The 72089-nt window shown below is 38.4% G+C and overlaps 2 protein-coding genes across 3 annotated transcripts; both read left to right on the top strand.

Moving 5' to 3' along the window:
- Window positions 1-15075: 15075 nt before the first annotated feature.
- rapgef5a (Rap guanine nucleotide exchange factor (GEF) 5a) lies at window positions 15076-67096 on the top strand. Of its 2 annotated transcripts, XM_042011920.1 has the most exons (26): window positions 15076-15622; window positions 24045-24095; window positions 26790-26896; window positions 27430-27551; window positions 30039-30216; window positions 41954-42035; window positions 42189-42237; window positions 42380-42453; window positions 46520-46702; window positions 52047-52192; window positions 53044-53144; window positions 56917-56995; window positions 57088-57232; window positions 59031-59122; window positions 59224-59254; window positions 59371-59449; window positions 59715-59864; window positions 60039-60136; window positions 60833-60955; window positions 61854-62032; window positions 62132-62222; window positions 62305-62355; window positions 62501-62588; window positions 62684-62748; window positions 62930-62984; window positions 63865-67096. In XM_042011920.1, exons 1-26 carry the CDS (start codon window positions 15479-15481, stop codon window positions 63981-63983), a joined length of 2682 nt encoding a protein of 893 aa, XP_041867854.1. In that variant the 5' UTR covers window positions 15076-15478; the 3' UTR covers window positions 63984-67096. The 2 variants fall into 2 exon arrangements, with proteins under 2 accessions (XP_041867854.1, XP_041867855.1); XM_042011921.1 differs by lacking the exons at window positions 15076-15622; window positions 24045-24095; window positions 26790-26896; ... (3 more) ...; window positions 42189-42237; window positions 42380-42453 and adding an exon at window positions 45824-45882.
- Window positions 67097-70830: 3734 nt separating this feature from the next.
- On the top strand, window positions 70831-71492 carry LOC121628344 (lactose-binding lectin l-2-like). Its single transcript, XM_041967370.1, has one exon. It carries the CDS (start codon window positions 70910-70912, stop codon window positions 71393-71395), a length of 486 nt encoding a protein of 161 aa, XP_041823304.1. The 5' UTR covers window positions 70831-70909; the 3' UTR covers window positions 71396-71492.
- Window positions 71493-72089: the final 597 nt, after the last annotated feature.

Raw genomic sequence — 72089 nt, 5'->3', positions numbered from 1 at the left:
TCTTTACTCAACGTCTGTTGTTGCAGAGTCTGCTCTTGGGTCCTTTTGTCAGTCGGCTAGGCACTAGCCATAACAACCTACTCTTCAGTCCATTTTGTATTATGGCTGCTCAGGAACTTTGATGTTTTTTAACCTCACATTTACGAACCTAATGTCAGAAGTTGGGATTTTGTGTAAAATGTAAATAAAAATATAGTGATATGCTTTCAAAATATCAAACTTTGTGAAATATTGAAAATGAGGTCATATTGAAACCAGTGGCAGCAAAACAATACAAAGTTGGTGTAAGGGAATAAAACGGCTGGGAAAGTAAGTAGTATGGAAGAAACAGATAAAGGAACATATGGGTTGACTAGCCACAAGTCAGTAACATGATTAGATGTAAAAAGAGCACTATGTAGAGGCAGACTTTCATAGGCAAGAGATGATGAGCCATCTGTAAAGAAGAAAAAAAGTAAATTATGAAGGGATTTTCTGGATAATGTTCCTCAGTAAACAATTGTGAGGGCTTTAAATATTTTATCATACAGTACATAAAATGATCAAAATCAGCAACCAAAAATAAATATTGGATGTCCACAGTCAGACAATACTCCAAAACAAGCATAATTCTGTCATGGAAATCACTTCATGGACTCAGGAACACTTTCAAAAACCTCTGAACAGAGTTTTTTTTTTGTACAATCTACAAATGCAGGTTACAGCTCCATCACACAGAGAATCCATATGTAAACATGAGGTGAAGCTTGTATAAAATGTACTGAGGCAATGAAGGAAAATATTCGGTTTGACTCAGCAAAATTTGAAATTCTTTGTTAGAAATCCTAAATACTACATCCCAACAACTTCTCAACTGAGGGCCATCCAGCATCCTGCTTCTCTGATGGTGTGGGCTTCTGTTAATGCCCATAGGGCTGGTAATTAGTACATATAGAAGGTCATCATCAATGCAGAAAGATATACAGGTTAGCGCAACACATTCTCCGATCCAGATCACATCTGTTTTTCACAAAAGACCTTGCATGTTTTAGCACGACAATGTTAAATCACATATTTCATCTACAGATGAAAAATAACTGAATGTATATGTCATGTCATGAAAGAGAATAAGAAAAAGAAACTGGACTGTTGAGCAACTGGAATCCTGTATAAGGCATAAATGGGAAAATGCTCATGTTAAAAGCACACAATACATTAAGATGTCTCATATTTGTTTTACCTGTGTTAATAAAGTTTTTTTTTTCAGATTTTGTGATCTACCATAAGACCAAACTTTTATGTTTCACATGAAAAGGGGGAATTGCTTTTTAAGAAGTGTTTAAATAAGAGAGTCCTTAGGTCCAACATGGATAGCAGCTTCTTTAACAGGTCTGAGAAATTTGGGGGAAAACAAAATATTTTTCTGCACTTAAAAATCCTGTAAAATTTTGAGAGAAACCCTTCAGGCCACTCACAGGAACTTCCCAAATCTGTATGGTTTGTTTTGGCATCTGGGCAAACATATTGTAATATTTGTACTTTTGTAGCCCCAAGTTTGATAGATTTTAAGTATTTGTTCTGATTTGTTATTTAAAAGTTGATCTTATAATCAAAAAGAAGACAAAATAATGTTAAGGACACAACTTAAAAGAAAATTAGATTAATGATCAACAAAGAGATGCAAAATGTCGGTGAAGTAAACAGTGAAGACACAAAATAAAGACATAGAACAGTCAGACAAAGCCAAGTAAGAGAAGACACAATGAAAAATATCCACAAAACAATTCCAACAAGTTGTAAACTGGCAGCTAAAGGGTAAAAGGCCTGTGACAAATGGACACAAGGAAACAGAAAGACATAAAAAAAGGACAAAACTGACTGAAAGGAATTGCACAGTCAGCATAATAAAGCTGCCAACAAATACATACAAAACAGCCTTAAATAAACAGAACCATGCCATGCAGGAGGGACTATAAGTACATGAAAAGATGCAAAAAGGACTAGCAAGAGTTAGATGTCTACATTATGACATTTAGTTTTGTATAATTTGAGATCCTGTTCATTTGGCCACAAATGCTTATGAGTACGGAAGGAATAGTGGAGGGCAATACGTAGGGAACTTCCATGCAAGATACCACAAGTGCATCACTCTTCCAGCATGTTTTTACAGACCTTTCACTTTTTTTACTTCCCTCATACTTGCAAATTTTTGGGGTTAGGGCTTAAAAATGCTTGTTTAACATAAGAAAAATCTACATACACCCCAATTCATGGGTTGGGATTCCCATCATGCCATATATGTGCTGCATTACACATTTTAGAAGCGTAATCCCATGTTGCTCTTATTGCAACAGTGACGTGTACAGCTATTACACATAATATGTGCACACAAAAATCTTGTTTTGTTTTTTCTAAGTGGATGTCTTCCCCACCTCCTGACCACTGTAAATTACACAAAGTGCATTGGACAAACCAGTGAGGCTGGATTGAATTTGTGATCTCTGTCAAGGCAAGGCCATTTTATTTGTACAGCACAATTCTTCAACTACATGGTGGCAAAGTGCTCAAGCTAGTTGTGTCTTCCATTTGAACTTGGATATTTGAGTTACCAGAAGCAACTTAAACTGGAATATCCCCCCAAATTATTTTCATTATGTAAAATAAACAATTATACCAACAACAACCTTAAAATCCATGCTGTGGTCTATAAAACAATGTGATAGTTCAAGTGTTAAAAGCATTTCCAACTGCTTGTGTCTTCTTGAATCAGTCTCTCACTTTTTCCCCTCTATCAGTGCAGCTGTTGTCACAGTGTTTGTATACAAAAATATTGCATATTGTATTGTTATTTACTGGTATCACTAATAATAGCTGGCCTGGTCAGAGGACACAACGAGACTAGCTAGATTTTCTGCCTTTTCCCTTTTATAAAGGTTTATCGTGATTCTCTTTTTATTTTAATGATATTATGACTATAGATGATGAAATCCCCAAATTCTTTGCAAATTCATGCTCGCAAACATGATTTTTTTACTGGCTGAACTTTTTGTCCATGCAAGTCTCTCCTACCTCTGAAGGACACGCTTGAAACTATTTTTACATCTAATCACATGATTGACCTGCTGTCGTTTAATCTTATTAGTTAAGAGATTTTCCACCAGGTGTGCCTTTTCCTGGAATTGCACAACTTTTCTGGGATGATTCAAGAGGACAGGAGAAAGGTACCATTAATTCTGCATAGGTCAGCAGTTAATATAATCATATATTTAACTGTGCATATCAAATTAAATATTAACCTCAAATGATCTAAGTCATCTTGTTTTTATTATACTCACTGGCCATGTACACTGGCCAGAATAAAAAGACGCCACCAAAGAAAAGGTCACACACTCTAATATTTAGTTGGACCGCCTTTAGCTTTGATTACGGCAGCATTCGCAGTGGCGTTGTGTCAGTAAGTTTCTGCAATGTCACAAGATTTATTTCTATCCACTAAATTTTCACCAATGTTTTGTATTGATGATGGGAAGTCCAACCACTCCCCAAAGCCTTCTCCAGCACATCCAAAGATCTTGATGGGGTTCAGGTCTGGATTTTGTGGTGGGCAAACCATGTGTGAAAATGATGTCTCATGTTCCCTGAACCACTCTTTCACAATTTGAGCCCGATGGATTGTCATGTTGGAATATGCCCGTGCCATCAGGGAAGAAAAAAATCCATTGATGGATGGTCATTCAGTATATTCAGGTATCAGCTGACCTTATTCTTTGGATACATAATATTACTAAACATAGACCTGACTGCAGCAACCCCAGATCATAGACTGCCCCCACAGGCTTGTACAGGAGGCTATAGGCATCACTTCATCTGCCTCTCTTCTTACCCTGATGAGCTCATCACTCTGGAACAGGGTAAATCTGGACTTATCAGACCATATGACCTTCTTCCATTGCTCCAGAATCCAACCTTTATGCTCGCTAGCAAATTGACCCTTTTTCTCCAATTAGCCTCACTATTGAGTGGTTTTCTGTTTTCTTCTGGCTACACAGCTGTTCAGTCCCAATCCCTTGAGTTCCCTTCACATTGTGCATGTGGAAATGCTCTTACTTTTACTATAAACACTATTAAATTAAATTAAAAGCTACTCAATAAATCAGTTGGGGATAAATAACTTGTTGCCAGCAGAAAGATAATCACCCAATGCAGTAATTATGCAATACAAAGCTCGTACCTATTTGCTTAGTTAAATCCAGATCCAACTTTTTTTGACCAGGAAGTGTACTTAGGTACCCCTGTACAATCGCTTGTTAACACAAATGACTAATCAACCAGTAACATGGTGGCAGCTCAGAGAATTTAGACATATAGACAAGACAACTTGCTAAAGTTCAAACTGAGCATCAGAATGGCAAAGAAAATTGATTTGAGCAACTTTGAACGTGGCATCGTTGTTGGTGTCTGAGGGGCTGGTTAGCAGGCTGGCAGGCTGGCAGCAACTGCTGATCTACTTGGATCTCTAGGTTTACAGAAAAAGGTCTGAAAAAGAGAAAATATCCAGTGAGTGACAGTCATCTGGAACAAAATGCTTTCTGATGTCAAAGATCACAGAATAATTGGCAAACTGGTTGGAAAGAAAGCCAAAAGAAACTCAAATAACCACTCATTATAACCAAGGCAAACAGAATACCATGTCTGAATGCACAACATGTAAAACCTTGAAGCAGATGGGTTACAGCATACAGCAGCAGAAGTCCACACCTATCAGTTTAGACCAGAAAACTGGGGCTACAATTAACACAGGCTCGGATTTGGACAATAAAAGATTGGAAAAACATTGCTTGGTCTGATGAGTTTTGATTTCAGCTGCAACATTCAGATGGTAGAATCAGAGTTTGGTATAAAAAAAGGTAAATGGTCTGTATTTATATGGCGCTTTACTGTATCTGGAATGATACCCAAAGCACCTTACATTATACATCACATTCACACACTGATGGATGGCGTAAGCTGCCATGCAAGGTGCTCAACCAGGACCCATAAGAAGCAGTTTGAGGTTTGATGTCTTGCTCAGGGACACCTCGACATGAGCTTGACAGGCTGAGGATCGAGCTGGTAACCCTCAGGCTACAAGACGACCACTCTACCCACTGAGCTATGTCGCCCCGTTTTTTTCATTTAAAAAAAACATGAAAGCATGAATCTATCCTGCCTTGTATGAATGGTTTTGGCTGCTGTTGGTGGTGTAATAGTGTGGGAGATATTTTCTTGTCAAACTAAATACCCTAAATACCAACAGAGCATTGTTTAAAGACCACAACTTAAGTATGTGCTGACCATATCCAACAATTTATGACCACAGAGTACCCATCTGGTTACATGTGGCTACTTCCAAGAAAGATAATGCACCATGTCACAAAACTCAAATCATATTTAATTGTTTTGTTGAGCACAAGAATGAGTTCACTGTACTCCAATAGCCTCTACAATTACCCAGTCTCCATCCAAGAGAACTCCTTTGGGATGTGGAATGGGTCATTTCATGGACGTGTGATGCTAACATGTCAGCATAGACCAAAATTAGAAACTAGAAAAGTCTGTAAATCCAGACTTGTCTGCACTGAACTGCTGCAATACTATTTCAGCTGGACACCCATGTAATTCCCTAAACATCTTTCAATTACTCTGAAACACTGCTGCCAAAGGTACAGCCAAAAGAGAAATTGCATCTCTCCTGTTTTGGCCTCTCTACACTGGCTCCCTGAAGAGTTTAGAATACGATTTACAATATTCTAATGACATACAAAAAGCCCTTAATGATCACCTTTCAGCTGTTGTTAAAGATCTTATTGTTCCCTATCGTTACACCAGAACACTTCACTCTCAGCGTGCAGGTCTGCTTGTTTTTTGAATTTTCGGAACTAAGGTGGAAGTTTTTTAGGCTCCTCACTTACAGATTACAGTATATTTGATTTATTGACCTGCCTGGGAGATACTTGTTTTATTAAACACTTTATGTTGGACTTTTTTTCAGACAAGCCATGACAAGTTGTAATTATAACCCTGGAAAACCAAAGCTAGATTCTAAATTAGTAAATTCCTCTTTTTTTTTGTCTTTGTTTTACAAGTGAAACTCAGGGAAATTTGGTTTCCTATTGCATTAGTTCATGCATGAAGAGGGTGAGAAAGTCTTATTTACATGCCCCTCTAAGCAGAAGGAAACGTCTGCTTTTAACTAATGTAATTACCCCGACCAAATCTGAATCGATGTTGACGTACTTGTACTGTGCTGTAGCAAAAATCCCGAAACACCAAAAATAACCTCAAAGCTGTTGTACTCATTTCAGTCTACTCGGAATATTGCTGCATTGTCTAAACCTGTACAAAATAAACGGTTTAAAATAATAAAAAACTAAACAATAGATATTTTTTGTAAAGCCTACTCTATAGTGACCACCTCCTGCTTTAATGTCAATGACCGTGGCCACTTCAAGACACGTTAATTTGAACATAGAGGCCTGTAAACCTGATCAACTATAGAGTTGTATGGTAGAGCTGGATTAAGCTATTGGGATTCCTGTGGCAGGACTGTGCTGTGTGGTCCTATGTTTTTGACCCCACACCGCTGTATAAACCTGATACCTTCTATTCCTGTGATACTATGCTTAAACCTATTTTCTATGAATGTGTAAATCAAATTAGACCTACAGTCACACTCTCAAAACTACAGTAGATTTGGCCACAGTCTCCAAGGACAAAAGCTATTTATACTTGAGGTCTGGAGTATTAATGTGGAGCAGAAAACATATGTAGCATGGTGAATGTTCAGTGGCTAATAAATGACAAAATAATGACATTTTGAACAACATGTTGGTCTTTTCATTCATTAAAATTTCACTTTTATTATTCATTTTAGAACATTTTGAAATTCTCCTTTGCTTTCTTACTGATAACACATTAATATGATTAGCTGCTTTTTTTTTTTTTAAAAAAAAAAAACTTTTTCTTTTACTAGAGGCAGCCTGGTCATTAAGAAACAAACTAGGGTTGAACCACTTTATTTATTAAAGACCGTTGAAGATTTTTCTCATTCAGATTGTCCTTGATAGACACCTTTTAGATAAAAGAATCTGACTGCATTTCTGTTTCCACCTGCCCCAGGTGTTCTTTTGAGCATCACAGTGTCTGACTATAATGGTCCTCACTTGTTTGGTGCATGTGTGCCTTTAGTTGCAGGCCTTTTAGATCATTTTAGTATCCAAGGATGGTACAAAACAATATAATTGTGAAGAAAATGCCTCTGACACTGAGAAGTCCTCAGTCTGCAGTTCCGTGGAGCTGCTGCTAGATGGCAACCCTGCTGTTGTACTGATCTCAGTCCTCTCTGAGAGGGTCACATGTTTGAGGGAAAGTATTGGTCGAGGTGTCTAAGTTTCATTATGCAACACACGCAAACTGCAGGACTAGATGGCTTTCACAAGAAAAACTTGAGGGACTTAGTGGGAACAGAAGTATTTGTTTGAATGTAAATTTGATTTATTTTGTTCTCATAAATGATTCATATTAGTTTGTTCACAGCTAATAACATAAGGCATATAAAGTATCGCTGACAGCTTTTTTGCTAAAAATACCCACTTAATCTTTTATTTATTGAAAGGTTCTAAAACATGCCTACACCATTTTTGATTTCATACAGTCATGTTACTGTTTTGAAAGCAAAAGCTAAGTGTTGGGTGAACAGGGAGCCACAATCAGCAAGTATCAAACTGTATAGACTCAGATAATGTATCATTTTCTTGTAACATCTAAACCTAACAATGTACATGATCTCTAACCTTAAACATGTGCTTATAACAACTAATATAACCATCAGTGGGTGGGAGTGAAGTAATTACAGAAGTACACTGGATGTTGGAAAACCAGCTATCTGTGAGGGCGAGGAATTTAATGCCACCCACCAAACCCTTCTTCCCCCTCACAACAAATGTCTACGCAAGTAAAGAGTAGCAGCTTCAGACTTTATGTTGGCAGTATCAACACTGTCACTTTGAAACAAGAATGGAAATGTCATAAATTATGAGGCAGGTGCTTTATATCAGTAGGTAACTGAGAAATAAAAATGTAGATTATATATATTTTTTAATTCTTTCTTGTGAAACTGCTATGTTTTTAATTTGGACCAATATGATCTGCCACGAGATTGTGTGACTTAAGTGCATGTCTTTAGTCTTTTCAAGTCTGAGACAAATTGCAGTGTTGGCCTGAATGTGATGCAAAATAACATTTGCACCAAGTTCCAGTGATATCTGTCCAGCCTAACCTGACCACAGATGTCTGCTTGCTTCTAAAACACAAGCCAGAGTCTGAAGTTTAATCTGTGTGGGACTGGAAACTATGTGAGCAAACTTTTATGGTAAGGATTGTTGAGAAGGATTGAGTTTGGACAAAGTCATGGACAGAAGAGTTGGATAACATGGTTAAAAATATTCTGGTCATGCAGGAAAGCTTTACATTTATCCTGGACAACCAAACAGACCAGTATCACCTGTTTCATGATCACGTATTTGACATTCAGTGTGATATTTTGCTCAGATTTAGTCTCCACATGGCAGTCAATGCTTTACTTTTCCTTCTCCCTGATCCTGCTTCATCTCCTTGTCTACTCTCTTCTTCCCTATTGCCTATTTATTATTGCTCTGTTAGTTCTTTTCTCGTTTTCCATCCCACATCTCATTTTTCACTCTATCCAGTCGTCTCCATCCTCCTCTGCTGACGGCACTGTTTTCTCAGGTCACTGTGTTATCCCACCCTGCCTTCTTCTTCCCTGGACGAAAAGCTCTTTTAAGTGACGGGAGGAACCATATCTCTACTCAGTCCGCCACGGGCTGTCTTCAATATTTAATCAAGAGTGCATTTGTTTGAAGAGAGCTCTGAATATGTGTGTGACTGAGAGATAAGGAGAAGTATCTGACCATTGTGTGTGTGAATTTGTGGTTCCTGTATTTGTATGCAGTGAACGTACCAAATAGATAGTAGAGTGTATATTTGTGTGCGGTGACAGCTGATGAAAGACTGTCCCAGTATGGTAATTGGCTTACTATCTCTCCTGTTTTATTTTCCAACCCCCTCTTTTACTCTACTCCCCCACCCCTATATGTAATCTATTCTTCTCCCTCTGCTTCATCATGTTATCATCATGCACCATATAGGAGTGTATATACAGGACTATGTGGGCTTTTCAGAAGCTCTGCTTCTGCCTGAATTATTTGCTTTTGCTGTGTGTGCATATGTGACTATGTGTTCATGTATCATAGGCCAGCCTTAGTGTGGTCCCCAAGGACAACAGAGCAGCATATTTTAACATCCTCCAGACTCGGCACAAGAACCCAAAGTCCCCTTCTCTTTCTTTTGCTTTTTCAGCAATTTGCCGTGTTAGACACTGGTTTCCTTATTGCTCCTTTTTCACTTTCAGGTGGATGCTGGTCTTTTGAGCTGAAATTTACAACTCTCTTCAGATTTAATGAAGAGCTGTTGAAGTTATGTGCTCGACATACAGCCCTCAAAGTCCTTTGAAAAGTAGCTTCTGTACTTCCAGAAAGCAAGCTGGTTAGCATACCTTTCCTTAATGCTGTGCCGTGGTGGCCTTTTGCACGAGGACACATGCTAACATCACAACTTCAAATTACTCACTTCCACTCCTTATTTATGTGCAAGTACTTTTAAAAATTAAATCGTTTTTCCAGAAGCAGTTGTATTAGTAGCTAAATGCAGTGCAGTAAAAAGTACAACATTCCCTCTAAAAGATAATACAATCCAAACAGTAGTGTGTCATTTTGCAGGAAAATAGTGTTGAACAGCCTGTGTCGTGATTATTCACTCATTAAATTATTTTGGGTGGTGAACTAGATGAGGTTTATGCTTTACTGGATAAAAAAAAAAAGTTTGCTTTTTATTTTAACCTTTATGTTCCTCTGTTTTATGTCCTGTCTCTTTAAGGCTCTCTACATAAAAAGTCCCCATCTGCTGATTGATCAGCTAATGATGTGTGAGGCAACTTCTCGTTTGTTGGTTCTATTCCAATTCTGTCTTTCTCAGATGGAAACACGAACTTCTAATCATCACTTAAGAGCAGTAATTCAAAACACTGTTAAGAATGTGTTAAAAGTGTGTTGTGTTTTAAACACAGACAAAGCCAAGCCATTATAATAGTTTTCTTTCATTGATTGTGGGCATTAATTTTGAGTTAGAAGGCGTAATGGCAAAATTATCCCCATATTCCACTTGGAAAGGATCCAAATATAGCAAGATTTGCAATATCTGCATCAGCAACACTAATCAATAATCACTGATAGCATTATCATGACTATCATCACTATTAAAAACTCATGAGACTTCTGACAAGAAATACTACATAACAATTGTGTTATAATATTAAAAAAGCATAAATATTTTCTTTTTTTAATAAATACTTTTATGTGCTCCTAGCTGATTTGAAAAGTCACACAATTTGGCAGCAATGCTTTGGAAGAAAGTGAGATGTCGGCTGCAGGTGAATATTAAGATCCTGCTGAGCTAGCCACTAGACAGGTTTTAAACAAATGTGTAACACATAAATGTAGAAAAGTAAAGAAATAAAAAACTGGGCTCCAAAGAATTTCCTTTTGTCATAAACTTGAATTAGTTTAATCACTGGCTATCTTAAAGAAGCTGCAAACCACCCGCCCCCACCCAAACCACAGGATTTCTTTAAAAAGTTTTTTCAATAGTCATATCTTCATCTCACCGTATTTCAAAACATCTGCTTCAGTATTGTCCACTAAATCTGAGAGCAGCTACTGTATGAGCCATGATTTACAGTAAGTCTGCACATGTGCGGATTTTTCTCATAATTTCCAATGAAAATTAATTTTACTGCCTAATGTCGAAGCTGCTTTGCATTATTGGCTTGTTTCTTTATCCACAAACACAAGGCTGTCCACAGGGGCATCGCTGAGCGGCCATTGAGCCTGTAAATAAATTTAATATAAATACTCCAGTGAAACTAGTTTAGTTTAATGTATACTTTTATTGAACTTTTTATTTTTATGCTACATTTCTTCAATGCACTGAAAACCATTTCAGCACATGACTGATGAAGACCTACAGGAAAATATGATTTTCTGTCTATATTTTTTTGTGTCGGAGTTTTCTGAAACTACAGTTTTATTGGATTCAGATTGTTACATTAAAATAAGGTGATAACAGGTGAAGTGACAAAGGACTATGATGGGCATAAATTTATAATTTCATCAGAATGGTAAGAGATAAAAACGTTGAATGATGTTTTAACATTTAAAATATTAAACTTGAGCATGATAGTAGAATAAGTTATTGTATTATTATCTTATCAAAACAGAAATTTAATTTCTTTCTCATTTATTCTGCTGCCAAACCTTCCCACACATACTGGACTTCTACCTCTTTCAGTGATGGTGTTGGTATAATCTGTGTCCCTGAAAGGGGCCAATTATCCCAGATTACAAGCTCTATTGAAAAGTTACACAACTCAACCCGCTACACTCAGGTTGAACTCTGCTTGACTTGATGTCATGTGGAGTAGCAGGCTCAGATCCTCGCACATTCTCTGGATTCAAATTAATTCTCTTTCATATCATATTTTATTCAGTCAAGTTCTTAATAAAAAATATTCAGCATTCACCAACTTCAAAATCAGGCTGTGTCTTTTCCAAGCCGTATAGAAAATGTATTCTTTAGCCTCAACATGGTCCTGATAAAAAAGAAGAAAAAAATGGTTTTGATTAGCACTGATTACAGTGTAACAAAATCCTGAAGCAACTGAACAGTAGTCTTATTTTAATTCAAGATAACTGCAAGCAATAGTTTTCTGTTAAATTGAACACTTTCATGTTTTAGCATCCCAACCATTTTACCATTTACCATTTTACTTTCAGGCCAGGCAGCAAAGGTAAGACATGCTTTCTGACCTTTACAAACGTAAAGCATAAATCGGGTCTTCTTCTGCTTCTAGTTCGGTGAATCTTGATCATAGCGAGATTAAACTTCCAGCTGTGGAATGTGTGAGATGTGAGCTTTCAGTAGAGGAATCGTTTGTTCGTGTTCATGGGGAGACATCATCTGTGTTTACATGTTTTTCGGACTTTGTGTACCTGGTCTTTTAATTACTGTTATCTAAACTGTGTTTATTGGTATAAGAAATGGTTTTAATGAGCTGTTAGCTGAGATTCTGGACTTTATGTGGATACCACACATGTTCATAGTTGCATTTACAGACCTGATGCCACACCTGTAAAACCAGATGTTAACCCCTTCATGTGCAGCTGCAGGTGCAGTCAAGCTAAAAATGAAAGATTAGAGAATTTATAGGCCAGACATCTGGATAACAAACCACTAAAGGTGCATGGATGGAAGTTATTGTGCATATTGTGAATATTTTTTTTATATAGCTGTAGGCCCTCTTTTAAAGGAAAGAGACATTTTGCGCATAACAATGAGATTAATCGCGATTAAAAATTGTAATCATTGCCCAGCACTAATATATATATATATATATATATATATATATATATATATATTCATGAAATTAAATGAAAATTAGATTAAATTAAATTAGCCCAATTTTAAGTATGTTGGGATGCTACCTTAAATGTATAAAAGAGTAAGCCAAAAACAAATTAAAGTGATGCAACAAATCTCATAAACCAATATTTTATCAATGATAAAACACACAAAACATTAAATGTTGACAGTGAGACCTTTTTCTTTTTAATGGAAAATATTAGATCTTCTTAAAAATGATGGATGCAATATGTCCCAAAAAAGTTTGGACAGGGACAACAAAAAGACTGGAAAATGATCAGTAAGATGATTGGTAATAAAGAGAGCACCTTAAGCCCTTTTTCAACCAAACTAGTTCCAGTGCTGATTTGGAGCTAGATCCGGCCTAAGCACTGGTTCTTTGACTTTCCACCACCCAACTACTGGCTCCTGGCTCTCAAAACGGGTTCTAAGCAGCCACCGACTCTTTGCTGTGCCAGAACTGAGAACCGCTTTAATAAAAGGGACCAATATAAGAACAGCAAACTGCAAACTGCCCTGCAGGGTTTTACATGATTATCTGCTACAATACACCTGAGTCAAATTATTGAGTCATTAAGAGTAGGGCTGCAACTAATGACTATTTTCATAGTCGATTAGTAATCGACTATTAAAACGACTAGTCGACCATTCGTAGCTCATGTTATATAGCTCATAATTATTAAATGGCTCTTATTTCACTTTCAGCTTTGAAACCTTGCATAAGATTGTTATGTAAGTCCAACATGCCTCCTCTTTAAGTGTTCGAGCATTGCAGACGTACTTCCGTGGTATGCAAGGTCTGCTTTACAAATCTCACATATATTTAATTTATTTTATAAGTTTAAGGTGAAGTTATCCCATACCTTTGACGTCCTCTGCCGCTGTTTTGTTCCCTGGTCGGTCGCCATATTTTTCCCTTGGTGAACTTTATTGCGTATGTGCAACTCTCAGAGATTGGGAAGAAGACATGTCTCACTCTGTAGGTTGTTTTTTTTTTAACCCACAATAGTCGAGGGTAAATTTGTTCTTGATTATTTTTATTGTCGACGTTGACTAATCATTGCAGCCCTAATTAAGAGGCTTCTGCAGAACTTAACAAGCTGTCATTTGAATCAGCTGTGTTGCAGCAGGGAAATATCTAAAACCTGGACAGCTGGTGATCCCTATGCTAAGATGTGGCATATTGGCCCCTTTGTTCTACATTCAGGATAAAAATGCTATGAACTGCAGCATTAGTATTTAACATTTCTCTGTAGGGTTTTTGTACACATTAAAAACTTTTGGAAAAGTTAAGAGCATACTAATCTTAATAAATTTCTATGTTCATTTACAGGTTTTCTCAATTCAGTAAAGCAAAGAAATTGTCCAGAGGGACTTGGCATTTGCCAGTTTAGGCTAAGTGAGTGCTGTTACAAAATACTGGTTGATAAAGGGTTAGTAAGGCTTTTAAATTCCTTGGATATTATGATGCATCTTCTAAGCAGACCAGACAGCAGGTGTTGCATGGTAGATTACTTTTTACAACCGGCATAAAATGACTTGCAACTTGACTTGGACTTGAGCCATAAGACTTGTCACAACCTGGTTCATAGGTTATGACAAAAAATGGGAACAGACACCAAAACTAACTACATTTATTTTATTAAAGCAAAACTGATATGAAAAGCAATAAATAAATAAATAAAATCCAAAGTGCAAAGAACAGGGGCAGCCACCTGGAATCCTGGAGCTAGTTAGTAAAGTTTATTTATTAAGTGCTTTTCACAGATAAAAATCAGAATGCTGTAAATAAAACATAATTTAATAAAGTAAATAACAAAAATGTTTCCTGAATGAAACAGTTTTCAGTTGCTTTCTAAAAGAGTCTATCACATAGAGGGACAGTGGTCGACACACACACACAGTGCGGGCTGTGAGGCCTCACAGGCCAGGTGCTCCAAATCAGGGTGTACGACCAATCAGCAGCCCTGCAACAACTCAAAATAAAAGATATCAATATAACAGGCACACGCCGTCACAGACTTCACATTTGACTTGCTCAAAGAATTATAATTTGAGTTGGATTATAGGTCAAATACTTGAGACTTGACTTGCAAAAAAATATTGCATGATGAAAAATCCACAGCATTTATTAACCACATAAGAAATGCAACGTTTAACCTTCAGCAACCCAACAGGTTTAAGACTCCTCAAGTTTCTCACCTTTCTTCTCCCTCAGGTTAAACTGGAACTGTCTGCTGGCTCTGCAACATTATCTCACGATCATGACCAAATTCAGCTTAAAACTAAAAACGAATGGACAACTAGACACTCTGTGGTTGCTCTTTGTTTGCCTATAGAAATTTGAGCCAGGTAATGTGGTGACGCAACCCCACTTTGTGCTGTGTGCTTATCTTTCTTTTCTTCCCCCTCCCGTTCCACAAACATTGTTATTCTTTGTGCTGTTTTACAACTCATAGCCTGACACTAATACACTGCCAAACCAAAGAAGTTGACAGAAAATGATGGTTATCAGCTATCTAGAGCTTTTCTGTCGCGCCTTAGCCATTAGTAAATGAAGGTGGAAGTGATGCAATGTTTCTATGCACCTGTAGTCGCCCTCCCCTCCTCCCCTCCCCGGACAACAAACGCATCCGCACATCAACCTGGTTTAGTAGGCTGCTGCCGAGGACTAGAACTCGCGAGCCGTAGGGTGGAGAAGAGTCGTGTGCTGCGGAATACATTCGCCAAACCGAGTTGCGCGCGGTTTGGCTGCAGATGCGGGTCGGTGAGTGTGAACGCGAGGCGGGGGGAAATGGCGAACGGGCGCAGGCGGCGGTGCGCCTTGTGAGGATACTCTAGAAAGACACCAGGAGCACAGGCAACCAGCTCGAGGAGACACAGGAGGAAGGAGAGGGGTCGAACCATGGAGGACTCAGAGCCCGCAGAGGACGGCTTGCTCGCGGGCTTGCGATGGAACAGGAGCGCACGAGACCAAGCACAGCTTAAACATAAAATCCGGGATCTGCCGGGGCTACTCAAGCACGGGCTACACCTGCGGAAGAAGAGCGTGAGTATCTCAAAGCGACCGCTGACTGTCCGTTCTTCCGTGTTTGGTGTTTTATGAATGTTGGCAGCGGTTTTATCTTTTAACCGCCAGGTTTCCTGACACCGCTCTGCACTCCTGAGGTCGTTTTGTAACCTCGTCACGACTCAGGTGTTCTTATTTTGCCACGAGCATCGCTGTCGCAGAGGCAGCCTTGTACATATGATCGCGCGCGAGTGGTTCTGTATGATACATCCATAATAACCAGAATAGCTGTAGGACACCATGCCTTCACACTCCTGTAGTCAAGGCAACACCACCTCACCACCATCAAATCCTCACGCACCTGCTCTAAGAAGTGGGACGTTCAGCTGTATGTTTGTACACAAAGTTCTGTCATTTTTATGAGTCATTTTTCTTTGGGATAAAAAAAACATAGTATTGGGAAAGGCGTACATTATCATTTGACGTTGTAAGAGTCCAGTGACATGTGATCAGATGTCTAGTTTGAGACATAACATGGTGTTGACATTTTCATTATACCTGGTTCTTGTCTGTTCTGTAGTAAACAAAAAAAGTTAAACATGCTTATTCCTTATTGAGCAAATTTGAGGTCATTTTAAGACCTCTTGGTTCTTTTTCTACAAAGATGGGTCAACTAAGCTTGAAATGTCTGTGACTCTGTGTCTTTATGTGGAAAAAAATGCACCTGACTAGCCAAATGGCTTGTCTAAGTGTCAGCTCTGCTCATCTTCCTCATCAGTGGCTGCCACTTAAAAAATGCATCCCTGATCCCCTCAGTGGGAATCAGAGGCAGTGTGCCAGGATTTTCAGTCCCTCTGGAGCCAGATGTGCCAAAAATATGCAACATTTGTAGTGTACCAGCCGCACAGAACCACTAAAAAGAACAGTTTATGTTGCATCTGATTTTTTTTTAAGCGACGCTTAAATGAACTGCACATTCACACACTGTGTCCTGTAAACGATTAATATGATTAATATGAGCCCACATAAAATATTTAATTAAACTTGGAAAATAGCTCAATTATGGAAGATATTGTGTGGCAAGTATTTCAATCCTATTATTTTTGTTTGCATTTGCATTTGAGACTGTGAAAGCATAAAAAGAAGGGAAGATTGAGGGGATGAATATGTTTCTTTTCTCATCTCTTGTGTGTGTTTTCCTGTGTGGGTGAATGCAATGAGCCGTGTGTAAGTAGTGTAAAGGTATGGCTGTTCTGTGCAGACGGGCCCTCTCTAGATACTGGCAGTTGCCTATGCTTCACCTGGCACACACATTCACAAACACAACTCTAAAAAGAAGTAGAAAGATGTTAGAGAGGTTGATACCAGCAGAAGACAGCTTCCTAAAGATTGATATAGAAATATTTAATTCCTTCAGAGGGGGACGCCTTATCTGACAGTTTCTCATTACCTTATATTAGATGCTTGCATACAGCATATGAAGTGAACTGAAACTGTTGTGGTGAATGGGCCCATCTTTTACTTTTGGTTCCAACCTCCAGCAGCCTCATCTCAGCGAATACTGTCTTGGATTTATTTTATTTTTCAATTTTTACCACACTTGCCGGCGTGCATGGGATCCCTGTCAAGGTCGAAGGTTTGCAAAAGAAACACTTGATTCATATTATTTAATTTTTCTATCAGAATTCTGACATGTCAATTTTTAAAGTTCTTCTAAAACTTTGTAAATTTTATATGTTAGAAATAAAACATAAACGTGTGTTTGCCCGTGGTGTGGCTGAGCCATAATCCAAAATAGAGGATGAACCAGCATAAACATATCATGGTACATGAAGCTCTAGCCATTGTGAATAGTGTTGTAGTTATCTTGAATTCTACTGGTTAACAGGTAATGTTACCATGTAGTATTTGTTGTTATTATCCCAAAAGCACTGGACACAGACACAATGGCGTCTGGCAGCGGGATGGTGTCTTTACTTCTTGGAAGACGATCTGATACAGTAAAAGTCGGGGGTGATAGATTTTATACAGAATGATTCTGCTTTATTTCCCATTCTAAATGATGGCAAGCTATTTCTTTCCCTATGGCATTAGTTTGCTACCTCCAAATACATATCTGTGTTTATCTGTAGCAAAGCCATAACAAAGCAACTTCAAACTCTAGAACTGGACCAGTGACCAGTTTATGGCACTTTTTTATTCAATTATGTCTTGAATGTTAAAATGTGGGTCTGATTTGTGTTGTTATCTTTATATCCTTTTGCCTTTTGGCTTTTTGTCATATTGAGTTGCCTTGTTCTGCTAAAGAAGACTGCTGCTTGGGGTGGAGGGGGGTGTTTTTTAATTTTACAATATTCTGGTGGGCAATAAGAGTTGAAGCAATATGCAGGATTGGGAGAACTCAAGTGCTCTTAGAAGATTTTTTCAATGTCATATAATAATCAATGTTAATCACTTCACCCATTGGCAGTTTTGATATTGTAGTGGGTCTGTATATAGTTTGCATTTGTAATTCAAGCAAACTGAATGTATGCTGATGGCAGAGAATATATGCGCTGTAGAATATTTTAGTCATGCCATATTTTGGCTTTCCTCTAATGAGTTTATGGCAAATGACACCCAGGATGTTATAGTGTCTTCTCCAGATGGTGCCCCATTTTTCCACATCAGAATAACTCCTTGTTTCATGAAAATATAAACCCTGTGACCACTATTTAAGTAATGCCTTCTCGCGGATTCAAACTTTTAAACAAGCCTAGACATCCTACATTTAGACCTGCAAACTCGGTATATAATAACAAATTTACACTGGACTACTTTATGTTGTGTTCTAATTATATTTATGAGGTTATAAAACCAAACACACTTATAGTGAAAGTTATCTGACTCCATAATAATGTCATGGATAGAAGAATATAATCTTCCTCTGAAGATGATCTAATTTCTGCAATAAAGATGCAGCTAAACAATGGCTTGGGATGCTTTTTTTTGTGTCTTCCAGCAATATTTCTTATAACTGCATTATAGATTAAAATCCAAAAGATGAAAGTATGAGTGAGGGGTGGGGAGCAACTTGCATGCAACAATATTAAGTATATGAATGCCATCCGCAGTGATTGTTTACATGAAGTACATGTTATGCTGGAAGGGCAGTTACTCAGTGAGAAAGTTGAAAAGTTCATTTGTAATGGCTGACCACAAGAAGAAAACGATTACAATTATAACCCCTACCATTAAAGACAACTAGAATGTCTAACAAGCCAGACTACCAACGGTATCGTCAGAGATATAAAATTGCAAAATCAGTCATGAGGCAGACAAAGAAGGGATTGGGCCACGCTGCGTTGACATAAACATTGGAGGCTGTTTATCCAAAAATAAGGAATATGTTCATTAAACCAGGCACTTCTTAAAAGACAGCCGTGTTTAAGATCTAAATTTACGATCGTCAGCTGTCAGCTTGTGCTTTTTAAAAATGTCCTGTTTGTTAAGGATAAGTAGCAGCAGTGGGTCAATTTCTGTAAGATGTGAGAAGTCAGCAATTCAGTTAACTGTTGAGAAAACAGGAAGTTTATTTTTCTGTTCATGGATAACTCCTATGATTAGTTTTTGAGCAAATACCATAAGTGTTGGTTCCAAAGTCATGAGCTGGCGGATTTTTTTTTTTACAGTGCACTGTGTGTGTATGTTTTGTTTGTTTTATGCATCTGTTGAGCTGTAGATGCTTTGATGTCTCCATTTTGGCTTCACTGTATGATGAGTGCGTCGAGGAGTCGACAGAAGCTTAGCTCGGATGTGTGTTTGAGTGTGCGAGAGGGGGCTTGCCAAGCATACCGTGCTACAGCTCTTCACTGTGCTCAGCAATCTAATCTGAGAGTAATCCATTTCTTGAAGATAATGACCTTGCCTCTCCTGTACTCTCTCACTCCCTGTATATGCACTTTGAAGTCACTGCACAGATAAGCGTGTCAGCATGCACACTGTCTCCATCTCTTCTCTTCCTCTTCTCTTCTCTTCTCTTCTCTTCGGCAAATGTGTTTCTGCGAAGGAAACAAACAAACAAATATCAAGACTCACAGCAGCAGAAATCTTTCTTGATGTGCGATACTGTGTAAATGCAACACGTGTGGTGCTGGAGTGTGTACCAAGTGTGTTTGTGAGAGGAGATGATGGTGGAGAAACAAAGACCTCTTGGGATCTCTGCTAACCAGACAAGGAGACAAAGAGATGAGGAGACGAGATAAAGAGACCGAAACAATGACGAGAAAGAAAGAGGAAGATAGTGAGAGTCAGAAATGATTTATTTAGTCTATACGCTTGGCTGGCTGGTGTGCTCTGCTTAACCCCCTGGTCCAAACACTGCATATCATCACTGAAATGGCATTTTTCGCAGCAGGAAACTGATCCCTTTTTGTTTTTTGTTTTTTTTTTGGGAGAAATTCTCTAAGAGCTGATATATCTAAATCTCAAGCCTTATGCTTTATTGTTATTCAGAGGAACTGTATGGTTTTAGAGTAATCTCACATTACTTGTTATGTGTGATGGTTCGTACACACTAGCTAATCAGAAACTTCCAGTTTCATCTGTAAATATTTGGCCAGATTTTATAGTTTTGGCTCTGTGTGGCAAACACCTCAGATTTTACAATTAAAATGTAACAAAGCTGCAAATTTTCAGTTCAATGTGAAAAAACACAGCTCTTGTTAGAGATGTACTACTTACTTTGAACCTTTTGGGAGAGGGCCATGTCTGTTTGATCAAGTATTCCCATTGTTTTATAACTTTATATCATTGCCTTTCCTTCTCATTTATCCTATGTTTAATATCCACCACAATGTGCAAAATCTGTTAAAATTTTACTGCAGGAACTTATTATTCTTTCCAAATTGGATTTTCATCTCTGGCTTCGGTCTGCTGGGGAGATGTAGCATTCAGTGCACACTGTGGTAGTGGAGCAAGCTTGAGACTAAATAAGAATCCAAACAAAATCTCTTGATCTTTGCAGCTAGGTTCTGAGGCAAGAAAACAAACAAAATAAATATATATATATATATATATATATAAAACACCCACAACCTAGAACAATGTCTTAACATTGAGTTTGAATGTATGTAGCCGAAGCTGACTTCTTGGTTAAACTGCTATTGTTTTCTGCCGACCAGCGCAGCAGCTCCACCACACCAGCGAGAAGAGACGTTCACTTATCAACTGACTTCATTTGCCTAATCTACCCTGTACCTTAGACCTCAGTGGAAATGGCAAAGACACAGAGCTGAAATAATCTTTAGCTCCTTGAAAGAGAGCCTGAGCTGTTAAGATAGGGTTGCTTTTTCACATTGCACAAAAAAAGCCAGGTGTTGGCAACTTCTGTTTTTAACCTTACATTTAAGGTGGAGCGGTATCGGTGCACTCTTAACTTCCAAAAAGAAAGCAAAAAAGAATATAATATATCCCCATATAGTGAGACCTTGAAAACTATGAACTGTGAGTATTTTTCCTTTTTTGTGTGCATTTGTGTTGTCTGTATTGTCATCGGCTTATGTGTGAGTGTGTGTGAGCATGTTAAATCCTAGATGGTATCATTGCTGTAATCGGGATCACCCACACTGATCTACATCTATTTTGTTTTCTTGGAACTCAAAGCCCCAGCTGAGGATTTCTCTTCCTCTCTGTCTTTGTTCTGCTCATTCTTCTTCTCTTTCATGTTTATAACTGAAATGGTCTCGATGCTTATTGCCACCTCATCTTTTCTCTCCATCTGTCATATTCATTGTCATGTATTCATAGACTATTTTGAACTGTTCAGCCTTCCTCCGTTCTGTCTTTCTCGCATCTCATCTCATTTTTTCTTCATCTGCAGTTTTCATTCACGGTCGCTACAGTGCTTTTTATTTGATCATTTGAGCCCACTGAATCTTTGTCTGTCATAATCTGGTGGTGTGTTATAGCCAGAAGGTGAGAGTTGAAGGGCAACAACAATTTTTTATCACAGGCTCAGCTTTCTGTGATGGTTTTCCAGAGGGAATCAAACCCACAACTCTTTCAGTGATCCTATTTCACTGACTGAGCTTACAAACCAGTTGCACTCCTATTGCAGGAGCTTCTCATCCGTCTCTTTTTAATGAACACTGGCAATGCGATTGTCTTCGTAACAAGTCTTTACTTTATGTGAAGAGGTATTAACTCAGTGTTTCTAAAGAAGATACCAGTATCTGATTATGTCTAACACTATAGCAACTACAAGTGATGTTGTCTTGTGTATTTTGATTATCTATCATTTTGGTTGGATAGCTTTCTGTTCTTCTAACTAATAGAGTTAAGGGTAAATTATAGATCATGAATCTAGTTATCCTCTTGATTTGACTCTTGTGCAACCAAAAAACTGCGTTGAAAGGTGCTATACTGGTAACTTAATCTTTCCGACCTTGATGGAAAATTTAATTTTAATTTTTTTTTTTTTTACATTCTCCTTATTCAAACAAAATATTAAGTCAGAAAGCTCAATTTTATTAATCAGCTAGAACATTTTACCTTTGCAGTAGGATAAATCAGAGAGCTCATGTTTCATTGTTAGAATGCATCTGGCTTCAATCATGTTAAAACATGTTTACCTGTAGCCTTTCCAGCCGAGCCAATCAAAGTTGTCAGGCTGGTTTGGTGCAATGACTGTACAAGCTGCCAGTATGTGGAATGGTCTGTTGACCATAGTGTTAGTAAACCAGAGCATTTAGTTTCTTTAAAAAAAATCTAAATATGCTCTTTTTTATTGTTATGTTCTTTTTCAGTCATAACTTTCCTATATTTCTCATTTGCATATTGATGACTCTACTACATTTTAGTCTCTATTTCTTGCCTTTACCATTTCTTCCACCTTGCCATCGATGATACATATTGAAATGAATTTTTGACTTCTGCATGTAGCCTCAGTGTTGGAATGGCTGCCAAGGAAGATGTCTAATTTCCTGTGTATAGGTTAAGCAGTCCTTTATAAGAAACTGACAAGCCAGCTACTTGACTTGGCAGTTGGGAGCATATTTAATCTTTTATCAGCACTTCATGATGCCAGTAATGATAAAGGTGTGTCAGTGAAAAAAAGGCTGATATGAAAACTGGTTTACATCAGTTCTGTTAGAGATTTTACCCTATGACATCCATCTTTTTTTCTTTTAGTCACCTTTTACAACACCTTTTAATGTTGTGTGAAGAAGTGTCATAAGCTTAAAAAAATCTTCAGGAGGTGATCAGTTCCGTAAGAAATATAAAGGTTTTTCTTTGTGAGTCAGAAAAATAATTTATGGAATAATTATATTTATTTTCTTAAATCACTGTTAAGTTATTAGTGGACCTTTTTTTTTTTATTGTCATTCTTGCATTCTGTTTGGGATTTATAAACCACATTATTAAAGGCTTCAAATATGTTCATAAATTTATGTTTTGTTTTGTTATTTTAAGGAAGAATGCCAAACATATAAAAGTTTTTTTTAAGCAGGAGAGCAAATAAGAGCAGAGTGGATTCATTTAGTGACACGGTCAGCTTAGCAGGCATTCGACAGATTGGCATAGTTTGTGTTTACTCTTCTCAAAGGCTCCACATTTACTTGACCAGCGACATGTTGCTTGATAACTGGACATATTTAGGACTCATTTTGACTGTTTCAAAAGAAATGCAGGCCTGGAAATGACCGCATATTTATGTATATGCTATTTTATGATATGTAAGTATAGTAAATGTATTGCACTATGAAATATAGTAATTGGTGCAACATTACAAAACTTAACTCATATTAAAGCCACGTTTAATGTCAGTATACAAACAAAGTAAACCTGGTTTGATCCAATAGGTGGCATTTTGACCTTTTTTTAATGGAAAAGTAGGTTTACATTATAGGTGGTTTTCATAACAATAAAGCTACATAATGTTGCTTACAGCTCAAAAAAGCATATTTTAGTATTTAAACTAAGCCTTACCATAATTTTAGATCTATTTTATTTTTAGAGATTCAACATAGCGGCATCTTGCTGAACAATAACAGTCTATAAAGATTAACAGCTTATTTCCTAAAGTAGAAATGGGGTTGAGTCTGATGAAGAAATATTTTGCTGTTTAATGCAATGATTGTACTTTAGAGTTGAATTGTATTATTGAGGAATAAGTAGATAAATGTTTTATTCCTGCTGTCATGATTAGTGTTTAAATGATTATGAAACCATGCAGACCAGAGAATCATATAACAATAAATAGTTTTTTAAATTCAGTGAAAGTCTGACACAGTAACAGGTGTACACACTTGTTGAAGAACTAATGTGAGTATTAGCAGAGGTGAGGTCAAACAGAAACAGAGTGATGGTTTTGAAAGGATAAAGCTGGTCTTTCTCATCTCAGTCATGTTTGTTCAGCGTGTTTACTCGGTGTGTCAGTGTGTATGAGTTGGTTCTGATGGCTTGTGTTTTGTTTTAACAGCAATCACCTGACACGATCCCTGGACCAAGCACCGGACCTACAGTACACAAGGTAAGGAGGTGCATACATGCACACACACATGCTTATCTGTGATGTCATCCCTTTAGTTTTGCTGCAAAACAAAAAAAAAAACAAAACATAAAGATAAATGTTTGTTTATCCTCAATACAGATGACCTCAGCGGTGATATTACCATGGGCCTTTTACAAGCTAGTCTCACCACCTACACACACACACACACGCAAGCACACACGGGCTTATTTTGTCATACATCACTATAATGTGGTTTGGGAAATATTTTAGGACTGCACTCTGCAGAAAGCCTAAGGGATTAAAAATCTCATATAATTTACTTTCTTTCAGCACTAAAAACTTGAGCTGAAGAAATAAAACCTAAAAATAAAAAAATCAATATATGGGAGCTGCTTATTTTACAACCACATGTGCCAAATAATTCAGAAACATGTCCATGAGCAGCCGCATAGTGGGATGTTTGGAAATAGAAGCACTAAACTTCATCTTTATTCAGGTGTGAAGATTTAAACTAGCCTTTTAAAATTATTATTACAGTAAATTCCCCAGGAAAATATTTACTATAAACATTTTACTACATTAATTCTGATTAACATTAATACCAGTCAGTTAAACCATGCAGGTTATTTGGGCTTCTAGGGGTGAAATCAAGTTTGAGGGCTGGTTTTGCAAGTTGGGCCAAACTTTGGCTCTTTTGTTTGAAAGGCACTCACGACATCATTTAGTTGCTTCCCTGTCGCAGTCATGTGACGGCATCATATTTCCACAGACGTGGAAGTCAGTGGACACAACAAACACTTATATTCAAACAAAATCTGCAGGTTTTCAATGTTTTCCTGCTCTAGCATATCTGATTTAAATGAATGAGTCATTGTGCAGACATTCATAGACTGTTGGATCCTTTTACACCCTCACGTACCTGCGCAACATATACAGAACTTACAGTATGTTTTACTAATATTTGCATAGTGGTTCCAGAGTCGGGCTTTCTGCTGCTACAGTTCTGTTTAAGGCACATCAACTAATATTTACAATGCAGTGAAAAGTTTTGAGACACTGATCTGTTCATTCAGAACTGAGACTAATTCAGATTTTATTAAAAACGCTCTTCTTTGCTGTTTCTTCTTATATCTGTATAGTTGTGATGAATCCATGTTCTTCTATGCAACTGAGTGTCAGCAATGGTTCATAGCTAAGATTGGGGGTGGAAAACAGGTTTGTTCACTAATTTAGTTTCTTACTGGCAAAAATGTATTAGAGTTCCTTATTTAACACCCTCATCACCTTAAAAAAAACCTACATGGTACCCCTCATAAAAATGTCATAAAAATCTGAAATATGAATATTTTTATTTGACTTTTTTACATCAGACCTTATGAACAATTTCAGACCTAAGCATATGTATAGTAATTAACCTCTGGTGCACCTGGTGGTTTTGGGAGGTAATTCCACCTAAAACCTGTTCTCCCTGTTGAAGGTACAGGCTTATATTTATTAGGTATTTTTGAGAAAAACATTATCATTTGTCAGGATAACAGTTTATTCAAAATATGTGGTTTTAATGGGAGTCAGTGGGACCAAATTGGTCCTGAATGCGAAGAGTGTCTGTCCTGTACATATATCCTGTTCTATACATCTTACAAAAACAAAATATTGTGCAATTATGAACATAATAAAAGAAAAATCCCAGCCAAGTTTCATACAGTTAGCCTTTAAACTGAACAAGATATTGAACTGATGAAACAGAAAGTACATGTTTGGTCCCTAAAGGTGCCCTGAGGGTTAAGTACACAATTTCAAATCTAGCAAAAAATGAATGACATTATAAACAGCTTTATGCATGTAGAAGAAGAGATCATGATGAGGCCAAATAAAATGGTCAGTGGGAATGGATAGGGGTGTTGCCCTAAATATTGCACTGTTCTGTTGACTGTTAACCAACTAGTACCTTAGCATGCATTCATTTCCTCATTGCCAACGTCATTTTATATTGCAGGAAATAAAGCAAAAAATAGGAGGAGTTCCTGGTTACATATTTTGTGGTACCATTTTCTGAAGATTAAAGTTTGGTCTTAGAAACAGTTTTAGAACTTATAATTTTACTGCTTTTTAGGAAACTTGATCCATATGTTTGAACAGAGCTTTATTGTACAGAAAACATCACAAAGACAACATGCAGAATATACAGAAATTCAGGAGTTAATAGTTTCACGTAAATGCATGGAATTGGTAAGCTAACATGTGCTCAACCTATTGACTGTCCTTCATGAAATCCTGCATACAGCTACCACAGAGCTGTTTTACAGAAGAAAAGAGCAGTTTATGGTTGGGTTTAATAGCAACTATTTGATGTGATTGTTTATATGTTGTAGCTTCATTGATGATGCAGCAGACTCTGCTCTGTAGCATGTACAGTAACAAACAGCGAAGAACAGACAACAATGAAAACAATCTAATTGAAATACAGTGACATTTAAGATTGGCATCTCTAGAAGGACTACTGCAGAGTGCGAAGACTCAGTCAATGTTTTGTTTCTCAGGGGAAAAGAAATCGAGCCGTCCTTGTGAGCTGGTCAATGACAGCTGCATGTAACCACATTAGCCCTATACAATCTCACATGTGTGAACCAATACTGAGATAAGAATTATGCTATTTTAAAATATAAATTTGGAATAATTGTGCTTGCTCATTTTTCTGTATATGTGTGTCAGTCTTGCTCCCAGAGTTTTCCATGTGCTGGTCGGGCTGTGAGGAATGCCTTCCTCTCTCATGGGCCATACCCAGCTAAAGACAAGATCCACCTGGCCAGAATCATACGGTACACTTCTTTCTGTCCGTTTGTGTCTGTGTGCAAGGCTGAATCGATAAGTCCAGTGAAGCATGCACACTGACTCCCCAGTCACCCTTGAGCCCTTTTTTAATTGGAAAGTCAGGTTGTTTATGTACCAAGTTCAACACAGGGGGGATGTAGATTGTGTATAGTGGAGCATAGAGTGATCCGGGGATACATGCACTTTAATGCAGACATCTGTTCGTACAGCGCATTCAGATACATGAAAAAAAGCATCCTAAGACAAATATATAGTTTCATTGTGCACAAACCTACACCAGTGCATACCACACGCACACACACACACGCACGCACACACAAGGAGTTTATCTTAGGGGGAAGGCAGACGGAAAGCATTTGGTGTTTGGAGGAAAAGGCTTACAGAGAACTAATGAATAATCAATAGGTATTGATCTAGAAAAGAAAAAAAGAAAGACAAGCTTTATGCCAGAGAATGTGCATGTGGATCATGGCATTGCGTGGTCATACTTGTGTGCTGAAATTGTCCGTATTTTTAACAGACGAAGCTATGTGGGAGTGGAGCTGGTGCAGTGGCTGTGTGAGCAATGTGTGTACGTGCGCTGTCGGACTGCTGCTGTGCGCGTCTGGCAGGTGCTGCTGGAGCTGGGAGTCCTGCTGTCTGGTAAAAAAAACACACACTAACACACCACTACTTCCAAATTTATAGTCGCCTTAAAGCGACATCAGCACCTATCTACACATCTCTAAAGACACAAACGGTGGACTCATCCATTAGAACAGAGAGGTTCATTTACTGCCTCAATCAGCTGCTCAGCACATGAACCTGATTTCAGCTTAGATCCGTCACACCGAAACTGGGAATCAGGGCGCTGTTTATCAGAGCTCCACCTCCTACTAATCTCATTATTCTGCTTAAAACGTCCTCCTTCATTATTTATCTGTAACCATGTTAACAGCAATTCACTACACACTGAACCAACTGAGATCCTGTTTATCTAACGTCAGTGAGCTGACAGGGCCTGCATATGACTGCTGCAGCACGAGATAGCACAGAAACACTGTTCATACATTATTTATCTTTGTAAAGACAGTTTTAAAAGGAAGTAGATGTTTATATAATGGATGAAGAGTTCAACTCAGGTGTAGCTCGTTGGTCTGGTGAGGTTTTACTGTTGACGTCAGGTTTCTGCTGTTCTCTAAAATGAATCTTGAGCTTTTAGGAAGTTTATTTCTGCTTCTGCATTATTTATTAGAATTTTCCAATTATCTGACTCAAATCTACCTAGATTTCAATTCACATATTACAAAAAAATGTATAACCCAATTAAGTATCTAAGAGAAAGAAGTAGTTGTTTAAATGGCTGTAAAATGTGGAGGTAGATTGAATGTTGCCAGAAAAAAATCAGTCTTATTTGACATTTTTCTAGCATATTTCTAATTAATCGTCTACCACATCGCTGTCTGAGAGTCAGGGCTGGTAAAAATGAAATGTCTTTGTTTTACAATGAAAAAAATGACACTTAGTAAATAATCATTTTTGGGTGTTTATTTAATACTATGGTGGCCGACTGGTGAAAACGCTGCAAATTCACTGACACAATGGAAGTGCTCCGGGTTTCTAAGGCCCGAGGTGCATTTTCACCCGAGAGACAGACAACGAAGTTTGAGCAGAGCGCAGGGAGAGAAACTACATTACCAAAAGTTTCTACTATGCTTACGTCAGTAACTTAAAACTGCTGATCTTTTTCTAATATATTGTACAAGATTGAGGCCAAATGTAATCAATAAATAGAAAAAATACGTACCTTGATGTAGGTCAAAGGGAAATTTAATGACAAATTTTACAACAGGCAAAGGAAACATGTAGAAATGAACATATATAGAAAATAAGCCAAAATCAACAGCAGGAAAATCAGTGCATCATCTGTTTAAAATGAGCACGATGTTTCACTCATCTATGTTCAGATAAAGGAGGAAACAAAAGGCTGAACATTTAACATCTCTGTATTTATTATTTCATCCCTGATCCTTAGTAAGCTATAGAAAGCTAAATATAGTTCAGAATATACAAATAAAACTAGTTGTAAACAGTGTTTACAGCGAAGCAATACACAGAACAAAAGTTGTAAATATTCATGGTAAGTTTGTCTCACCTCTCGTCACCTCATCATCCTCAGCACCTGATGATGATGATGAAACAGGTTCAACCTCTGCGTCTTCCTCTCCATGAGACAACTCAAAGTCTTGACGGACATTCATTAAACACCTCATATTATCCTCTACTCCGTCTTCTTCTGCATTTTTCTCTTCCCAAACACTTTCTTCCTTATAGTAAAAAAACTCCAGCGGTTAACTTCTGGTTAGGCGATTTTGCCGCCTCACCTCGATCCTTTTAGACCCTTCTGGCATATTCGTCACATAGATCAGGATCCACTGATTCCACCACTTTTTCCCGTTTGTAAAATGACCAAAAATGATGGAAATATCGAAAGAAATGCAACACCCACACCCCACGTTAACACCAGGATAAATACTTTTGTAGTCACATTCAATGATGAGTTTCAAATCTGCGCTTTCAGTGAAGCTAATGGCAGCATTTTAGGTGACCTAGTTTGTTTGTTAAAGCAGTTTGAAAACATCTGATCATGCTGGTGCAATCACAGATCTCTAAGGGTTCGGAAACTTCATACCCTTCAAGTTGGATGCTGCTCCATAATGCAGTGCCTAACCTCTATGGCCTCAATAGCTGCAGTAATTATGGACAGTTTCATGGGTTTCAACTACTACCTCCATTAAACTCAAACCAATAGCAATGAGTCCTATACTGGCCACAATCTGTAACCTCAATTATTTACTTTAACATAGTTTTAATGTCTTATTCACATTCTTTTTTTCTTTATTTTTTTTTTTAAACATCAGATTTGCTCTGCCACTGAATGGAAACCCAGCTGGTGCTTATACCTGTACTGCCAACAGGACTCCAGCTTGTTGATCTTAATACTTGTGAATGTGAACAAGGCAAACACCTCTTGATAAACTTAATTAATTTGAAATTATAACTGTACAAAACATGTTATCTCTCTCTGCGTCAAAGCATCTACAACAAACCAGTGAAATTTTTTTTAATATCTTTTTCCCCCCCGTCTAGTGGACCAGCGGGTGGTGTTTTCTGACTCCAACTCTTACTACCAGTTCAGCTTTGAGGAGTGTAACTCTGCCTCCTGCGAATTTCGCTCCAATGAAGGGGATTGGCCAGAAGCTGTTAAGCTCCTCCTACAACTTGCCCCATATGTCCAGTTTCGCTCTGGTGGTGGGGCCAACAGCCCGTAAGTAGTAGATAGATAGATAGATAGATAGATAGATAGATAGATAGATAGATACTTTATTGATCCCGAGGGAAATTCAAGCATCCAGTAGCATATACATACATTAAAGGTTAGTACTTGACATTAGGGGTTAGTACTTAAGCATACCTAGACTAATTTAAAATTAAATAGAGGCAACGGTAGATAAAGAAGACCATTATTATGGTCTATGTACATATATACTGTACAGGTGATCAAGTATGTACATATGTTGACGGTGGTAGCCAAACAAGGTGCATAAGTGAAAAAGTGCAGGATGTGCAAAAACTGCTGAGACAGTGTTAACAGAATGGGATAAGAGCAAATGTGCTTCCAAATGAGAAAAAGGCACATGTCCATAAAAACTATTCAGACTATGGTTGTGGTTGTGACCCCTGCGCCCTCAGCGAGATGTTGTACAGCCGGATGGCCCGGGGTACGAAAGAGTTTTTGAGTCTGTTGGTGGAGCAGGTCAGGGACAGTAGTCTGGGGCTGAACACACTCCTCTGCCTGCTCAGAGTTCTATGCAGAGGGTGAGAGGAGGAGTCCAGGATGGTCAGGATCTTGTCCAAGGTCCTTTTTTCTGCCACTGAGACCAAAGAGTCCAGCTCTGTGCCCACCACAGATCCTGCCCTTCGGATCACTCTATCCAGCCGTGCTGCGTCCCTTTTCTTTATGCTGCCTCCCCAACACACCACAGCATAGAAAAGGACACTGGCCACCACAGTCTGGTAGAACATCAGCAGCAGTTTCTTGCAGATGTTGAAGGACCTCAGCCTCCTTAGAAAGTACAGACGGCTCTGTCCTTTCTTGTGGATGGCGTTGATGGTCTCTGACCAGTCCAGTCTGTCATCAAGCTGCAGTCCCAGGTACTTATATGAACTGACCGACTCCACCTCCACACCCTCTATGGAGACGGGCCTCAGGTCTGATCTGTTCCTCCTGAAGTCCACCACCAGCTCCTTGGTTTTGGAAGTGTTCAGCTTCAGGTGGTTCGCCCTGCACCAGCCAACAAAGTCTTCCACCAAACTCCTGTACTCCTCCTCCTGTCCATCCTTAATACATCCAACTATGGCAGTGTCGTCTGAGTACTTCTGCATGTGGCAGAGCTCAGACTCATACTGGAAGTCTGATGTGTAGATTGTGAACAGGACAGGGGAGAGCACAGTGCCCTGTGGTGCTCCGGTGCTGCTGACCACAGTGTCAGATGTGCAGCCACCCAGCCTAACGTACTGTGGTCTCTCTGAGAGGTAGTCCACAATCCAGGAGACCAGATGTGAGTCCGCTCCCATGTTATGCAGCTTGTCTCTCAGAAGAGTGGGCTGGATGGTGTTGAAGGCGCTGGAGAAGTCGAAGAACATGACCCTCACAGCGCCGCTGCCACTGTCCAAGTGAGTGTGTGCCCGGTGAAGGAGGTACAGGATGGCGTCATCCACCCCCACCTTTGCCTGGTAGGCAAACTGCAGGGGGTCCTGGGCGTGTTGAACCTGGGGTCTGAGGTGGTGGAGCATCAGCCGTTCCAGGGTCTTCATCACATGTGATGTTAGAGCCACCGGCCTGAAGTCTTCTGGTTGACTCGCGTGTGGCTTCTTGGGGACTGGGACGAGACAGGATGTCTTCCACAGGGTTGGAACTTTCCCCAGACTGATGCTCATGTTGAAGACCCGCTGGAGGGGATCCCCCAGCTCAGCAGCACAGGCCTTGAGTAATCTCGGGCACACCTTGTCTGGACCTGCTGCCTTACCAGCTGAACCAGCTGTACCAGATGAACATGTACATAGCTGTGAGTAGTTGTGGTTATATTTCTTAAAGACAAGTTGTTTCCATTGTTATATATTTGTTATCCATTAATGTTAATAAGTATTAATGCTTATTGATGGTAGGTGGTTGTGAGTGTGACTCAGTTGTGAAGCACTAGATGGTCTCTATTGACCTGAACTGGAATCTAATCATTCCTGTAAATAAAGCTGAAGTGGCAAGCTTCCACTTTGAAATTCAAGACAGCTCCTCTGTCTGTATGATCATTTGTAGCTGTACATGATTTGGTGTGAGTGTTACACTTATGCAAATGTCTGTTCTATACTTGCAAAATAAAAAAAATGCACATTACAGTAGATCCTCCTAAAGTCCTAGTGAGAAACCTAATATCTGTTCAGTGTTTTATATCCACGGTCTGTTTGGAAACGTGTGCGGGCTTATTTTCAGGCATACACGTTTCCATATCTATAGAAATACACTCATATTCAATAAGTGAGACATAGTGTGATCCCTCACATACATGAGATTGTCTGCAAGGCAAACTTGTACATGCATGCTGAGGGGTGTCAGCCAGAGTTCCCTGCCTTACTGCTCCTGTGTGAGGGGTTCCTGCTGAGGCTGCTACTGAACTCAATCTGTCACTTAGAGGTATAGAAAGAGTGAGATCTCTGTGTGAGTGTGTGAGGAGGGTTGGGGGAATGAAAAACGGAGTGTATATGGAGACTGAAGGAACAGAGCCTCACAATGACATATTCTACTGCGTGTCAACTTCAAAGGGTGCATTTACAGACGCAAGGGAGAGAAACCGACAGTGATGGGAATTTGAATGTTATATTTACTAATGTAGATCTTATGTAACATAATGTACATCCTTCTGCCTTTTTCATCAGTGCTTTTGTATATATTTTAATGTTTGACATGTGCACTCAGAATTATTCCACTCCAGTGCTTTCACATTGCCAGCTGATCTTATTAACTTGTTCTGCTCTGACAGCAGTGAACTGAACCTTAATTTACAAGGCAATCAGTGCTGCATTTATTTACCCCTTTTTTCACTGATACATAGAAATGTAAAATTGCCTTTAAGTGCTGTACATGCGTTGATATTTGTGCTTGAAAATGCACTTGAACTGTAGAGCGGCTTCATATTTTTATGGTAGCCATAAAAGTGAATTTGCATGCAGCACCCACTCTTTCGCTTTGACTCTCCTGCTCTCTGTGTCTCTCTTTGACTATCGCACCATTTCTCTGCAGGTGTCTGTCTCACACCCGCCCTCCCGATTTATCTTTCTGTGGGAAGGTGAACATTTGAAGCTGTGTGGAAAATATCCAAAATGACTCTATCACTGGCTTTAGAAACTTGATGAACTGATTAATATATTCATCTATTTGGTTGATTATTTTTCCTCTTTAATTATACCAGTTGGTATTAACATTGCTGTAAAGCCTGATTAATTACTTTTAGAACACAGTATAACTTGTAAAGCTCAAGCTTGTGTGGATTGTGTGGGGGGTGCCTCCTGCAATATTCTCTTGTTGGTATTCATTCTGGTTTTTAGTTGCTTGGTGGATTGGATGATTGCACTCCTTCACAGTAATAATGAAAACATTATTTTACACTTTACTTAGCTTTTACTGACAGGGACCTTAGTAATGTCTGGAAGATCCGTATGATTAAAATAAATTGAAAAAATACATTATTTTTTCCAGAGGGCCATTGCTGTTTGCAATATTCAGCTACGATAGTTTGGCACCTCCTCCTCATTGTGGTCACCAGCCTGGCCATAGTTTTTATGTGGGATTTACTCCCATTCCTTAAACAGGAGTTTAAAAGGTCAACCAGTGTGGTTGTATTGGTCACTCTGGCACATACAGCACGTCCAAGCTCATCCCTCAAATGTTGAATTGAGTTTAGGTCTGGACTTACGTCAGGTGATTCCACTTCCAATTTCGTGGCTCTGTGTGACTGACCAGGCTTTCCAATGATGCATAATACAACACCAACTGGTACTATTAAAGCAGAAAAATAATTTACCAAACACAAGTTTATATATATTTTTTATGAAGCGTTCCATCTTCATCTAAATTCTGCACAGCTTTAATGTATTTGACTGCTATAAAAATCTTATTCTCCCTTTTCCAGGTTGCTTTATATTATGATAAGAACAAAAACTTGCATATAAAAAGCATTTTAGAGAAACTGTAATAGAAGAAAAAAGGCATTAGTGTTTAAATGTTAAAAGATGTCCTGCATTTGTTCATTTATGTTTTAGGTCCTGTCAAGCTGATTTTTGTCATTAAGTCTCTGTTTATTTATAGCAACTTTATTAGATGGGGGGGGGCCAAGATGGCGTCACCGTGGCAAGACATGTGAGCCCGACCTGCTGACGGTTTCTCAAGGGATGTGGTAATACGACCTATATTTGAAACATAATTCCCACAAAACACGGTGTTTGGTGCACTCAAGTAAAGACAAGTCAAGCATATGGGGAGAAAACTGAAGAGAAAAGAGAGGGAAAAGCTAACGGAAAAAATGCAACGTGATAGCCACAATCCAACGGCTAGCACCACTTCTAGTGCTGCTCATTCGCCTGTTGACTCGGGTGAAGAAGACGGCAGAATGTGGTTTGACTCCAGTCCATCTCTAGATAGCAAAGCAATGTTGAGTACCGAACCTGACACTCCAGTTAAACCCGCTAGCAAGAAAACTAGACATGAAGAGTCCGACGTGCATGCTAATGAAGGTACCGTGGACATCCTGACAGCCATTCGGGAACTCTCTGCCAAACACGATGTAACGTTCCAAAAAATTTCCACGATTGAAAAAATTACCCAAGCAACTTCCAAAGAAATCGAGAGCCTCTCCGTCACGGTGAAACAGCTAGTCATTGATGTGAGTGAAAACAAGAAAGAGCTGCAGCAATTGCATGGCGAGATCCAATCTTTGAAAGGGGAAAACAACCACCTCAAAGCAGCTCTGCTTGAATCCCGACGATACAGCTGGAAATGGTTTTTGAAACTACACGGCCTGAAAGAATCCGAGGGAGAAAACGCGAGGAAACGAGTCGTAGACGTATTACAGAAGCTAGCACCTGACATTCATGAGGAGCTACATGCAGGAATCGACGTTGTTCACCGGCTGGGTCCTAAACAAGAGGGGAAGACCAGATCCATCATCATTCTCTTCGCAATGCGGCGAATTCGAGATACAGTTTGGCAGGCTGCCAGAAAATCCAGGTTTCTCCAGACCAACAAAATGACCATCACAGAGCCTCTGCCTCCAGAAGACAGAGCTGCAAGGGAGAAACTCTGGCCACTAATTAAAAAAGCACGCGAAGAGGGTAAGAAAGCATCCTTCAAAAATTCATTTGCCCTCATCGATGGAAAGAAGTATGACTTCTCAAGTGTTAAATGAGTAAAGCTGCACAACAGCTTCCTTGCTGCAGAGCCATATTATGCTTGCTCTCAGCTTTACCTTTTTGTTTCCTATAAATGACACGACTTATTGTTCTCTGACACTGGCTACTTTTAAAGACTAAATAAGTCTGCCCCATCTGGAAGACTGCACCGCTTGGGGGATCTATCTCTCCCTCATCTGCTATGTTATTAAGGTAATATCTCGTGAAGTTTTATCTTTGTCAAGACCTGAAACGTTTCTCAGATCAGTTCTTCTTTTGAATTCGAGCACCTTCGCACCTTGTTACAAAATGTAAGGTTCAAACCACCCCTCCTAGGTAGGTAAGGTCTGTAAGTTTGTTAAGTTCTGGTTGAACCTTTTTGTAGTGGTTATGGATTATCTGTTTAAGTCTTTGTCTATTCTGTCTTTAAATGTGAGAGGAATACGTGATTCTGTGAAAAGGAAAGCTTTGTTTTTATTTTGTAAAAGAAGTGAGGCAGACATTATATTTTTACAAGAGACCCACTCAACTGAGTTAGATGTTAAATTTTGGAGATCACAATGGGGGTACTCTATATATCATAGTCATGGGAGCAATAATTCAGCAGGGGTGGCAATACTACTACATAGATTTAAAGGGGATATATTAGAAACAATTAAATCTTCTGAAGGAAGATGGGTTATAATTGTCATAAAACAAGAAAACAGTACTTTTATTGTATGCAATGTATATGGGTATAACTCGCATGCATCTAACAAAATTCTATTTGCCCAACTGGTGAAAACTATAAAACCTTTACTTGATAAATATGTTGATTGTTATACTGTCTTGGGGGGTGACCTTAATGAATGCAGTGATTCCAAAATCGATCGTTTCCCACCTAAATTGAGTCAAAATTCCCTGACGAATAATTTGATTATCTCCTTATGTTCTGATCTCTCCTTAGTTGATGCCTGGCGCTTTTTTAATCCCGACTTGGTTGACTTTACCTGGTCCAACAAAAACTCAACACTTAAATCAAGAATTGATCTCTTTTTAATCTCCCATTCAGCTCTTAACTTAGTTAAAGACATTTCACATTTATTTGCTCCTTTGTCTGATCATAAATCAATAACAATTAATCTGAGTGGCCAAACTGATACTCCGCGTCTAAGGGGCTATTGGAAGATGAATAATAATTTGTTAAAGGATGAGCAATTCAACAATAGCATTAAAGAACTAATAGGGGAAACTTTTTCTGACTTAAACCAGGGATGTAAACAGAGATGGGAGTTTTTCAAGTATAAAATAAGATATTTTGCTATCAAAAGATGCAAAGCCATTAAAGCCTCAAAAAATTATGTGGAGGAAAAACTACTTAAAAGATTAAATGAGCTGCTTACAGAAGATACTTCTGAGGAAGGAAATTTGGAAATAAAAAACATTGGTCTACAACTGGATGAAATGTATTTAAACCTGGCTAAAGGGGCTTTTATAAGATCTAGGGCCAAGTGGCTGGAGGAGGGAGAGAAAAACTCGTCTTACTTTTTTGCTTTGGAAAAAAGAAACGGCCAAAGGAAAGCCTTGACTTCTCTTAATATAAATGGCACCAAATCTAATAACCCAGTTTCAATCTCCAAGTTTGTGACAACCTTTTACAAGGATCTTTATACCTCCAAATTTGAACCTAGTTGTTGCAACTCATTCACAGAAAAAATTAAAAATTCTATCTCTGCTATTAAAAATTCATATAAAGAGATCTGTGATGCTAAAATAACAGCTGATGAAGTTAAAAAAGCCCTTCACTCCATGAAAAAAGGCAAAGCCCCCGGTATTGACGGGTTGTCAGCAGAATTTTATGTACACTTTTGGGACTACATTCAGAACCCCCTGCTCGCCATGTATAATGAGTGTTTGATGCAGAAGGAGATGACTAGCACAATGAAACAAGGAATTATTACTCTTATCCCAAAATCGGACAAAGACCCACAATATATTGACAATTGGCGCCCAATATCATTATTAACAATTGACTATAAAATACTTGCCTTAGTCTATGCCAATAGACTAAAATCTGGCCTTAGTGACATTATTTCAGAGACACAATCTGGCTTTATGAAAAACCGCCATATTTCAAACAATGTTAGACTGGTCCTTGATTTGCTTGACTATTCTGATGCAGTTCATTCTGAAGCTCTTGTTCTTTTTTTAGACTTCTACAAGGCTTTTGACACCATTGAACACCCATTTCTTTTGCAAACCCTACAATTATTTAATTTCGGCAGCTCTTTTATTAATGTGTTTGAAATGCTTTATAAAGACATAAATAGCTCTATAATAATTAACCAACATACAACAGATAGATTTGAAATTAAGCGTGGAATTAGGCAGGGCTGCCCAGTCTCCCCCTTCTTATTTTTGTTAGTCACAGAGCTACTCGCTGTTAATGTAATCCAGGATCATGTATTAAAGGGGGTGAAGATCTTTGACAGAGAAATTAAAATCGCACAACTGGCAGATGACACCATCTTGTTTCTGCATGACAAAGAACAAATGCATGGGGCCCTTGATCTGGTCGAAGAGTTCTCCCGAGCTTCAGGTCTCCGGCTCAACATTTCAAAATGTGAAATTTTACCTTTACATAAATGCGATGATAGCTTCATAAACGACATCCCAGTTAAAAATTCAATTAAATATCTAGGAATTCACATCACCAAAAATATGACAGAAAGACAACAGTTAAATTATACATCAAAGTTGGCCAAAACAAAATTCATTATGAATTCGTGGTTACAAAGGGACTTGAGTATGTTCGGTAGGACCCTCTTATCCAAGGCAGATGGTCTCTCTCATTTTGTATACCCCGCCCTCTCAGTGTTTATCAATGACAGAACGATAAATAATATTAACAAAATCTTTCTAGATTTCATATGGAAAAATAAACCCTACAAACTTAAAAAGGAGGTTCTTTCTGATTGTAAAGCTCAAGGAGGCTTGGATTTCTTAAATTTCTCCGATACTATTAATTCATTCAGAGTTGGTTGGATCAGGTCATGCCTCGCTAATTCTAAATCTATTTGGTTCTTTATCCCCAACCATATATTCAATCAGATTGGTGGTTTATCCTTTGTTTTAAAATGTAACTATACCCCTACCAAATTACCAATCGCATTATCTAAATTTCATCAACAATGTCTTCTTGCTTGGAAACTATGCTTTACCCACAACTTCTCTCCCCATAAAACCCTCCTATGGAACAACATGGATATCACCGTCAAAAATAAATCCCTTTTTTTCTCTAGATGGTTTAATAGTGGTATTTGTAACATTTTGTCTTTGTTTGATGGATCTGGCGCAATGCTTTCGTATGAAAAATTCTTGGCACATCACGGTATCCCAGTCCCACTTAAAGAATTCAACTCAATTACCAAAGCTATCCCTGCGGGACTAACTCATCTAATTAAAAGCCATCTCTCTTTTGGCTCAAACGTTATCATACATCACAATCTACTTTTAAATGGGATTAATGTGATGGACAGAAAATGCAACAATAAGCATATCCGTCAGATCTTTCAAATTAAAAAGAGAATTACACCAAGAGGAAAATTCTATTGGAACTCCTTAATCCAAAACATTAAGTGGCAGAAAGCGTGGCTCTTACCTAGTAAATACTGCATTTCAAATAAGGTAAAAGAGGTGCACTTTAAAATTCTTCATAATATATATCCTGTGAATGCCATTGTATGTAAATATAAAGACATTAATCCTGTATGTTCCTTTTGCGATGACGAGGTTGAAACGCTGTTACATCTCTTCTTTGATTGTGTGAAGACAAAAACATTTATTGATGATCTAAACAGTCATTTGTTTGGCTCCGCCTACTGTCTTACTGTAAAAGATTTCCTGATGTACTATGAAAGCCATATGAACAACTCTTTAGAATTTTTAGTGAACTTTTTTATTTTACAAGCTAAATTTTTCCTTCATAAACAAAAATGGAAAAAGTAACCCCCTCTTTCTTTACCTTTTAATATAGAAATTAACTCTTTGCTCACCTCCTTACAACTAGTTAAAAATAATCAAAAGAATAACAGGCTCATGTCTGCTCTCCCCTTACTGTCACATAAATAAGTTTATCATTTTTCTTTACTCCTATTGCTGTAACCTGTTTTTTATATAGTACTCACTTGCATTTGCATATCTCCCCACAACTGTATTCCTCTCTTATAGCTGTATGTCCTTATCCTCTGTCATTTTGTTGTATGTATGTACATGAATCCCACTGTTTTTACACTTTTGATCCGTGTATTCGTGAATTGTTTTGTATGTTTCAATAAGTCTCAATAAAGTTGAAAAAAAAAAAAAAAAAAAAAAAAAAAACTTTATTAGATGCAGTAAAGTGCATTAATGCAATTTCCTTTCATCTGGTTATATGAGAAAGAGTCACAGACATTATTGATTATAGTAAAATTCTTCAGTGTAACTGAACTCAGAACAAGATTTAAACAAACATTGTTCTTTGTCTGAATTAAAATTTATTAAAAAAATGCTTTTCATGTCATTTCTTGTGTGTTATGCTGTATGAGCAGCCCACTATTCTGATATATTTGATATTCTAAGATGATATTGTTTGCTGTAGGAGGAGTTTGTGTCAGTCTATAAGAACAAGTTGTCAGTTTTCTTTTCTTTGAAATACTGTTCTATGCATTGTGCAGGGAAACAAAATTGCCAGGAGCTAAAATATGACACCTTTGCTTGGGAAGAGGAAATGTACTTGCTTGCTTTGCATAGTGCTCCGGTCCTAGACAATTCATTGCCCTTTCTACTTTAAATGAGAAGGGGCAAAAAGTCAGACTCTGCAGAATACTGCAGAAACATTATAGCTGCAGGGAAGGGCACCCAGTCAGTCACCAGTTTTTACAGAGAATGCATCCTTTTTCTTCACATTATCACAAGCCTTTTTAGCTCTTCGTTAGACTGGAAACATTCAAAGCAAAACTGTTCATGTGTGATTGAATGAGTACAAATCTGCATCAGGGATCAAGATAGTCAACTCTTTGCAGCAAGAGGACGCTAATGTGATCTGAGTGGGAAGGTGGTGCAGGCACAGATCATGTTAATCCTCAATACTGCTATATGCTGCTTAATGATTGGTGACACACCTCCTATTGTGCCTCTCCTCCAGCTCTGGTACATTTACACTCATTGTGAGTCACCAAATTACCAACTGTTCTCTAGCTGGAAGTAAAAGTTAATGACCCAGATGAGAGTAAATTCATTCTGGTGTCTCACAATAGACTTTTTCTTTCATGATCTGCAAATGGACTTTTACATTTGTTGGGCTACAACCACGACTCTACCAGATTTGTCAAATAGAGGCACATCAGTGGGACTTGATACTGAAAGGCAGGTGAAAAAACAGCATTTATTACTACAGTATGAGGCTGACACTAAACTTATGGTATTTTAACACTCCTTCCAGGCATCCGATGGTCCACCTGCCTTTTGTCTTTCTCTGTTCCAGAGCTGATAGCTGATGTGTCAGGCTGAGGGCTATTGTGTTATCACTATCTCCCTAGCTTCTACATCTATCATCCCCTTATCAGATTACAGTACACACACAGTCACACAGGACTTCATCGTCTTTCCTCTACAACTATTACAAGTGCTACTAGGATCTTTGGATAAAATCCAAATTGTATGCAAATGGGTTTAAGGGTGTTTGTGCACGCATGCTTTAAGGGAGAGACTGTGTGCATGTGCATGCTCTGTATCAGGGTGAGGCAGTGCCTTGGAAAGTGATCCAAACTGTAGTTTTAGAAGAGATCATATTGGATAAGGGGCATCCGAATGCCGTCTGTTACTGTTGAAGCCTTGTATTTTTGCTGTGGGAATAATACAGTTTTCCCCATAATAAACTCCTGTTTATACAGCACACATACAAATGGAGCCAGGCACAAAATATATTCACAGATGCACATGTGGCTAAAAAAAAAAAAAAAAAAAAAAATCCATACACATCCTGAGCACATGCTCTTGTAGCTACCTCACTGCCACACACACACTGTGCTTCAGTCACATCAATGGAAGGGTGTGCCTGGGAGCTATTTTACATGAAACCACATGAAGAGAGACGGAAAAGGGGTTGCAGAGAGACGCTCGATGAAAAGAGATCAAAACTACAAAGACAGATGGAGCAGATACAACTTTCCAGACTGTATATTATTCTTACATTAACCTGTTATATGTTTAGGCTGTGTGTGTTTGATGAGATTCATTTGTAGAAAGTTTTTTTTTTCATGTAAACAGTTAATGGAATTAAACAAATAAGAACTTAAGGTATTTTTTTTACTACTTAGGTGGTTTAATGCAGGTTTTAATAAAATGATCATTTTCTGCATTTAACCATCCATGTGTTTGAATATCCAGTGGAAATCCGTGTGTTGTAGACTGTAGTGCTCATCTTATGATGCCAGGGGGCAATGTAGAGAGGACTACGACTGCAAGGAACTTTTATGGCTGTGGGATGTTTAGAATATTGAACACTTTGCAGTTGCAAATAAAGCTATGTTTCTTTCTCCAAGGTCAGAGGAAGACTCTGAAGGCAACAGGGACATGTGCAGTGAGTTTCTTCAGATGAAAGCTCTCGAGAGGCTCACTTCTACGGTCAGTGTGTGCATGTGAATCTGACAAAGAGAACAAAAAGCATGATGTGATTTTATAAATCAAAAGTAAAGTTGAAAAAGTAGTGAGTTTTATTAAATCCTTTTTAGTGTTGTGTTTTTTATACCAAGTTTATGTTTTTTCTTTTCCCAACAGGTGCAAAGTGAGTTGGCAGCTGCTTTAGCGCGAAAGACTCGCAAAGCTTGTGAGTAAACATGCAGTTGGAGTTTCCTTGTGCATTTTTTTTTAGACTTTTTGGGAGCTTGCCACTGTGAGAGGATGCAACAAAAACATCTTGTTTAAGGTTGTAACAAGTTATTCATCTATTTATTAATATTTGGTTGCAGTGTCAGAGCAGGACTCTGAGACAACAGAGACGGGGGACCAGGGGTCTTGCACGCCCAGCGAGGAGAGCAGCCCGGTAATACACATAAAACAAAACAAAAAAAAGGAAGACCCTCATGATAGGATTTTCCATCTTAACATCTTTATGCCAATGCAACTCATACTTGTTTTACAAAAAGATGTACAGTCAGTTCAGTTAATAATAATAAAAAAAAAAAAAATTTATTAACACTGAACACTTCAGCACTGAGAAAATAATCCCTTAAAGCAGAGGTGCCCAAATCCAGTTGTTTCCAGTTCTCCAACACACCTTCATTACCATTCCTCTGCAAAGCTGAGTGACATGTGGATGAGGGAATTCAGCCATTTGAATCAGGTGTGTGAGGAAGGATGCATCTAAAAGTTGCAGGATATATCATGAGGGCTGGACTTGGGCACCCCTGTCTGACCCAGTCAATATTTTATTATTGCTGTTGTACACAGAATAAAATGAACAAAAGGCCAGAAGGAGATCAGGCTAAATAAAACCACCACTGGCCAACTACATTATGACCAGATCAGTTTAAATACAGATTGTTTGCAAGCTGCAACATCCAAAGATGACTGGCTCTTTCTCTCTGTTAAAGGTCACTGAGTGCAAGTTTTCTGTATGTGGAGGTACACACATGGATGAACATAGAAAACAGGGTTGGAACAGAGTGCAGAGTGAGGCCTGTTTGCTCGTCCACCCCATGTCTTTACAGTCAAAACCTCTTTCTCTCAATCAATTATTCATTCTCTCATCACAGCAGAGAGAGTAGGGGAAAGGAAGAGAAAAAAATTAAAATTAAACAAAATTACACTCAAGAGCTATATATATTAAAGATGTGAATCTCCACCACAGGCTGATTCGATTCACATCTTGATGCGCTGCCAGCGATATGATACATTAATGATACAGTGAAGTCTCCTGCCGATACGATTCACCCCTGCTCACAATGTGATTCATTAATGATTAGATGATTTGACTTCATACATTTCAGTTTGGTTTGATATGATTTATGATGCGATTCAAAACTATTCAACACAATACAAAGAATTGACAAGCTGACATCTAAATAAGATCACAATTATTTTGTCCTCTCTTTCCCTGTGAAGGATGTATTTGATACTTGATTGTTTTCTATAAAGCAAACCAATAAATCCAACTTAAACAGAAAATGCAATTCAACATGGTAAAGACAGAGAATTGTTTTATTCATAAGAAACACTAAATCATAAACAAAAATGTTTTTTTTTTTTTTTTCATTACATTTGTTTTTAATAAATTATAGATTATAGAACGTTATATAATATATTATATTATAGAACGGATACCGGACACTACGTGGCTTCACCTTAAAATCAGACAGAAATCCATTTTTCTTTTCTTTTTTTTTCTTTTTTTTTATTTTAAAACTTTCCCAGACAGATGAAGATGGAAACCCACATGTTAAACCCTCCATGTCTATCATGGAGACAGGTAAAAGAGCTGAATCTACCATCATAGTAGTATTTTTTTTGTCATATTATGGCTTAAAATGGATCTAATAGTCTTTGTAGATTTTATTAACATCTCATTATATCTGAGAATATTTAGAACAACTCCATTCAGTAACATGATTTTTATTTACCTCATCAGGACATTTTAGAAGCTGGACTGTTTTCTTTTTTTTAGTTTCAGTCATTATTGGAAAGTTAGTCCACAATGAGGATTGAAGAGGTAACAGCTGACTGTAGCTGTCACCTGATGTTTAATATAAACATGTAGCCTACCCCGTCTTCACCTCGTCTTATTAAGCTGTTGAACACTCCCACTGAGAAAAGTTTGATACGAGAAAATGAGGAGGGAGAGTAACACCCAGTTATTCTATCCTCTCGAGGCCTCGGCTGCCTGCTGTCCTCCCCCCTCTCACTAGCTATGAGAAAGTGGATAAAAATAGTGTGGGGAATGAAACGCAACACAAATCTGACTTAAACTTAGAGCAGAATCACGGCCGGACACATTTTTTTTAAACTCTCAAAAAGAAGACCCTGCTGTAGCACAAGAAAGAAGGCAGGAAATACGCCTGAATTGAGTGGATTTGCAAAACCGTGGATGCTGCAGGTTTAAAACTTGGATCATGTAAATTAATCGCGCTCTTTGCAATTTGATTTTTTAAATTGTTTTAAATTGCGATTTTTGATTTAAAAACTTTGAATTATTCAGCCCTCATTGTCTGCAACTTCATGTGCGAATCACTGTTATTGAGTAACTTTTTTTGCAGATAATATTTAAAGAGAAAAGGAAAAGACATGTTTTTCCCTCTTGTTCCTCCTTAAATCTGGATTCTCTTTTTACAAGTCACAGATCAAACTTTCACTATTCTGCTTGATGAGCTGGGTTTGGTGATGGTTTAATTTTAATATAAAATCAGTGATAAGTAATTAAAACAAGATAAAAACCAAATGGTTTATTTTGGGGGCGGAAGCTCTCCAAATTCTAAATAAGACAGAAAACAGAAAAGGAATGACACCAAACAAAGCAACATCCCTGAGAACAAAAAGATCAACAGTCTTATACTATTTCTCAACTTTTCTAGAAGGAATCACAGTTTTATTCTACATGGTCTCATGTTGCAGTACACACTGTCCACATAAGTCAAACTCAAGGGAAAAGAATTCTTTTAAGATATAAATTCTATGTCAACTCCCAGTGATCAAATGCATTTAAGTACATTTACAAATGAACAATGGCTATTCCAGCCAGTAGATTTCTGCACCAGCTATACAATACACTACTACAACCAGTGGGTCTGCATAACCACTGCTGGTTGTAGTGGTTGCAGAAGAATTACCTAAGTCTACCTAATATATTGACATATGTAAAAAGGACAATAAAAAACATGCAACCATAAAATGCCAAGTACACCGCAATGAACTCAAAAGTCTGGTGTTTTATGATTCTAGATGGTTAAGAAAATAAATCAGGTATTCCAAATTTACATCAAAGATGCTGAAATGAGCTAGAGTTTGATTTAGTTTCTGTTATCCATCAGCCCGCTGACAGCTTTGGTTTTAAAGAAAAATTAAGGACTCCTTGGTGGGGAAAATGACAGCTACACAATACAAACACACACAGACCACAGACGGGTTATCTGTGTGTTCTGTGTCTAGGACAGGAAGTCCACAACAGGTTTACAGGAAACAGCCAGGGACACAGGATTGTGGTTGTGATATAATGTCTGTGTGTGTACGTGGCTACTCTACAAGATAAGACTTGTCATTGGATGGTATTTTCCTTGTAAACAAAATGAAAGATGATTTGCAAGTGTGTGTATGTGTGTTACCCTCTGCTGGAGCATAGTACCGTGGGATAGTTTAGCCCACAGGAAGGGTTGCCCAAGTATCAGCCAAATGAAACAACCCTCTCTGTCGCTCTTCCAAGGAAAATAAACAGATCAGGCTGCCCGCCATTGGTGATAACCATCACAGTAGCAGCACCCTTGTGAGTACATGTACACTATCTGAGGATAAAGCCATTAGTTTTTCCACTTTTTTCCAGCTCGTTGAGATATATTCCTGCTTCTTTCTCTTTATCTTCCTTTATTAAGACATCACTGTTGGATATTTCTATTCATTGATTTTTTTAATCTACCTCAGTGGGCTAAATCCCAACTGTTGGAGGGAGGAGAAAAGACATACACCACGCACATACCCTAACATACTTGCTTCTCACACAGATGCCCTCTCCCGCCCACTTATACTCCTAATCACATACACTCCCTCTTACTCTGCCAGATCCTCTGACACAGAGCAGTCAGACTGACACAGACACAGAAGTGCAACAGATAAAAGGGAATTACTTACTCTAATAGATGGAAAGAATTAGAGACAAGCAGGAATAACAGAGAGAACAAGATAACAGGATTTCATTTTCTTCTAATTCTCTTCTCATGGGTAGAAAGGGGCAACTGCAAACTTGTCATTGCATCTTTTTTTGGATTCCACCCAAACTATTTTCATCCTCTTTTGGACATTCACATTGATCTGCTTTGACTTCTGATCCTCAAGCATCCTTGACCGTTTGTAGTATGTCTTGGGACTGTGGGTTGAGATATGTCTTCATGCCCCCTGTGTTGCAGCTCGGTGGGGTGTGTGCATTGCGGGACAGTGGTGGCAGTGGCGGCAGCAGTGGGATGGGGAGCGTGTGCGGTCGCGAGGATCTTACCAGCCGGCTGGGACTGGAGGCCGTCCAGCGGCTCGCCAAAGATGGCTGTCGCCTGTTGCAGAACCACAACTACCGTCTATCTGACAGGAACCAAGCGGTTAGTAGACAATGTGATTGTTGCGACTGTATTTTATGAAATGCCATTAATACTATAGCTTACAGTACACCTTCAAGACTGATGATGATGATCTGGAAACGCCAACATGTAATCTGCAGAGTGAGCTGTGGCTATATGGTTAGCATTTGTGGGGAGTAACGGACGTCATGTGGTAAAGGTTGTCATTACTGTCGTCAGTTCTAGGCACACACACACACGCACACACCCTTCAGGTCTGAGTTACTCATGGATTTGGGTCAGACACCGTGTAAGTAAATCTCATCAGCACCATCATGATTGGTGTTTATGTCAGTCTACAGGATAAACAAGCACACGTGTGCACACTTCCAGCATTACTGCTTTTTCAGATATTGCACAGGAGGACACATCTGTGCACCGACCTGCACACACCAGCTGAAACTCACTACAGATGCACAGAGCTTGGCTTCATCAGATTACTCTGGATTAAACAACCACCACTTCTCTACTGCAGCTTGCATAATGTGGGTGTTAATGATGGCTCATTGCAATGGAATCTCATGCTCTTTTTTTTTTTTTTTTTACAAACTGTCAAAACTTGGTGTGTCTGCGTGTTCACTTGTTTGTATCACTTTGCTAGAGCTTATTATCATTTATGGAAGGTTGCATGTGCATGTTCATGCACTGCTGACGCTGTGGCAGGTTGAGTCAATGTGTGCTTATAATGAGCGGGGTGTTAGTGAAGCATTGTACTGTATAATCCTGCTCTACAGTACACCTGAGGGGAGGAAGCAAAGCAAATTTTAGTCTGATTTCACCCTGCATCTCGATGTGCGTGTTTGTGAGCTCTCCTGTGCAGCTTATCAGCTTGGTTTAGTTAGTCTGAAGCCCAGCCATGGGGATTTTCTAAAGTGTGCATAATTTCACTTTCATTCCTTTCAAATATGCAACATAGAAGGCATGAAGTATATGAAAACTGCATAAATACATAAATGTAATTTACAGTATGTACAGATTAATTAAAGCAGGAGTGTGACCTGTGAGATTTCAGCTTCACGTCTACCTACACGTTAAACATTGGACTTAGAAACCACCTTTTAGACTGGCTTTAATCTTGAAAGAAAATACATTTCCTAAGCCATCAAATTATCTGTTGTTTAACTGGTATAGATACTAATTAAGCATCAGAATTTAAATTTTTGTAGTATGTCCTCTTAAATTTCATTTATACACCTAGCAAATCAGAGACATACAGAGCCACTTCTGTGATGAATATTGAAACTCTTCAGCTGCTAAACTAGTCTATATCACTTTCCTATCGCTCCATTTCCCTACTCTAACAGCAAATAAATCTTAATTACTAATCTCAGATCAATTTCAGCATCCATCCGGAATTTAGCAGAAATCAAAACCAAGCAGCCAGCTCTGTTCAAAGCAGAGACTATTATTTTTACTGGGTTGTCATGGGGATTTTTTTCTGTGTATCTTTTTTTGCATGATGGATAAGCTCAGACAAACTGATGTGAGCTGTTTCCATAGTGATATAACCCGCATGTTAGTAGATTGTGAGTGCCTCTCTCCCTTCCAGTTGCTTCTGACTTGCACTTGCGTTTCTCCTCATTTTATTCTGCCATCAGTTTGCCAGAATTTATCCTGCACAAAGGATTATACAACGTTACAGCATGCATGACACATTTATACACACAGGTGTGCTTTCTGCTGAGCCTGTGCTACTTCCTAGTGGTGGTGGGAATTACAGTGCAGTGTGTGTGTTCGTGTGTGCTGTTGACCTAAAAGGATTGTGTTTTAATATTCTTATCCATTATTTCCTGGAAACAAGCCCAGTTCTGTCACAACATAGATATGGCTCAGTTTTGGCTCAGACACCAACACACAAACACATACATACACACACACACACACACACACATGCTGGTAGGAACGGGATAGGAAGGAAAGGAACAAAGAGGACTTCCTTTAGGCTTTCCATGAGGCCCACCTTTCCTTTCACAAAATATTGTGTCATATTATTTGTGCATGTGTGACTGCACTGAGTACATATATCAAGGAGTGTAAGAGCCTTTCTGCCACACACATTCCCTGGTTTCTGTGTAGTTACCACTTCAAACTGCATCAATTTATTTCTCATTCCTCATACACAAACTGTTGCAATTTGACCCATTCAAGAGAGCAGCAGTCTTTATTTGGCCTTTTTTTCTGTTCTGAAATCTCAAACGGTTGAGCATGAGCTCTGAAACAGAACGAGGGGAAACAGAAAAAGTTTGTGAAAGGAAGAGGGCTGGAGGTGTAGACAAGTGAATTGAAGGAAGGGCCGACAGAAACGGGAGGAAACGGATTGATTCACCTGCTAGCTAAGAACAAGTGACTGTCCAAACAATGTTGGAAGTCACAGAAGTTTTTCCTTTCTTTCTCTTGTATGGTTTTTGCTACATACTACAAAGTTCTGCTTCTTTAAATGTCCAGAAATATCACGGCCAGTTTCTGCTTGTCATACTTCTCTGATCATTATGTGGATTTTGTCAGTTCACATATTGTTTTCGTCTTTATATTCAGAAACACAGATGTGTTTAGATACAGTGTACTGATACAGATGCATCAGTCACAACCTCTTTCCTTCACACTCCTCTGAACTTTAAGTTTCCATCCAAGTCTCCTTCCTTTATTTTAGCTTTCTTTTCTAGTTGCATAACTTTCTGGCCCCTCCTCTGCAAAATATTCAAATACTTTTGTTTTTGACAGTTTTTTTTACAACTATTTCTCTGACCAAAAATTTAATTTGATTGAATGCTCTGTGCCTACATAACAGTTATCCCTGAGGCAGGTGTTACTTATCTGGAAACTTCTTGATCTTGAGTGTGTATTATGTTTGTATTAACACTACCTTCCTCAATTCTTAACTCAGAGTTGTTTTTCTTGGCATGCATTCAGAGTGAGTGTTGGTGTAGAAATCTATTGCATGTTACTCTATCAGGAACACAAACCCATTTTTACAGTGTTTGTTCTTGGTTACATAATGTCTGCCTTTTTTTTTTTATTTTTCCCTGCATGTTTGTACTGCTTTTCCGTTATTAAATATCAGATCGTGTAAAGAGACAGGAAAGGTCAGTGCTGATAAAGGAGGGAGACTTGAGATAAAGCTGGTTGGTATTTGAACTGTAGATGATGTGGTCTAATTGCATGTCTCTTTTAGACCACTTAGCAAAATGTATTATCTGAACATCACATTAGTCCTGCTGGGTGTGGTCTTGGTTCCAGACCAAAATGTAATTAATTAACCAAGTGTCACAAATCCTTAAATTGGCTTACGCTGCTATTCAGTGTTTTATCTTCTGGTTTAAACGTGTTGATAACCTTGAGGATGTTTAGTTTCAGCTACATTAAAGTTATATTATTTAATGTTACACATTCTACACAAAGAGATTTCTTTTTTTTAATGCAGTCTTCTACTGGGGCTGTAAAGCCTGTGAGAGGAACAGGGATAGACTGAATAAACTGAACAGCCAGCTTAGTCCTCGACTGTCTTGTGGACTTCAGAGAGGAAGTGGGGAAAAAGTGGATTTCAACAAAGATTATGTGACACTGTGGTGGCCTTAAGTAGCTCTTCTAGTAGCAGACTATTGCACTCTCAGCATAAGAAGGAACCCTACCTAAAGTCCTTCATCCTAGCTGCTGTCAAACTTTTAAACGTCAGTATGGCATGAAGTCGCCTTTTTGTACATGAAACTCTATATTAACCTTGTACTAAAATCTACCGTCATATCTGCAGTGGCTTGATTTTTATTTTTCCCTGTTTTGCATGTCAATATGTATTTGTTTTACACACCATGTATGTATGCTTTTCTTTTTACAAACTTATTATTGTTGAAACTAGACCTTCTTATAGAAGGAGTATTTTAATATACAATATGTCATAGCTGTTACATAGCCAGTGTGTACTTGTCTTGGTATTTTTTTCAATTTTAAGATATTTAAAATTTCCCTTAATGCTTGATTAAGAATACAAATAACCAATTAGAATAATAATAAAAAGGCTAAAATCCAGCCTATTGGAGTCTACAGTTGAAACCTTGTCTGTTTTGATGTATAGGTTTTAATAAAGCATCTCAGCTTGATTTGGTTTTTGTGATGGTCTTAATTTCAACAGCAATGTTTTATTTTTATTTCAGTAACAATCAAATGTTTGGACACATCTTCAAGTAGGTGTGTCCAAACCTTTGACTGGTTTTGTAAATTTGGAAATACTGACTGTCACAATATATCTGTTTCCTTGATTACTAATAATTTGTACTAGCCCCAAAAAAGTTGATCAATCATCCCCTAATTTAAATAGGAGTATTTATCCGTCCATCCATCCGTCCATCCATCTATTTTCTTGCCGCTTATCTGGGGTCGGGTTGCAGGGCAGCTTCTTAAGCAGGGAAGCCCAGACTTCACTCTCCCCGGCCACATTTATTATTGATATTTGACCAAACTCAGCAGAAACACATAGCTCTGTTATAGCTGTGGTTGCTGCTCAGTCACTCTGGCTGCGACGCAGACTGCAGCGAGCAGCTGGTGGAGAGGCGTGCTGCTTTATCTCTGTTCCTTCTCCTCTGTCTTTGATCTGCCTCTCCTTCTTCTTTTGTCTCTCTTCTCCTCAGGCTGTTTCTTATTGTGCTACTTTATTCATCCAGAACTCTGCAACTGCACTGGACTGTCACAGCAAATGTGTCTGTGTGTCAGACTCATTCATCAAGTTGGTTCTCTTTTTTGTGAGGAAATCAGTTCAAAAGTTGACCCACATTCCTAGTTGTGTTCATTGTAATTTGTTACACAGCACCATTTCTTTTAAAGACAGGAAATGCATTTCTTGTGCCAAAGCCGGCTGTGTCTGCATGTGTGGATTTAGTGTCTGAGTATCCGATTTTGAGATTTTTTTCCACATCTCAGCATTATGTAAAAGCAGTTTTAATTGTGACTCCTTAAACACAGAGAAATAACTGATAAAGACCATATATCCCAGCAGTCACGTGGTGCATGAGACAGTTCACAGATGCATAGTGATGTACATTTTTCTTTGTGGTTTTCTGTCTGAGATTATAACGAAATGGAACAAATGGGAGAAGCAGACATGACGTGAGCAACACTTTGTAAACAAATAGTGCACAAATATAATGCAGACATAGAAAAAGGAAGCACTGTATTTAAGATGGTCACGTGGTATAAATCATGCTCATTGTCTTCTCTATTGGGACTAAAATAAAACATGTTTTCTTATGTAATGCCCTCCTTCCTGTTTGTCCTTGCTTTTCTTTATGACAGGTCGCTCTATTTTTTTTCTTCTTTCTCCTTTTCCCATTTTCAGGAGGCGGTGGGGAGGGTTTGTCTGAAGGAGAGAGGACGGGATGTACTGGTGTTGCAGAGGGTAACGTCGTCAGTTACGTCGCCCTCGGAGCGGCCCTCACCTACATCGTCAGGGGGCGTGTCCAGAGAGGAGGAGTGCAACAAGAGGTCAGCCTTTTTACATAATAACCCTTCAAATGAACAGTAGCCAAAACATAATCATAGTACTCTAACCTCTCTTTTTGTCTGCAACTACTGTGGGATCTGCGATTACAACCACGCTCTTGCATGCACGTTCAAAATATCAGTATTGTGTGTGGCTAAGATAATGTATGCTCTAGCTTCTGACAGGGAGCAGAAGGAGAGAATAGCTTTTTGTTTTCAGCTGAAAGGGGGGAAAAAGATAACACCAAGACTCTTTCAACACATACGCCTCTGTGTTTAGGACCATCTACTGTAAATATACAGAGTTGTCTTTGTGTACTTTTGTCAGTGTCTGCTTAGACCTGAGGCATTAAACAGGGAGTGTCAGTGACAGGCAGGTTAAAGTGGGTGTGTGCGTATATACAGTTTACACTATCTTCCGTAGCAATCAGTTCCCTCGCAGTGCTACTGTAGGAGCTGTCGGCGAGAGAGTTTTAATCTGTGGAGCTGGTAGCTGACAAGGACAGACAGCAAGGAAGTGTACCCCACTAAGAAACAACCCTTCCTGTGTATGCAAAGCTTAGCAGGGAGCTCAATGTTTGCAGGTGTTGAGATATGAAGATGACCTCTGAGCTAGCTACACTTGCAGAGGCAGAAGAGGATATAGATGATAATGATGAAGATGATGACGAAGAAAGCTGTGAAGATGAAGATGGTAGGATTTCGGACACCACCACATTTGATGTTCCCCATTTTCGATACATCGATGATGACGATGCAGCGGAAGAGGAGGAGAAAGGATGGAAGGATAGAGGTGGCTGCTCATGGTACTCTCGTTCTAGTGAGGAAAACTTTTGGAACTCTTCATCTTACAGATACGTGGTGGTGTCGGGAACGCCGCTCAAGATCTTGGAGCATCTGCTGAGTGACCTGCGACTGGATGACCAAAGAGGGGCACCGGAGAGCAGGGAGAGCGGTAAGGTTGGAAACGCACACATGAGCACACGTGTTTTGTTGGCACTGAGCTCAGAGACACATCTGTGTGAGAGTATCTGTACGTACAACATGGCTGTGTTTCCATAAAAAACACGGAGAAAAAAATATTAAGTATTGGAATAAAACAAAAATTTCTCAAAAGTGATTCCTATTTTTACTTAAACATGAAAAGAGTTATCATTTAGGTAAATCAGCTGAAGTGCAGATTAAAAAAAAAAAAATGCACCCGTCACATACCTCCATTTATGCAAAGCATGGCACCTCCTTCCAAGAAATTGAATTTTTACACCTGCACAAGTTACAACACAGCCCTGCTTTTTTTTAGTTTCCCAGAAGTGAGCTCAAACTCAGGAGGTATGTGCCTCCCTTCAATGATAACATCTGCTTTCAGACATGCGTGTGTGTGTGAGACTGTGTGTCATGCCCTCGCACCACATCAGGTTCATTCAGCCATGTCATTGCCTGTAAATATGAAGAACATTCAGGAGGTTAAATGCTCTGATGAGCTTGTGAAATGACTGCCTTGGGGTGCTCTTAAGTATTTCTGCTGCAATCAATTTCCACAGACTTTTAACAGAGTTGTATCATTTTTTACAGTCCTCATTCATACGTTGTATTTTTCTGGTATCTTGATAGCACACACTTTCATTTCTCAAACATTTGGCAACCAGTTTTACTAGTGTATTTTAGGGATATGATGTCATAGTGCTGACTATAATATGTGTGCTATTTCTAAGGACAACTCTGCACAGATCAATAGAAAAATACATGTTTGTAAAATACTGATTAATTTCTTGTTAACAGTTATGATAACAGTAGCATCACAGAGCTTAAGTCCACTTAAATAGGGCTTTTAATTAAGGATGCAGCTTGGATTTGGTAAAACTCTGCCCTTGCCTGTTAGCATCATTTCAAGACAAGGCCCCTTTATGCATCAACTCTGGCCTCAGCACCACCAGCTCCCAGCAGTCCACAGGGAGCCATCTCACTGAATTGCAGGAAGCAAAAGGAGAAAGAGGAAAAAGATAAATGTGAGAGAGAACTGAGATGGTCTTTGTTGAGGAAGTCTGCCTGATATTTATTCACTAAAGGCAGTAAAACGGCAGTAGGAGAGGAGAAGTGTGAGTGCAGAGTCTGTGTGCATGTTTGGTTGTCCCTGTCTTGGCTTCTGATTGTGTTCCTGCTTTTTTCTTTGGTCTATGTACCCTGAGGAAGCATGTACAGATATGGTGTGACATGCACGTGTCTGCATTTGCCTCTGGGAGTGATACCGAGCATCATTGCGCCGTTTTAGCAGGTTTAGCTGTGCAGCATGTTGAACAGGCTCAAACATGCTTCCATGCAGAGAGGGAATGATTAGCCAAACACCCCCCCCTCTACGTACACATAAAACATACACACACACAAAAAAGCCAAGCCACAGATTAGCACGATTAGTTCAGCACACACACATTTTCTCCCTTTTTTTCTTTCTCTCTCACAAGAGATAAAGTCCCCAAGGTCAGAACTGAATGAGTTATTCATCAGCATGCTGTGTGTGTGTCTGGATGTGTGTGCTGTGGCGTCTATGAGTGTATGTGTTTGACTTTGTGTGTGCCAGCGGGCAAACGCAGGGGACATATGTTGAAGATGAAAATGGATATTTATCATCACAGAGTTGAGAGGGAGCGAGCATCGGATGAGAGAAGTAGAGGAGGGGGAATGTAATCGCCAAAAAGGAGAAAATGAAAAACAGGGATGAAGGGGGGGGGGGGGGGGGGGGGGGGGGTAAATGTGGCCAGTTAGGATGGAGAGAGGAAGAAAACCAAATAAAAGCAGGGAATAGCCTGAGATTTGATCAAGAAAGAGCTACATATTAACTTGAGGAACGACTCAGAAAAGAGAATGTGACAGTAAAGTGAGTCAACAGCTTAGGCACAGTTTGACCAACCAAAAAAAAAAAGTTGTGTTTATTTATAAAGTGAAGACAGTTGATCAAATATTAATGGCAAGGCCTGTGCTCAGTATTCTATAATTGATTTCTTTGCTCTCTGCCTTACGGAGCCATATTTGGGTCACACATTTCCCAGGGAAAGAGTTTGACACCACACACACAAGCACACACAGAACTTCCTCACGCTGCCAACAATGGCTCATTACCCACCTGCCACAAGCGCTGTTTATATTTGATTCTTACCCAATGATCACCTGCTGAGTCTCGCACACACACACTCTTGCTATCTCTTTTGCATATTAGCTTGCTCTGCTCCATACTTGCTGTGATGAAAACATTTAGGAGCCATATTATGTTTATATAACTGTCAATCATTTAATTGTGTCTGCTACTATTAGCAGCATATTTTAATGCTGATTTTTAATGACTTTTATTGCTCCATTATTTCTTGTGCCTCCCCTTTACTTTGAAATGCTGACATTTAGTGTCTCTTTAAAGATTTTTTTTTTTTTTTTTAAAAAACTAAGGCTTTGGTTTTGTAAAATACTTATGAGTTGTCATACATCCAGTAGAGAGCAGCCAGAGTGCTCACACACAGTATGGTAAATCAGGTAGTTCCTGCTGGGTAAGCTAAGCTAAAAGCTACTCAGAAGGGGGCAAAGGGAAAAGCAAATTTCCAACTTCTTAAATAACTCAAACTTTTGCAACGCCACAGTGGTTTGAGTGAGTACTTACATCGTAGAGTTTTACAGAGCATCACTTTTGCACAAGACGGTTTATTGTTGGTGTTATAGTAAATGTGGGAATGATGGAGGTGATGATGGTCAGGCTACAGAATCTTAACTTTGTGGTGTAGGGGAAAAGCCTTGTCATTACTGTCTTAGACAGATCAAAGACTAGGATACTTTTATGGTGATCCTGCAAAGCGGATTCAGTTGTTTTAGTGGAAGAGGTCTTGGCCCATGTGATATTGAAACTGGTAAATAAGATCAATGTATGTCTTTTCACCTGCATTTTTGCAAGATCGAAATGTTGATCTAAACCAGCCATTTTCAATGTGCAGGCTGCAGTTTGGAGGTTTCTGTAACAAAGCCGACTTGGAATTCAGTAACATGCATCAAATGGGTAGAAGACTGTCACAGCCACTTGTTTTGTAAAGATTCTAGTCTAATTTATTTCTTTTAGAGTTTATTTTTGCTCTTCACCACCTCTTATCCGACCTATCTGGATGACCTCTTTGTTTCCCACCTAGTCCCCGGGTTTGATCCTGGGCAGAAACTATGTAGCTGAGTTCTGCAGCCATTTACACTTAAAGTTGCTGCATGTGCCAAAAATAAGGAATCAAAACTGCAAATTTGTCATTTAAGAGGAAAACAAATGAACAGCAAAAAAAACAAAACATGTTGGGTAACAGACCTCAAATTGTTCTGCTGTGCTGCCATTGAGCTGAGTTGGGTGATAACTGAATCTAGGTTTATCTCCATTTATAGCACCTTTACACATGATTTCCACTGCTTTTGAGCTACAAAAAACTAATAAAACAGGAACATTTGAAACTAACCTGTAGCAGGAAGGTCTATTCTTTTTACGTGTAGTCATTGTTAAATTCTTTGTCTTTAAGAAGTTAAAATCAAAGATTTTACTTTCAAATATATTTATAACTTTTTCTTCAAACTCATGAAATAAATGAGATTAATTTTTTTTTGTTTCAACGTTTTGACTAAAGAAATCAGAGACAAAGGGAGAAAATGTGTTATTGATTAGAATAACATCTCTTTGACCATTTTGGATATAATTTATGATTTGTTCTGTGTTTCAGAAATGCTGCTTGATGACTTCCTGCTGACCTACCTTGTGTTCATGTCCACTCATGACCTTTGTCAGGCTCTGCTGGGACAATATCCTTTCAACATGCATGCAAACCAACACATCATCATACACATCTTTTTAGCCCCCCAATGTCCTTTGTTGTTTCCTTGACCACTATCACCTATAGCAGCGTCCGCTGCAGGGGCCAGGAGGAGGGCAAAGATGCCCTCTTCAGGAAGCGCAAAGTGCTGCAGCTGGTTTCCCACTGGAGCAGGCTTTATAAGGACTTCCTTAAGGAAGAGGAGCACGTCAGGAGCTTTATGAAGGTAATGGTCTTTCGCACATTACTGATTTGTGTCTCATGGGCTTGATCTTCAGGTGTCCTTCCACACAAATCAGGAGAGTATCAAAGGATTCATTCGTCTTCATTTGTCTCTCTGTCGTGTTATTAAATGTGGTTATCCTCCCGTAAGTTCTGCCTGACTGGATATCAAGAGTTTGCAGAAATAGAGAGCTAAAAGGTGTGTGCGCGTTCATAGTGTGTTATGTGAGGAGTGATAGGGCATAGGGCAAGTAGTTCTTGTATGATATTATGTGAGTATAATATATAAATAATCATGACTCCTTGTGTATTTGCTTTAAGTAATAAGTACCAAGTAAAATTAGCAAATATTAATACTCTTCCACTTACTGTATGTAAGAAAATAGCATCTATGTAGGAGATGAGGGTAGTTAAAATAAACTATAGAGTGTCACATTTCTGACTACAGGTCTTGCTAGTATCCATTGTATTCCTCCTGTTTTCACATGTGAGGCAGAATAAGATATTCAGAATGAGTCACCAACAATGAAAGAAGTGCAGACACACAAACAAGCGCACACGAAAACATCCACGTATTCAAAACTGAGCACAGTCACCAATCACTCGTCCCTCCATAACCTGACAGCCCTGTTGCTCAGTGGCATGTTGCCATGGAAACCAAAGTGGTAGGGTTGGCAAGGGTATAATCTCATATGGAGTGCGTAACCCAGGTGATAGTTGCCTAGTAACAGAGGGATGAGAGGGGAATTGGGATAGAAGGCTACAGTGGGTCAATGACAGCGATAAGGAGGTGTGTGTGGGGGCTGTATGTGCGCGCTTGTGTGTATTTGCAAGTTCTTACTGTTGCAGACTTCTGCTGATTCTTCCTGCTGGTTTCTAATTCTTCTCCACACACACACAGTAGTGTTATACATCTTTTCTTTCTGCCTTTCTTTTCATTTTTCTCTCACAAATGCAACGACGTTAACAGAAAGTAGCAACACTTGCAGTTAGTTGATTATTCAAATAATTCACTGGTTTTAAAAATACTTTATAAATGAAAATTAACCTGTTTTGTTATTGGAAGTCGATCAAATAAAGAAAACCAATAAAATACAAATTAATGCTTTAATTCATAGTGGATTTTTTTCATGTATTAATGACACAAATATAAATATTAACAGTAAAAACAAAATTTGTTTGCTTATTTTCTTAAAATGTCTGTTTAAACTTACAAAGCTTAAATATGTGTGTTCCTTCACAACGTTAATAGCCAAAATAGTTGGCATGTAATTTTGATCTGCATTAGCCACTGATGGTGTTTGTCTTATAGTTGTACCATAACTATGTCACATAGTGCGTGTCAGAACAAAAGAGAAACTTATGAGATGTCATTTAAAATCATATAGAGGGACCCCAGCGACCCATAATGCAGTGCTGTAAAAATTAAATACTAGTTATACCGAGACATAAGCATGTATATTATGTATGTTATGCTTTGTTCTTTCAGGATCTCGGTGTTCTCTTGAGTCAGGCATATTAATAGCTATACTCCCTCTTCCTACAGATTAGCGCTTTAGTGTCAAAATAACCACACAACCTATCAGTTGTTGTTCCAATCCAGCAGGGAGCTTCCTGCAGCTCAGAATGACAGCTGTTTCAGACTGCTAACATGTTTTTTAGCTTTAACGTTAGCATCATAAGAACATCTTTCCTGTAAACCTGTACATAAAATCTGTTTGAAGGGTCAAATGAATATTTACTATTAACAAAGAAGTAATATTATCTTTGATGTCATGAATCCTCCTCTTTGTCTCTGTCAGACCCTTTACAGGTATGTTTTAGAAGATCTGTATGAGTTCCCCACTCTAGAGAAAGACCTGAAAGAGTTTCAGAAACTTCTGCGTCGCCGGCAGTAAGTGCTTTTGACTCTGTTAAATCTGATTAGCACAGGTTTTTGTCTGTGTTTTTGATATGTTGCGTAACTATCACACTGCTGTGTGTTGCTTCTTCTAGCACAGTGGATGACTGCCCTCCCACTCAAAAGGTGTGATGAAGAAGCAGTTTCATTTTGTAAAAAGAAAAGCAAACGTACTGATATACCAGAACACAGATTAAATAAAGAACTTCAAATCTTTATGTTTCTTGTGTTTTCTCTGTCAGAGCAAACAAATGTATCAGCAGTTGAGTTTGAAGGAAAACTGCTTGCAGCTCCGCAGTCCACAGACGGAGACTAGAGAGGGTGAGTAACAGACAAATGCGCACACACACACAGACACACAAACTTGTCCAAAGCTGCACACAATTAAGTATAATGGAAGTGAGTTCATTTTAATTTCAGTGTGCAAATAGAATTTTTTTAAGTAGGATGTTCTCAGTATTTTTGTCTGCTTGAATACTTGATTTACTCAAGTCTCCCTCATTAGTTTTTTTTTTTTCTTCAGTCCAATTTTACAGCACTTCATTATTTGTATTTTTACAATGACAATATTCCATTTATTTTTCAGTGATATGCTGCGTATATGTGAGTGCTGATTCCTACCTAAGTGTCCACACACACCCCGCACTGGAGGCCCACGAGCTGTTGCGGATTGTTGGCATGAAGATGGACAGAGCAGAGGAGGACATGGTGCTTGCTGTGGTGTCGCACACTGGAGGTATGCAAACACAAATGAATGCTCACCGAGTTCAATACCTAAAAGTTTATTCATGCATATAGAGACTTCTCAAAGGCACAACCTAGAGAACAAGTAGCTTTGGTTAAAAATCTGCTCTTGGCTCTTATTTATCCTCATCATCATATCTGTTGTTTCTCTCCTTCGTCTTTGCAGAGCGAAGGGTCTTGCAGCCCAGTGACTGTGTGTATTCAGAGTCTCTGACCCCACAGGGGAAGCTTGTGGCTTGTCGCAGGGATATCACAGAGATCCTGGTATGTAAATACCTCCTTCTATCTTTTTCTTCCGTCAGTTTGTAACATTAAATCATGTTCCTTTTAAAACCTAAGACAGATCTTGCATGTCCAATGTGAGCCCAGTTTTAGGCGACTAAAATTCCAATATTTTGGTGGTACCCCATGTGCTGTATTGTTGAATCAGACGAAAAGGTTCTCCAGCAGACATATTTTCACAGTATTAATAGAGTTATGCATTATGAACAAACTGTATAAACTAAGGCAGGTGAATAAGAGAGGAAGCATGTGAGCCAGTGACGTAGCTGCCCTGATGACAGAATACAAAGGTGTTTTGTAGAGAAATGTGTTGTGTGCTGGCATAGCTTTCACTGTGCAACTCCAGCTGTAGTTCCCTAAAATAACTTTGCAAAGGTGGACATTTTAAATTACAGGACTGCAGAAGTTTAGATTTCATATAAACACCAGTTTGAAAAAATCTGTTGTAGTTGTAGGTGAGCTGTTATTTTCAGGCCTGTTTGGGTTGAACTGAACAATTTTTTTAAATACCATTTTTTTTTAATTAGCCTTATTGTACCATGGTTTATACAGAAAGTGAAAGAGATCGCTCAGTTCTCATACACACAGTGATCTGTTTACATTTGCTGTATTTATTTCTTTGTCTGCATTGTCTTTATGTGCACATGTTAACTTAGTTTTGTGTGTTTTCATGTGCAGCCTCCTTTAACAGACAGTGCTGAGTTAAGCAGGAGGCCAGTTCGACTCTTAGGGATCAACACTTGGGACGTGGCAGCAGCGCTCACACACCTGGACTGGAGCCTCTTCAAATCCGTCCACGAGGTACACACTCACATGCAAATATATGTGGTGTGCGTCTCTACTTTATAATAAATTCATATTCTTGACAGAGATTGTGGGAATGAAAGTATTAAAGATGCAAATGCCTACAAGACCTGCACAGCTGAGCTTGCAGCTGAAAAGCTTTGAGAGCTGAATCTTTTCTGGGTAAATGGTTAAGCATAGCTCAAATAAAGAGACACGGGCTGCTTCTTATAGTGTTACTTTATGAATATTCTTTTTTTTCAGGAAGTGTAGAAATTTTGTCATTTTGATAAAGGAGCTTTATTATTTTTTTATATTTTTTTTATTATTGCAAATTGATTTTCTTAGGGTTTTTGTCAAACTTCACTATCAAAATAAGCACTGCTGAAAGTCACCAAAAAAGGAGAAGATTAAGTTATTGGTCAAAAAACTACAAGATGAGAAATAATTTAAAAAATGGAAATGATAGGTAATGTTAGATGTTAAGAAATGTCCACAGTTTCCATCATAAGTCTACATACAGTCATGAATATGTATTCTGTGGCAGCATTGATCTCAGTTAAACCTTTGAACTCTTCATTCTCTTTGATGGAAAACTACAAGATCAATTATTAATAGGAAAAAAAAAGACATTTAGTAAGATTTGTTGTGTTTATATGAACACAAGTTCCATTTCAATTAGCTGGTGATTTTCAGAGCATGCTCTTGGGTTAAATTCTTAATGTTTTTCCACAAAATATACAACTGATCAACTAATAAACTTTTTTTTTTGACCATCTCTTTTCAGGGAATCTCTTGAAAGCCCAAAATGACTAATAGTTGTGTTTGTAACGAGACTTTAGACAAGAACTCTATACAGTGATAAATGTATTTTCAAATGGATTTCACATGCGCCCTTCCCTCCTTCCACATGCAGCAGGAGCTGGTGTACTACACCCTGAGCCGTTCTCCCGGCTCTGGCTACACGGCGGCGCTCTCCGTCCTTCTCCAGCGCTGTAACGAAGTCCAGCAGTGGGTCATGTCTGAGGTGCTCATGTGTGTATCACTCAACAAGCGAGTGCAGCTGCTCAAGAAGTTCATCAAGATTGCAGCTCAGTAAGAACATGCACATGTAATGACATCAGCTGAATAGAAGTGTAGTTGACTTATTTATTTTTTTACTAATATCATCACATTTTTTTATGTCAAATGTAGCTGTAAAGCCCAAAGAAATCTCAACTCTGCTTTTGCCATCATCATGGGTCTCAACACGGCTGCTGTCAGTCGGCTCAACCAAACATGGGAGGTAAGACTGTGAGTTAATGTGCATTATTTATATTTAGATTTTGAATTCTTTTCTGAGTATCTTTCTTTTCTTTTTTTCTCAGAAATGTCCAGGGAAGTTCAAGAAGCTTTTCTCAGAGTTGGAACTCATCACGGTAAGAACAGAGATAGGGACACGTATAGAGCCTGAAATTGGTTTGTCTAATGATGTGACGTCTAAATCCTTCATTCACCACACCTTCTCCAAGTCCTCTCTATCACTAAGAGTTTTCTCTCTTTTCCTCCTCCCCCTCTTTCCAGGATCCATCTCTGAACCACAAAGCCTACAGAGAGGCCTTTAAAAGGATGAAACCTCCAAAGATCCCTTTCATGCCTCTTCTCCTAAAAGGTATCCTCATAACCCTCCACATAAGCACACACAAACATTAACCCATTAAAACAACACTAAAATTAAATCCTAATATCTTTCTCTCCTGCTTTTAGATATCACTTTCATTCATGAGGGAAATAAGACTTTCCACGACAACCTGGTCAACTTTGAAAAGCTGGTGAGTCGAGTTACTTCTGTGATCTTTCAGTGCTTGAATTTAAACCAGTTAAGTGTGATGTTTCTTTTTTGATGACTTTTTTCCAACACGATCGACCTTCATTGACAGCAAACATTATTAGGCAAAACAGTGATCTTGACAATGTAGACTGATGCAGCATGTCTTCCTCTCAAACCAACAGCACATGATTGCAGACACTGTGAGAATGATTCGCCACTGCCAAAGTGACCAACCAGGTGAGTCTTGCATTTCTGAGTCAGTTTGTTTGGTGCAAATGACAACAAAGGCTCAGGTAGGGGCTCCTAAAGTTTGACCATTATTCTCTATTACTGTGGATCATTATCAGCCAACAGATGGGAAGAAAAAGCAGGGCTGTCGGGTGTAAATAGGGAAGCTTAACAGATGAAAAAGTAGAAGAGAATATCTTTTCAGTCTTGGGGTTGCAAATGCAGGAGCTAAATGTTGGGAGGGCAACTGTGTTTCTACTAATAATCTCTTGCAATTGACCACAGATAACAACATGCAACCTCATACTGTTGAAATGGAAATGTTCCATACAGAAAAAAGCCCCATGCACCCACATGCATTTTTAAATTTTGTATTAAAGGCATAATCATGGACAGAGTACGGTTATAATGAAATGGTGTCCATCTTGTATGTAGACAATGAGATGATGACCTGTAATTCTGATTGCACTGACGTGCTCAGTGAAGTAAATATTCTAAATTAAGGACACTGTTCAAATCACCTGCTTTTGTAAACCTTAGCCGTGCTAAATACAGAAAATCTCCAGACTAATATCTTCACTGTTTTGCAAAATGTAAGAATGATTTGACAGATGCATCAAAATGTTTTGGAAAAAACCTGCGTTGTTGGACCAATTCATTGTCAGGAATCTTAACGCCATCTGCAGCTGAGTTAGGGTACTGCCCCTGCACCAGAGTCAGCTGACTCCTCTTACTGTTTCTAAGCAACCATTTCCACAGAGGTTATTTTTTCTGTGGCTGTACAGTTTTTGCAGTGCATTTGTATTGAATGTGTGTATTATTAATCTATCCTGGAAAAAAAAAACCAAAAAAATCTTCTTGACTTGTGTATTTTGTATCGATGTCCTAGGCAACGAGGTGGTTGGGGTGGACAGTGTGGAGGTGAGAGCGAGCGTTCACTGCCTACACATCATCGACAATCAGCAGACGCTTTTTGAACTGTCACACAAGCTGGAGCCACGTGCTTAAATGCACACATTCACGTGCCCTCACAAACACACTGGACATAGCGCAGAGGAAATGCTAACATGTGTGACACGGAGGACGCGTGTACGGCAAAAATGTCACAAACTCACATATACACGGCAACAAGATCACACAACCAGCAGTGGTGTCGGATGGACATTAAGCTCTGCTCTGACCAAACCCATGAAGACACAGCTGCACTCTGCCTGTTGTTTCACTGAACATGCGCTTGTAAGGGATTTATAAACTCGACACACACCGAGTGAACTTCTAGGAGCAGTGTCTCTGCAGAAAGATGGAGATTTGCCACACTGAGACGGAGAGTTGAGAAGGCTGTAATTAGTTTGTACAGTATCCATTAGACTGAGTTTGCTTTTGTTTTGTATTTGTGAGTCTTTGGTTATTTATGAGGCTGTTACTACATCAGGTTACTTTATTTTGGCCAGTCTTGCTACACCTCCTTGGAACGTCAACAAGGACTTGATAACCTCATAGTAATTTTAAACACAGAAAACATTTCAAGAGTTTGATTTGTTTGAAATGTTTTGGACAAAATCTGCACAACGGGTGGTCTAATATGATTTCGTCTGCAAAGCACACGCAGGTATTCACCTGCATCACACACCAAGATACACCTATAGTATCTAGGTGTGCAGAGCTTTTTTGTTTATTGTGCAAGCAGAACCAACGCTGATGAATATTAGACAATTGTTGGATTCCTTTCACATGGTCAAGTCCTGGTTGACCTTTAGCCAAACACTCCTCATGCACTCTTCTCTATGATGTCTTAGTGTGAATAGATACTGATCATTTCACATTGTACATACTATGGACCTAAACACTTCTCAGTGCCAAATGTCATGTTGAGTTGCAGCACAGCTGTACCTGTAAGCTCCTGCTGCGCATCAGAATCACAGCATTTGACTTTCTGGAAGGAGCCCTGCTATGATGTCTCATCTCCGATCATGTAAAGCTGATCTGATTTCTCGCAGAGATGCTTTTCTGACATTATGATTGACTGAGTTCAGGGTGTGCGATTGTATCACGTCAGGTTGCCATGGAAACACAGCCTCAGTGTAGAGCATTTTTTCCCCTTTTTTTTCTATAAGTCTTTCATTTTTATTATGTCAACTCGTTTCATTCAAAGCAACACACATCAGAATAGCTCTGCTCCACTATAGAGTTTTCAAAAGGACATTGATTATTCTGACTGACTGAAAAGATCATATCATGCAGAAGTGGTCTCGTGGAAACTAACAGAGTGCAGACAGGAGGATGGAAGCACAAGGAAATTACATGCTCCTGTTTGCACAGCCGCAAGATGTGAAAGACATTTATTTGTTCGTCAAATTACCTGTCTGACGAGTTAATGTTGGCCCGCTCTGGGATAGAAATATAGCATTTGGAATAAGAGAACCATTAAGGAATTCTAATGCTAATCACAATATGTGTAATTTAAGTTAAGAAACCATGTTTGACAGAACTTATCAGTGTTTTTTGTTTTTAATGTTTTGCCTTGTGTCTGTTTAGTTCTCACCAGTCATACCACTGGTACATTTCTACTGTAATAGTCTTAAATGTTACATAGTGATGCACGTGCCACATCTTTTTTTTTTTTTTAAATCATAAGATAAAGTTGGGGGAAAAAGTGCAATACAGTCGAGATGGTGCTGCAAGTGTTCATCAACATTTCAACATGAAGCCTTTTAGAATAAAAAGCGTTTTGCTTTGACAATAATTACTCAAATTTAAGACAAATAATTACAATTTATAAAATTATTTAAGTTACCAATGCAAGTTTGGTTCACAGTAAGAAAAAAGATCTGTATTTTGTGTTATGCGCCTCTTCTTGCATTAAAATGATCTAAAACAATTTGAAAAAGAAATTGATCCTGTCATTGCCACCAAAACACTGATATACTTGGCATGCTCTCATCCAAAGATATTAATACAAGCTGGAAAGATATCAAAGCCATTTAATATATTTGATATTAAGTCAATCACAAAAAAGCAAATCAAAACAATCTAAAGATGTTTCCAGTGTTTGATATCTAAGACGTATTGCTTAAGAAAGCAATTACAACACTAACTTTGACTGACTGGCAGCCAGTGGCCTCTAGAATAATTTTCATCTTCATGTTGGCTTTTGGTTAATAGTCTGTTACTAGAACAGCAGCTGAAATGACACTAGAGTTATTAAGTATTTCGATTTACTTCAAGTTTGCTGATGTTAGCCACGGTTTGCTACTCATACTAAATGACAGTGGAAGGAATGAACCAACAATGTGTTTGCAAAGCCTATCTTATTATGTCATTGCCATTTTAAAGACGCTTTTGGTAAAAAAAAGTCAGTGATCCTTTGACCGCTAGAGCTGATTAGCCACAGCCATAATCTCCTCATGTTCAGTGTGATGCAAAAGCGTTGTGGTCATTTTTACTATTAGGCTATACATGATGTGCATACACACACACACACATATACCTCTGCTTATCATGTTCAAAGAGCAGAATAATTGTTATGTTGGTTATTTATTGAAATATATTAATTATGGTGGCAAAATGTTTTGGTTTTTGTGCCATGTTCAGAGCTTCAATAGTGTGAATGTGCACACAAGAAAAGGAGATTTAAAAGCACTTTTTCATGTGTTTTGTGGCCACTTGGTGTCAGCAGAAGAGCTTGTGAGTGTAACGATGCTCCTCACTGTTTTCTGCTGTCAAACGCTAAACCGAGCCAACCAGCGGGAGGCTGCATTTAGTGTTTTACCAGCCATTGTCATAATTGTGTAGTTAAGTTTTTCTAAACTCAATGTTGTTCAAAACCTGTTTGCATGATAAAATAAATAAAAAAAACAAACCACAAAGTTCACAATGCAAGAGAGGACACATTGAAAGCTTTGTACTATTGTAATATTGTTAATGTGTAAATATATGCCGATGTTTGGTATGTTGTTATTATTTATCTGTTATAAATGCAAATAATGTCGGTCACAAAGCAATATGTCTCCCATTGCTCCCCTCAACCTTTACACAGCTGAAGTCACGTCTTTTCTAAAGCTGCGTTTTACTATGTCAAAGTTTTACTGAAAATGAATAAATGAGGTTTTATGTGACATCTACAAATGAGGTAATTGTCTTTTCTTGATATTAACATACTTTGAAATTGTGAGTGGTTTAAAGTGGTACACTCAGTGCAGATAGCAGGTTTCCAGCAGTCTGTTTTTTGCTTTCAGGAGACCTGGATTAAGTCTCTCACCATAACATGATTTACCATGTTCTGGTACAGCTTCGATGGGCGCTGCTACAAGTTTGTTGCTACAGACATGATGCGGACTGATGCTGAACTCCACTGACTGTGAGAAGGATCAAAGCCGGTGTCCATTCACAGAATGGATCAATACAATTTTCTCCAATCTCTGGACCATGTTCTGGGACACATGCCAGACTCTTTTTTTTTTTTTTTTTTTTTGGTGAATTTGTCTTCTGCTTTTAATTCCACCCGACCAACTATTTTAACTTGGAGACTGCTTAATGATTTAAAATTGATATTAACTTGACATAGTGGATTATAGATGTTTTGATAGAAAGGCCCTTAGAGGATTAGAGTGAATGGCACAATGTCAGAACGACAGTTCTCCACTGGCTCTCCTCAGGATGTGTCACCTCTGCTTTACATCCTGTACGCCAACAACTTTAAAGGGTCGGCATGTGAACAGGCACATCCTGAAATTCACAGTTGACACAGTTGTGGTTCTGCTGCATGATGATGAGGACAACCATGGCCAGTGGCGGAGGACTTTGCCAAATGGTGCAATGAAGTCCACCTACAGACTGACAAAACCAAAGATATGGTTAGTGATTTTAGGAAGTCCTCTCACTCTTCATCACAAACCATAATAAATGACGTAGACATTGAGCAGGTGGAAAAGTACAAATATCTGTGTTTGGTTTTAGACAACAAGTTGAAGTTTGATGTGATTGTGGAAGCAGTGACAAAAAGAGCCATCAACTCCTGTACATCCTCAGTAAGTTACAGGTTTTAAATGTGGAGAGACAAACTTTCTTTCTTTTCTTTCTGCTTTTTATTTCGAACATGTGCAAGTAACACAAAAGAGTAAACTGAAAAGAAACAAAAACAAAACATGGATAAATACATAACAAAATGAAAACATTACAACTAACTAATAATATATAAACCCTATATGTCCAAAATGGAGTAGGTTGAACATGAAGCTTATTTACACCTACCCCAGTCTCCTGAAACACACGTTTACATAATGGTATTTACAACAGTTTACAATTACAATTAGAAAATAAATAATTTAAGCAAAGAAATTATATATATATATATATATATATATATATGACTTATTCATTGGAACATTGTCTGTTAAAGCCCTTCTTCTTCCCTGTACCGTGTAAGAACCATGCGTTTGTACCGCCTTTTAAACTCGATCAACTTTGGCTTTGTACATGATTTGAGCTGTTTGAAAATGAACCAGATCTGTAAATGTACGTGTTTTATAAGCGACTTCCAGTTTAATTCTCTCTACTGTATTGCAGTTAAATTTAGTCTTTTATTGAATTGGTTTTAGCATTTTCTTTTATTTTCTGGTTTGGAAGTGTGACAACAAAATATTCTACCAAGTTAAGCAGGGTGGTGAAGGTGGCCAGCAAAATAATAGGCCTCCTTCAGGCCTTACTACCTGCTGCATATGAGCAGCAGGTAGTAAGGCAGTCAGTAAGCAAGAGGCATTGTGGGAAACCAGACCACCTTCTAGCACTTTGAACTGCTCCCTCAGATCGGAGATTAAGAACTCCAAGATTAAAAGCAAAGAAACTAAAAAACTCCATTGTTCCATTTGCAATAGCATTTTTTTAACAGCTGCAGATATTTTTTATTCTTTTTATTTTTCTTTTTCCATTAGGGACAATGAAATTACTTGAACTTGAACAAGAACTTTGAAAATGCTCAGGGCTGAACTTAGATTCGACTCAGTGACGTCCACAAATAGGACAGCTGGATGTGGTCTTATGGTACTAAACTGGACCAGGACCGGATAATACTAAAGGACTGGAGCAGTGTGCACACATAAGTTAATTAGGGCAAAGATGGAATGAAGTCCCATATTTTTTAAATTACCCCTCTATTTGTGCATCCCATATACTGTAACATCAACAACTGGAATACTTCTATCTGTATGATTCATTCTGCTCTCCTGACCTGGTTCTGTGATAACATACGTGACACCTCCACAATGAAGCTATTAATTTACACTTGTATATCGGTGTACAATCTCATGACACTAATGTGTTTTGAATAATAAAACAAAAACCCAATCTGCATTAAAGAAAGATTTACAGAAGCTTTTAAATAATTGGGTTGACTCATTCTCAATAATCTCAGTATAAGCTCAGTAATATCTACACTTTTATAATGCAGTAAAATTATAACTGCATAGCAGAAAAAAGGAGCAGCTCTATTGTAAAAGGAAAGCTTTTACAGGAATCCAACAAGGAAGTTAAAGCTGAAAGATAAAAGCTATAAGTTAATGTTTATCATTTATTGCTTCTTTGAATTTCTTTGTTATTATTTTGGAGAACCTCCTCGAATTTTAGTCAAGAACTGTTAATACATACTTGTTCCAGTAAATTTAACACATTTTATTGTATTTGTCATATTCTCAATAAGTTTAATTCATGTTTTAAATTCATTTTAATTTTTGGACACCACTCAAAAAAAGACTCAACAAAGAAATAAAAAAAAGCTGTTTGAGGAATGAAGGCATAATAAGAGAAGATCAAGAAACTATCTGTTAAAATTATATAGCTAAAAATTGCTTAGTGACACAATGCAGATGTACAAGTAGCACATGTATCATCTTTAGAAATGAGTTTTATGTACTGAACCCAGCTGTTTGTAGGGCCAGAATGAGCTGGAGGTTGTCAGATTCCTGATCAAGAACTTTGAGACTGCTAAGAGGTTCACATGGATGAGACTCTGTGATATCGGCACTTTTATGATACTTTAAAACTATAATTGCATAAAAAACAAGAGATAAAGCAGTACAGTAGAGGAAACAAGGAAATTACCGGGAAAATAAGTGCTTAATGTTTAAACAGTTACTGTATCTGTCATATCAGTAACTTATTGCTAAATGCCCTGAACAATAATATCACACCAACAGTGGAAACACCTTCTGTACGATATTAAAGAAAGATGCTTCTCATCTGGCTCTGCAGGACTTTTAGTAGCACACACCAGTGCAGATAAACACCATCAAGATGTCTTAACCTCATCATAAGGACTTAAAACTCCATCATGTTGTTCTTCTTCTTGTTTGATCTGGCTGAGTGCTGGGTCTCCTTCATATGAGCTGGGCATTAAGCTACTGTGTGGCTGCCATTTAATATTCTGGTACAGCTTCAATGGCTGCTGTAAAACATACGTCACCATCTGATGACCTGGACTGATGTGGAGCTCCACATTCTGAGAAAACACAATTTAATCAAAACTGATCAAGAATTTTGGCCACACTCAGAGAGAAACCTGGATCTGAGTGACATCCACAAAGAGGACAGATGGATGTGGAGAGACTCAGTAATATTTACACTTTTATGATGCTTTAAAATACAACTACATAGAAAAAAAGATAACGCTCTCTAGTAAAGGAAACATGGAAATGAACAGGGAAAAAACTGCTTAGTATCTACTGTTCAAAGTTAATATGTCTCTATTATTACCAATATAATGCAAACTGCCTTGACCAATGATATCACACCAAGAGTAGAAACACCCCTTGTGTGATATAAAAGAAAGATGCCTCTCATCTGGATCTGCAGGATATTTGTTAACACACATCAGAGCAAATAAACTTCAACAAGACATCAACATCACATCAGAAGTACCTTCCTCTACTTAAATCTCCATCATGTTGCTGTTCTTCTTTCTCTTTGGGTTGGCTCTGGGTATTGAGTCTCCTCCAGATGAGCTGGAAGTGAAGCTGCAACGTGGCGGTTGTCCCATGTTCTGGTACAGCTTCAATAGCCGCTGCTACAAGTATTTTGCGTCACGGATGACCTGGGCTGATGCTGAAATTCACTGTATGTCACAAGGAGCCAACCTGGTGTCCATTCACAGTATGGATGAATACCATTTTGTCCAATCTCTGATCAAGAACTTTGACCATGCTCAGGGTCATACTTGGATCGGACTCAGTGACACCCATAAAGAGGGCACATGGATGTGGTCTGATGGTACTAAGGTGGACTTTACCATTTGGAGTGAAAGGCAACCAGATAACTTTAAAGGACGTGAACACTGTGTACATACAAATTTTTTTGGACCAAGATGGAATGACATACGGTGTTCTTATACTTACACTTCTGTTTGTGCAACCCGCATACCATGTCCATAACATCTGGGATACTAAACATCTGTGTGATCCAGCCTGCTCTGCTGAACTGATTCTGTGATAATATTCATGAGACTTCCACAATAAAGCTATAAATGTACACTTTTATGTCTCTGTACAAATTTCACACAACCACCCTACTGTGTTTTTTTTTTTACTGTGATATAAAATCTTTTCTCCTTTTTTTTTCTTTACTTGTCTCCAATTCTTAAGTTTTTAATTGAGTTCAACTTTAAATACAAATAAAAACAAATATTTTAGTCATTCTAAAAATATCAGTTCAAGAAATGTTCAGGGTTTAATGGCAAACGGTGCCATAAATGGTCATTTTTACTGAAAGCTTTTTAAAATCCGTTTAAATAATTAAACAAAAATATAAAGTAGGCCTGCATATTGTAAAGAGAGAGAAAATGAAGATTTTTGATCAATAAATGAGTATTGATGTGCAAAAGTATTGCTTTCTGTTTCTGTTTTATCAAATTCTTACCAATAAAAGACCAGTTATTGGTGACATGCTGCATTTGCACATGCACTGCTCTGTTCTGGCTCATTTTCTTGTGTGCAATTGAAAATGTTACTTAAGACATCAGTAAAAATCAGACTCCTGCACATTTCATGAAAAATGTGATCAATACAACTGGATCATACTGTATATGGCCTCATGTATCTGAAATAAATAAACAAACATGTTTCTGTT

Source organism: Melanotaenia boesemani, chromosome 17, assembly GCF_017639745.1.
Source record: "Melanotaenia boesemani isolate fMelBoe1 chromosome 17, fMelBoe1.pri, whole genome shotgun sequence".
In the NCBI taxonomy this organism is placed as follows: Eukaryota; Metazoa; Chordata; class Actinopteri; order Atheriniformes; family Melanotaeniidae; genus Melanotaenia; species Melanotaenia boesemani.
The sequence above is the reverse complement of the archived record's forward strand: the minus strand, read 5'-3'. Positions and strand labels throughout refer to the sequence as shown.

Excerpts from the sequence above, each read along its gene's own strand:
- rapgef5a (XM_042011920.1), top strand. The coding sequence starts at position 15,479 with ATGGAGGACTCAGAGCCCGCAGAGGACGGCTTGCTCGCGGGCTTGCGA. Across the intron at positions 52,193-53,043 it reads GAGGAGGAGTGCAACAAGAG|ATACGTGGTGGTGTCGGGAA; the intron begins GTCAGCCTTTTT and ends TTCATCTTACAG. Across the intron at positions 59,450-59,714 it reads ACAGACGGAGACTAGAGAGG|TGATATGCTGCGTATATGTG; the intron begins GTGAGTAACAGA and ends TTTATTTTTCAG.
- LOC121628344 (XM_041967370.1), top strand. The coding sequence starts at position 70,910 with ATGTTGCTGTTCTTCTTTCTCTTTGGGTTGGCTCTGGGTATTGAGTCT.